Source organism: Natrix helvetica (genome assembly GCF_964273705.1).
Source record: "Natrix helvetica genome assembly, chromosome: Z".
NCBI lineage: Eukaryota > Metazoa > Chordata > Lepidosauria > Squamata > Natricidae > Natrix > Natrix helvetica.
The window spans coordinates 50,217,963-50,290,051 of record NC_138554.1 but is presented as its reverse complement, the minus strand read 5'-3'; the positions used below and the strand labels follow the sequence as shown (position 1 = coordinate 50,290,051).

Sequence of the window (72,089 nt, the reverse complement as noted above, 5' to 3'; positions counted from 1 at the left end):
CCTAACATCGGGGGAGGGGAGATTGAACCAGAAATTTCATTTCTTGCTCCGCATTTACATTTCTATTATTTATAATCAAAATTTTCATATTAGGGCAACAATTATAGAACATTTTGACTTTGCTGTGAGCTTGTTCAACAGAGCAGGTGTACGTTCTGATACCAATTCAGCCTTGGAAATATAGCGTATGTCAAATCAGAGCTGTCAACTTGTTGAGTTATAGTGAGAGTGAGTATTAGAAGAATCCTTCTCTGTCAGCACAAACCCACCCAAAACTTCACCCATCGTTAAATTTTCCTTATGACTATTTATCAGGTTGCAAACTACACTTGGATAATCCCTAGTTTAATCCAATACTGAACAAACATTCTTATTTTTGTGTTCTAAACTATATGAATGTCTAATTTTTCCTATTCCTTGTAATAGGAAAAAAAGCAAAATCAATACAAAACAGCCAAGATTAGAAATGTCTCTGTTCCAAAATCTGAAAAACATTAATACACAATTCATAATACCCGTGTTACCCTGAAAATAAGACCTGGTTTTACTTATTTATTTTTGCTCCAAAAGATGCATTAAGGCTTATTTTCAGGGACATCCCCCCCAGCCTGCCCACTCTGTCCAACCATCTGTCTTCGCTTGCCTGCGGCTGTGATTCCACCTGCTGCTTGGAGGCCCAGCCCGGCAGTCATAGCACTCAGACTCAGTTGCGATGTGTGGGCTGTGCAGCCCCAGAGACTGCAGACCAAGTGGCTGGTGGCCTGTGGCTGATGCCAGATGCCATTATCCCACCCGCGCTTGCTGCTTCCAGTGCTGGCCCCTGCCCCCCGCCAGGACTGATGATCTTAACTGGGGTTTATTTGGGGGGTAGGGCTTGTATTATGAGCATCCTAAAAATCATGCTAGGGCTTATTTTCTGGTTGGGTATTATTTTAAGGGAAACACATAATTCTACACAGTCACTAACATATTTCTGCTTAAACCAGAATCCACAAAGTCTCTTTTTAAAATGTGAGTAGCTGCAATTTCTGCAACAATTTTCGATTTCTGCCATGGAAATGATCTTCTAATACAATGCCCCTTACTTGTAGATATCAACTTGCAATGTCAACATATTTACAAGGGTAAGCAGTCAGTGGCAAGGTGCACAATAACATAAATATTAATACAAACATGTATAACTATTTTGCCGAATTTTTAATGTAGTAATTGATCTCTAAAAAGTTTAAGTAGCAGAAATACTAATAGGGATCAGTGAAAATCCAGAGTTTTCAACAGTAACTGAACTCAAATGGAACCACAATTTAAAAGTATTTCTGCTACCTAAACATAAGGAGAAAGGATTTCCCAAAGCACAATCAACTTCTGAAAGTTACATTATATTTCCTTGATTAAAAGATGTAGTTTGGACTGAAATTAACCACTACCAAGTGTACAGATACTAACTGTTAACCACAAGATTCATTATTTTAAAATAAATTCTCCCTTCAACTGATAATTTAAGACAACTCAGGGACAAAGTCTTGATTCAAATTAACTTTCTGCTAAATAACACGTTAGTTACTAATGAACAAGAGAAGCATTACAGACTTACCTTAGAGAACACTGCTGCAAAATCCATTTTGTTCAAAATGCCCAAGCAATTCCAGAAAGAAAAATTTCACTGCTAAAGGTATGAATATCTCTGTAGATGTTTCCAATTCTGAGAATGAATTTTTTTTTCCTCTGTAACAGAAAACATTTTGTCAGTAGAAATATATGGACTGCACAGAGCATGCATTGCAGTGCTGTTATCTTTTTTCATAAAATTTTAAAAATGGCAACATTTGTGAAATGAATTGACAAATATGCATTTGTTTGGTCCATACATGCTAAATACATGCTAAACCAAAACATAATATATTTGTGGCTTAAGTGTTGTCCAAGCTCAGCTAGTGTGGCAATTAAAACCATGTATACAATACAATACAATACAATACAATACAATACAATACAATACAATAGTAGAGTTGGAAGGGACCTTGGAGGTCTTCTAGTCCAACCCCCTGCCTAGGCAGGAAACCCTATACCGTTTCAGACAAATAGCTATCCAACATCTTCTTAAAGACTTCCAGTGTTGGGGCATTCACAACTTCTGGAGGCAATCTGTTCCACTGATTAATTGTTCTCACTGTCAGGAAATTTCTCCTCAGTTCTAAGTTGCTTCTCTCCTTGATTAGTTTCCACCCATTGCTTCTTGTTCTACCCTCAGGTGCTTTGGAGAATAGTTTGACTCTCTCTTCTTTGTGGCAACCTCTGAGATATTGGAATAATGCTATCATGTCTCCCCTAGTCCTTCTTTCTCTTAAGCTAAACATACCCAGTTCCTGCAACCGTTCTTCATATGTTTTAGTCTCCAGTCCCCTAATCATCTTTGTTGCTCTTCTCTGCACTCTTTCTAGAGTCTCCACATCTTTTTTACATCGTGGCGACCAGAACTGAATGCAGTATTCCAATGTACTTTGCAAATTCAGTTGTAATTTATTCCCTAAATCAACTATAAGCAAATTGTGGCTTAGTATATTATATAAATTGAGCTACCTTTGTTACAACAATCCTTATAGCATACATACATACATGTATGCATGCATGCATGCATGCATCATTTATACCTGGAAGAGGACAAAGGTAAAGAACAAAATAGCTGCCCCTCCATTCTATATATTTGGTAGTAACTGATGAAGTTAGCAGCTGAATCTTACTTCACAATTGGTAAACGCTTCCACAACTGTGGATAACAGAAATGTTTGTACACTTCATATGGTAATCGTAACTCTAGTCATTTTTGTTCCACATCACCCAACAGTTCTAATTTTTCCTAATGACAGAACCAACTCTGATCCCTCAACTTTTACATGTTCTTTCTGCCAACTAATCACTATTGTGTCAGGCACAAAATCATCTTAATTGTTCAAGATCAAACTTTATGCAGCCTTCTTCCTGGAGTTATTTTCATACCCCCGATACATCTTAAATTCACTGTGCATTTAGTACATCTCCCTTTTGATCAAACACATAGAATACAGCTATAACTTGCTAGTGATTTGAATTTAAAGAACTATTATAAGAAATTGGAGTAAGAAATCAGATACATGGTTTTCATGCTGTGGTTCGAAAACTGATTTTAACATTAAGCATGTTTTAGGGAAGATTATGTTATCTAACATACATTGAGAAAAACACAATAGAAATATGAGTAGAAACATGACTCTGCATCCCTACTTCTACATTGCCCCTTCTACCCCTCAAGGGTCTGGAGTGCTTAATAGTATAAGGCACAAAATATTACACATGGAATATTCACTCTTGGATCCATTGCAAGTTTCTGTATTTATGCAATCTGCATAAAGAAGTCTGATTTTCTCAAATGAGTTATATTGTCTTGAAAGAAGAGGCTATAATTTCAAACAAGAAATCCAGTTAAAATAATTTATATCTATGCTAAACTATAGTTTGCTTTAAGAAATTTGCTCTTTAGCTATTTGTTCCATAAATTCCATTGCATCTTATTTTTATTTATTAGAAATGAACTATTTCATAACCTCAGTATCTTAATAAAATTAATATTTTTTCCCTACTATCAATAACTTGACAGAAAGTGACAAGAGAACATTTTTGGTTGCTAGCCACTTCACACTTCCATTGTCACAGCAACAGTTCCTCCTTTTCTCCAAATTCAAATATTGTATTTCCAAACTGAAGCTCTCTCAATAATTTGTATTAGAAACTATGGAAGTCAGTCAAATATATTGAAGTGTTCCAGGTGGGAAAATTGCAACAGATGAGTTTATTTTCCAATTGTATTCAACATTAGTACATAATTTGCTTGAATAGCAAATCACTGTATGCCTTTCTTCAAACAGTAAAATATATATAAAATAGAAAGTATTATTTTTTCAGCAAAATCAATGTCAACATAATATCCGTAATCTTTTGCTAATGCATGTAATTTATTCTTGATAATTGTTTTATATTTTAGAAAGTAGATTTTATTCTAAGATGAAAATGGAATCAGAAATGTTAATGTCCAAACAACTTGGCAAAATAACTTTTTCTAACAGTAGATTATATCAAAATTAACATACTTAATGAAAGTATGAGATCAAAATATTTGAAATACAGTAAAAAAAAAACTTAACTAAACTAAGATTATAAAATATATAATGAATGTATGGCCCTGATCTTTATATTTCTTGCTTTCCCTGCTTTATTTCATAAATATTTTTAAATGAGAAATAAAATATCCAAGGACATTTATAAGAAACCTATAAATGTCCTATAATGTAAACTACATTATCAACATTCCATAAGATTATACTAACATAATCAAAGATACCATACCCATGTGAGAAAGCTACACCAAGAATTCAATTAGTGTTTACAGTCTTCCTTTAAATGTCTATGCTCTTTATATAATTTTTTTCTAATTTTTATACATGTACATGTAACAATTTGTAAGTATTTAAAAATATTTTGCTACTTTTTTCATCTTCTACTGTTATAGATCCAGTCATGTATATTTGTTCAAAATGCTTGTGTATTTGTTGCCCTTTTCTCCTAATGTGCAGTAAATAAAAAAAAAATTGCACCCAAGGAACAGATCCCTTTGACAGTGTAATTAAATTCACTTTCTCTTAGATATTACTAAATTACTTTCTGTCAGAAGCGGATATGTAATAAAAGAGAAAGGTTTGTTTCTACAAATCTGTACTTTTATGCACTTTTATTAAATAGGTTCTATAACACTAGCAACAAATGGACTGTTCTTTTAGCTGTTCTTTTAATGTTAGGGTTAGGGCTATACAGCTGAATTTTTATTTGAGTAGTATTTTCATTCTGTTTTCCAACAAATCTCTTTAAAAACATGCATTGTCATTTTCTTTCAAAAATTGTTTACATATATACACAATCAGTGACGTAATGCAAATATGAGGGACTAATAAGATACTTAAAGCAATTAGATTTATCTCATTTTAAACATATGAGATATTTCTATTTTGGGTGATATTTCAATACAGCCCAATTAAAACAGAAAGATACCAGCTAATCCCATCTTTTTACAGTCATTCCATACCTTCCCCTATCTGACATTTATCTCCAGCCAACTTATGAATGTTAGGAGTCATAAGTCTAATACAAGACCCAAGTTTTCTCTGCTTTCCTTCCTGCTCCTGGCATGAAATCAAGAGTCCAAGCATCCACTTCAGCCAGAACTCCTGTTTAAATCCCCACAAATATCACTTTTTGAAAAACTTACATATTCCCAGCAATATAATTAGCAAGAGTCAGGATCCTGAGGCCCTATCCCTACAAAAGGGGTTTCTGCACTTGGTCAGTAGAGAAAGACATTTACCACAATCCCATATCTTTTAACTAATACCAAGCCCCGCATAATTTATATTTCTGGGAAAATATGTACAAAGGAATGCTGTCACTCTGTATATGGCTCTTATGACAGAAGTGATGGGCACCGCTGTGGCAAGGGGAAACAAATCTGAGCTATAGTCCCGACACAAACTAGAAACAAGCCCAGTCCAAAAATCTAGGGAGGCAACGGGCAGCATTGCCTTTAGATAATTCTCGCTTCTAGAGATTCCCTGAGGGGGACTGCTGGGCCTTGCTTGGCTCGCCACCGTTTTCACTTGCCCGTACCAATATTGTAGACGGTATATATGGGTGGGCGGAGGGACAGAGACTGTTCCGATTGTTTTGCTTTTCGCAAATCAACGAGAAGAACTTCAAAAGTTCCGATGCCTTGGATTTTTGACAGCCCAAATTCACTTCTGAGGTGTTCTACGGAGGTATCCTTCTAGCCGTAATAACCTTAATTCGGTCCCCTCCCCAACTCCGATTCTCCTCCCTCCCTCCCTCCCTCCCGTTCCTGGCCTGTCCAGGCGATCTCTGCTACAGCAGTTGCAAAAGCTCGGCTGGGCAGCGTCGCCCCTTCTTTCCCCATTTTCCTCCCGCTCAATCAAAGTTGAAGGAACGGGGCTGCCCAGTTAGTCGGCCTGCAATCTATGGCAGGAAAGGAGTGTACATGTGTGTGCGTGGATGGGATACGGTGGGGGGGGAGCGCCTCCGTTTTCCAGCCACATTCCTCCTCGGCAGCATGCATCTGCAACGTTACGCCCCCCACCCCATTTTCCCCCATTCCCACCTCTTCACCTGCCTCCCCCCTTACTCACCCCTTTAATCGCCCCTCTGTTTTTGCTCCCTCCTATTTGCACCAGCTGGAGAAGCTACTCCCATACCCCCAACACCTACCTGCACAGCTCAACCAGCCTTGAAGTGGGTGTGGGAAGTCTTCCGCCCTCCTCCCTCCTCATTGGCTTCGCAGAGGACAGAGTCAACCGTGGTTGGACGGAACATTGTCGGTCACAGATAAGGGGAGGGGCCGAAGGACGGTTGGATGCTGATACCTCGGGTTTATCCCTCCCTTTGCTTGTGTTTCCGAAGGTTGGGGGGGGGAGCGTAAAATTGTGGGTATACCTAGCAAGGCAGGGCCCTTGACCCGATCCACTAGTACAGTGTTTCTTCACATCATACCTACACCTTAGTCTTTTGATTGTAAGCATTTCAGGAGAGCCACTGAAATGCAAAAGTCAGGAAAGCATTCCAATAGGATACTCCCTCAGATAGATGGGGAAGGGGAAGAAGATGACTTCTGGACAGGAAGAAGGGAGTGCAACGCGATTCACACACATACACAGTCCACAACCACATTCTTAAAAAAAAAAAAAAAGGAGGAAAAGGTTGCTTGTTCAACTTTACCAGTCAGACAGAGCTTGCTTGCAGTGCGGAAAGAAGGTAGAATAAGGTTTTTATAAGATTTGCAAGTAAAGCTACAGATCCAGTGTGATGAGAGAAGGTGCAGGGATGTTAGCTGCTGTCACTGGCAAGGATTTTTTTTTAACTTATTTTTTCCATTTTATTTTATTGTTGTATTTTAGTCAGGCGGGTGGTCCTCTCTAATATAGTTCAAAAAGAAAGTAGCCTAAGAAATGTGATGGATATCCCTACTTTATTTTTGTTGCTACATACATATCCATTGGGCTATTTTTGTTGCTACATACATATCTTTTGAGATAAGCAACACAATGCAAAGGACAAAAAAAGAATAGAAAATAGTTAAAGTAGAAATAAAAAAATAAAAATAAATGGACAATTTATATCAACATCGTTCATTTTCCATAACTCATTTTTGCATCCAACATATTCATTCATTGTTTCATACATTTGTTTTGAAATTGGATTGTTTTTTTCTCTCTGTATGGCCAAACTGCCTCAACCTACTTCTTTCTTAGTAGTTTTACATTTTCAAACCACATTCTGCCAGAAACCAATAATTTCTGCTTCCATTTCTTTTTTTCCACACACTTAAGTATCCCATTCCCACTTCATTCATTTGTAATAATTTGTCAGATTTATGATATCTTGAATATAGAATATGTCAAATTTACAGATATTAAACCAGAACAAAGCAATAGCAGGATACATACATATTGTATGAATAAGTGTCCCCTTGCCTATTCTATACCGCCTGTATTATGTTGTCAGTCGTTTAAAAAAAATGTAAAGTGTTTAATAAATGTAAAAGTACTTTTGAATTAATCATAATATCATAAGAAATAGATTTCATGTTTTTTCAAACTCTTAACCCATTAATTTGTTAATATGAAAATATTCCAAGCCCCCATTCCAGAATTATTGCATCTAGTAACACTATTTAAAAGCAGTACTCTCTTTAAAGTATAATCTTTATTGTCATTGTACTTAAATACAATGAAATTGGTTGTATTTATTTATTATTTATATAATCATTTATTAAAAGTATTGTAAAATCATTCAAAATACATACAATTATTCTGGGAGAAATATCTGCAGCTTTTAGACTAGGATCATTGAGTGTTAAATTTATCATGTGATATCATAATATCATTTATGATTCTATCCCAAAAAGTATTTAATTCCAAATCTAAATAGTATTTCCAGTTATTTTTGTTAAAACAAGTTTTTAAAAACTTGGCTAAAAAGAGAAAAACCTTTGTATATGTTCTTCTCATATACTTTGATTTGTTTAACTCTTACAGCTGCCTATTTTAGACAGTCAAGTAGGTATACTGTTTTGCATTTTACATAACAATTTCAATCAGGGTGGGTTCCAGTAGGCACTACTGCCGGTTCGCTCATGTGTACGCTGTGCAGGGAACCTGTTCGAGGACATGGCGGGCCTGGGTTGTTGCCTGTTCCAGCAACCCAGGCTGCCAAACCACTACCGGTTTAGCCAAACCGGTAGGAACCCACCACTGGTTTCAATAAAGAATTACCATATTTTATTACAACCATTCATACATAATCTATGTAAGTAATATCAGTACTTTAATTCATTTTGATCGTCCAACTATAATTTGTCATGTAATAGATGACAAGAATAGATAGAATAACTAGAATACATATGTATGTTAAAATAATATGGAAGTCTAACAAAATTAAACCATAAACCATATCTCAATTGAATAATATGTATAGTAATTTGTGTGCTTGTGTGTGTTAACAATTTTAGGACATTGCAAAAACAATGTTTTAACAAAGCATTATTCTCCCTATTTTTGATGCAGACTTTTATAGGATATGCACTTAGTAAAATATAGTGGGTTCATCTATTTTGCACAACAGATTGAGACAAACCAAACCAAGTCACAATGTCAATGTGTGAAAGCCAGAATTTAATAGTTAAGACATATTACCAGCACCATGCCATCAAATTAAAACAGATTATTAAAAGGTAAATAAATAACCTACCAGGTTACAGTTCAAAATACCTGAGCTTGCAGGATATGCAGAGTCCAGCCAATCACACTAACTCTTTGCCTAAAACTTGAAAACTAGTTTCATATGTTTAAGATCAGGGAGGCAATGCTGAAGTTAAGAACTGGAACTGCCTAGCCTTCCAGGGACTGTAAGAAGCCATCTAGTGATGTCATTGGAAGAGGAATAAATGCCATTTTCTTGGACCCTTTTCATGGTAAAGTGGTTAAAGTGCTGGCCTAGAAACCAGGAGGCTTGTGAGTTGAGGCATGAGATCAGCTGGGTGACTTTAGGTCATTCACTCTTGCTCAGGCCAACTCACAGCATAGGGTTGTTGGGGAAAGAGGAGGAGGAAGGAATATTACCTATATTCATCACCTTGTATTACTTATAAAGTAATAAAGGTGGGATAAAAATTAATGAATAAATGCATCTAGGGAAGAGTTAGGATGGAAAGTGGAAACAAGGTGCTTGTAGAAATTCACTGTTCTTAGCCTCATTCTTTAATGTACAATTCCATTACAAAAAAATTATTCAGATTTGAACTTTAACAATTCAGCTATTTAACTTTACCAATGAAATTAGGGAGGGGGTTGGATAAGGCATATTCATTTAAGACATATTGCCAATTACATTAACATTATTCCATTTACTCAATGATAAGAGGCCTTGACAAATGCAATTATAAAATGTCACTGAGTTTTTCGTTCATTTTGCTTGCCTTTCTTTGAGGTATTCTTGTCTTGGGAATCTAAATCACAGTAACAAACTTTAAAAGCCAAGTCTCTCAGGAAAATCAAAAAGCTCTTATGAAATCTTAAATGTAATCATGCCATAGCTTTCATGAATTGCTACCAATTGATCAAATGCACATGTATCTTACAAGCATTATTGTGATTATAAATATACTCTTCTGTCTAATAGCATTGCAAGGAAATTAAAGGAACAGAGTGACCAATATTTTTTTAAATCTTTTATCATTCACAAGATATTTGCTACATTTAAGAGAAATTCCTGTGCTGGTAAATAATCAAGATGGTTAAATAATGTACACACAGCAATTGACCCTCTATAGCAGTGATGGTGAACCTATGGCACGCGTGCCACAGGTGGCACGCGGAGCCATTTGTCAGGGCACGTGATACCCTGAGTTCACCCTTTTTTAAAGCCATTTTTCGCCCTCCCCAGGCTCCAGACCGTTTATAGGAGCCTGGGAAGGGCGAAAAGAGCATCCCCCCCCCGGAGGCCCTCCGGAGGCTTAATGAGCTTCTCTGAAGCCTCCGGAGCGCAAAAAAATGGCCCTATGGGCAAACCGGAAGTTCGGGAACAGACTTCCGGTTTGCTCGGAGGGTCATTTTGACTGCTCCGGAGGCTTCAGGGAAGTGTCCTAAAGGTTGCTCAAGCCCTCTGGAGGGCTTCCGGGGGGCAGGGGAGGCTGTTTTCGCCCTCCCCATGCTCCTATAAAGCCTCTGGAGCCTGGGGAGGGCAAAAAAAGCATGCAAAAAATGGGGGTCGCACCTGTAGTGTGCGCATGCACACTGGGGGGGGGTCGCGCATTGCATTATGGGTGTGGCACGCCCACACACCACTCCCCTGCGCTCCCCCCACTTATGGCACACAAGCCAAAAAAGATTCACCATCGCTGCTCTATAGCCTGCCAGATGATGGGACAAACCATGGCAGTAATGGTTTGCAGGTCATTTTGGCCAAATGTAGCCATCTTCACAATAATTGGACAGCTAATATTTCTTTTTATTTATATTCTATATATATATATTAAAGAAGTAAAAATACATCAGAACTATTATTAATTGGATGGGGGGAAATTAGCCCACCACCCATATGTCGAAGTGATGTCCCGGTGTTTGGAAGCCGTCGGGGTCTGGATGGGGGACAACAGACTCAAACTCAACCCCTCCAAGACCGAGTGGCTATGGGTACTGGCACCTCGGTTCAGCCAGCTGACACCATCGCTGGCCATAGGGGGCGAACAACTGTCCCCTGTGGAGCGGGCGCGCAATTTGGGCGTCCTCCTTGATGCCCAGCTGTCACTGGAGGACCATGTGGCAGCCGTGGCAAGGGGGGCATTCCACCAGGTTCGCCTGGTGCGCCAATTGCGCCCCCTACTGGACCGGAGTGCCCTGCACACGGTCACTCATGCGCTGGTGACGTCTCGCCTGGACTACTGCAATGCCCTCTACATGGGGCTTCCCTTGGGACGCATCCGGAGACTGCAGCTAGTTCAGAACGCAGCCGCGCGGGTTATCATGGGGAGTACACGTTACTCCCACGTAACACCGCTCCTGCGCGAGCTGCACTGGCTACCTGTGGCCTTTCGGGTGCGTTTCAAGGTATTGATCACTATCTTTAAAGCGCTCCATGGCATAGGACCTAGATATCTGCAGGATCGCATCCTACCACACACGTCCCTGCGACCTATTCGCTCACACAGGGAGGGACTCCTCCTGGTGCCGTCCGCTAGGCAGTGTCAGCGGGCGACACCTAGGAGTAGGTCCTTCTCTGTGATGGGCCCAACCCTCTGGAATGACCTCCCCCCCGACATTCGAACCACCACCGACCTCCGTTCCTTCCGTCAAAAGTTAAAGACTCACCTATTTCAATCAGCTGGCCTGGCACTTTCTTAGTTTTACCTCCCGGGGATTTATTTTAATTGGGTTTGGGTTTTTAATTGGGGATGTTTTTAGGGTTTTAGAATATATTTATTTCTTGTACAGCCTATCTCCTCCATCCAAATGCATTTAATTGTTTTATGATTGTATTTTTATCTGCATTGACTGTACACCGCCCCGAGTCCCTTTTTGGGAGAGGGGGCGGTCTAGAAATCCAAGAAATAATAATAATAATAATAATGTTTTCCTCCCTACCAGATTTGGGTTACAATTATCTGGATTGCAGATCTTGTAACCCTACTTTCCAAACTTCTTATACTTATTTCATCTCTGTAGAGATGGGCATGTCAAATTCTTCAACTTTTAATTTCCAGTAAAGATGCTCAAAAGTTGTGACATGAGGATTGTAAAGAGATTTTGGTTACTTTAATAGAATGTTGATGTGCTTGGTAAGTAACTGCATAAATATCATAACTTTTTAATATTTTGTTTCATTTCACAGATTCAGCTGTCTTTCTTTTTTGTAAAACATTATTTTGTCTGAGAGTGTTAATACTGTTGGCCTCATTTCCTGTGAGTGTTATAACTGATCTGTAATGGCTTCTAAGACTGGGAATATTTATTCATATGAGCAACCTAATTGTGGTGAGACATTCTCCGATATGGCCTACTGTTAAGAGAAAAAAGGAGTGATAACATTAGAAACTACCCAGCAGCCAGTCTTGCAAGAGACATATATCCAAAAGTGCTTGAAAAGTGGGAATGAGAGAACAGTTCTTTTGTGACCCTTATTGTAAATTTATGAGTGACAATCTTGAAAAAGATCCAAAAGAGCTGGGATCAAGCCAAAAACATATCTCTTGGTAAAGCTAGATATCAAAGAGTTTTTCTCTATGAAACTTGATAAACTGTTTGTCATCCTCAAGTGCAAGTGTCAAATTGTTTTGTGTGCTGAATTCAGCTGTTCTGCTGGCTGCAAAAAAGCAGTTCCCATTAACTGTACCTGCCCTAAGGAGACAAAGATAACATTGAAGGAACTTACTTTCATTAAAGGTCAGAGAGACAAGACTGATTCTTTTGGATCACATCAGACTGGTTTGCCAGATGTGCCCAAACAGAAGCAACTAGGCAAAAGGCAAAAGTGGCAAGACGATGAGAGACAAAGGCTCCCTAAATATAAGCAAAGAAGTATTCCACACATTTCAATACTGAAAAAATTTCACCTTGATGCATAATAGGCTGGTCCTTTGCCTAGGACCATTCCATGTATAGTAGTTTAATCATACTATTAAACATGATGCAAAAATATTGTCCTATATTCCATAACTGTAGATCATTTTAATTGCTGATTATCTCTAATTTAGGTTGGTAGAAGTTCAAGATGGCTACAGAACAGAAATGGTGATGTTAGGAAGAGTAGCTTTTTCTCCCACATTAAACTAAAATGCATTTTTGCATATTAGTAGTCTGATTCATATAGCCTCCCAGATTTGCTTAACAATGTTTTGTTGAATTAAATTCTGATTTTCTAGACTGTTATTAGAGGCAGTACATCATCAAAGTTTAATACATTGATGGATTAGTATCATATATAAGTAGAAATGTGTAGTAATTGTTTCTTGAACTGGCACCCCGAGCTATCAAATGCTTTGAGTATGATGAAGAGATATACAACTGATTGTCTATTTGGAAGGCAAAGCCATAAATAACTGAAATTGATGCTACTTAACATTTTGATATGTATCTTAAAATGTTCCTATAACTGCTGAGATAAAAAATGAATACAACACTGATTTAAATATATTACCTCTCTCTATTTGCTGCTTCTTTAATTTGTTTAAATCTTCAAGCCAATAATCCATGATGATAATGATAACTGCATGATAATTGTTCCTGCTGAACAATTGTGAGCTAAAACACTTTGCAAAATTGTTATGAAAAAAAGGAAGATTAGTTGTGCCTTCTAAGCTTTTAGAAGTATATCAAGATATGACTACACTTATTACTTTAAATTGGTTACATTATATACAGTTACAGAAGAGATGGAAAGAAGATCGCAGGGTTGGTTTTATGGATAAAGAAGTGGAACTGATCAAGCAGTTAAAAGAGACTGGTCCAAAACATGTTAAAAGAATATATAATGTATTGTTAGAAAGAGACTCAGAAAGTGAACTGGTCAAGGATTGCATGATCAAATGGGCTCAGAATTTTGATGAATTGGTTATGTTGGATACGTGGGAAAAAATATGGGTTCAGAATGTTAAATTTACAGTCACAGAATTTAAGGGAGAATTTTTATAAAATGTTTTACAGATGGTACTTAGATCCTAAGAAATTATCATGTATGTACACCCAAATGTTCAACCAAAATGCTGGAGATGCGGGTGTTTAGATGCTACTTTTTTTCATGTATGGTGGACTTGCAATAAGGCTAAAGCTTTTTGGATAAAAATATGGTGGGTTATGCAAAATGTATTTAAGAAAAGAATACAATTTACTCCGCAAATGTTTTTATTGGGTATAATTAAGGATTTTACTAAAGGGGAAACAAAATTGGTTTTGTATATGGTTACAGCAGCTAGGTTGTTGATTGCTCAACACTGGAAAAAATATTATTTACCGACAATCGATCAATGGATTCAGAAAGTGGCGGGGTTTGCGGAAATGGCAAAAATTTCAGCTTTCTTAAAAGGTCAGAAGCAGGAGAATTATACACAGGAATGGGTAAAATGGATTGATTATATACAGAATAAATATCAGACTAGAAAGTACTATGTAGCCTTTAGGTAAGAATGTTTAGATTGACAGATGAACAGAGTAAATAACATATGGGATGTTTGGAATTACTGGAGTGGTGCATAGCGGAAGTCAGGGGGGTGGGTTTGATTGAAAGGTGGGGGAGGGTTAGGGTGGAGGGTGGGGAAATATATATGTATAATTAATTTAGAAGATGGGACTAATGGGATATTGTTACTTTAAGAGAAATTTATGTTATGATTTATATATGTTCAATTAATTTAGAAGATGGGGTTAATGGGCTATTGTCACTATAAGAGAAATTTAAATTATGATTGTTGGGAGATGAGGGGGTACAATATTTGAATGAGAAACTTATCTTAAGACGGGGGGAGGGAAGAGGGTATAGTATTTGTATGTGATCTATATTATATGTCGAGGGGTAAAAAGGGTGGGAAATTTGTTTGTATAAAACTTTTTCAATAAAAATAATAATAAAAAAAACAAGATATGACTACACTAAAGTAGCAGTAAATTCCTTTTCTGTAATCACATCAGAAGTGGATGTTTTTTTTAGTGAAGAGTTGAATAGTCAGCAACAACAGTAGGCACAGTATATCAGAATTTTTTAAGAACCTATAATCTGCTGTATTATCATTTCATAGATATTTCCTTACCAGATTCCTCAATGCCTTCAACAGTGACAGAGCTCTAATGTATTGCCTTCATTGGAAAAATTCTCAAAAATTCAGGGAAATATTCAGAGATCTTTGCCTTGAAAGTAGGCCATGTTGAATTGTGTAGAACCATCACACGTGAGGAGTTGATCACAAAAAATGTTTTATGAGATTTTGTATTATAAAATGCTTTATAAAATTTCCCAAATTCCAATTATACAGGAATTATGAATTCCAGATTTTTGATGCATTCTGTAAATTACCCCATTTTAGTTCTCTTGCTTGACAAGTTTTCCCATATGATGCATTGTTTCGCCCAGTTAAAAGTTAGTCATAAAAGTGTTATATAGGTATTATCTTCACCTTTGAAAAGCTGCTAAAATGCAGCCATTATAACACTAGAAGTCAAATTCCCCTACAAGTTTTCAGAAAACCAAACTTTCCTAATGTCTATTATGGACCATAATAGACCAAAATGTGAAGTAGCAAATGAATAACGCACATAATTTACAATAAATTATGAGTAGGATACCTGTTATCTTGTGTAAAAGTAACCATTGTACTAAATGTAGATAATATATCATACTTAACATATATATATACATACATACATACATACATACATACATACATACATACATACATACATACATACATACATACATATATATATATATATATATATATATATATATGTGATCCTAATTCAACAGACTGATCTCCTAGAATTTATACCAAAGGTGTGATGTTTCTAATTTACCAAGTCAAAGCACAGAGTTATCAAGATGATGAATCTAACAATCAAGATGAGGAAAACATCAGAACAAGAATTGTGACAATATAGTCCTAGGCTTTTGTACTTGCCTTCCAGTAGTAGTTACTTGGTAAGTCAAAGGGTTTATGTCATCACATACATCTCACCACTTCTACAGCAGATGCTTGGGCATAGTGGAAGTCAGGGATTGGGGAAACTAAGGCAGAAACATGTCACAAGCATCTCATTCTCTCCCCTGGCTGCAAAATAATTTAAAACAAAACCAACTAAGCAGCTAACTAGTTAATCTTCTTCCAAGCCACTTTAAAGTGACTGAAGGAACTGTCTTATAGTAATATAAGAACAAATGGAATAGCTACATATGACATATTATTGAAACATTATTATCCATTAAAACATTCCTTAAACTAAGAAATTCAAGGAGTTAGGATGGCATAAATTCTAGATTACTGAATGAAATACAATTGGCTGAGTATACACAACATCCAACCAAAACTAAACAAACCATATTATGGCTTATGGGTGAACCTAGCCTAATTGCTCAGGTTATCAGTGTCTATTCCAATGCTAGCTATATTGTGTCACTAGATTTCTACTGTTAAAAAAACAATATTGTAAAATTGCACACCATATTCTCCTTTCATCTAAGATCATGGGTTCCTGATTATGTTGTTCACAAGAAAATTCTAAGCTATCCTGCACAGCACGTTCTCCAAAATTTTAGTTTGCATAATCAACATGCTTTAGATCCCCTTTTGATGACTGTCAAAAGAACATCACTCCCCATTTTTGAAATATTGAGCTTAAATTATAAAAATCTGTCTTGAAGATTACGTATCATAATTTAACTTCAGGAGCTGTGCTGATATTACAAACAGGATAGTTTCCAATTTGATAACATCATATGACATGGCATTTCTTAAGCCAAGATCCTATCCCCTTTCCTGTTTACACTTCTGAGAATTCACATTCTTTCACAAGAACACCTTGGAGCTTCCTGAATACTATAAGAAAGAGAGAGAGATAATTATACCTAGGGAAGGCTCTGCTTGCAATGTAGATTTACCTTAATCAGAACTTTCATCCTCTTGAGCCAGGCCTTGACCATACATTTTCTCTGGAGACATAGGCATTCACAGCTAGCCATAATGCCAAAATGAGGAAAATGTACATTAACACACAGACACACACACACTTTTCATGTCACATGCAAATAAGTAAGGAGTGCATTTTATATCATGTCATGGAAGAATCCTAGGCTTGGGGCCTGCAACTATGCAGGGATGTGCTTCTTGGCTGTATTAGTGATTTGTATTTGCTTCTCAACTGCTTTGTAATAATGAAATCTTCCCATCCAGATCTGGATGCCAGATATCTTCTGAAAAACAGCATCTCAGACTGTCATGTATTCAGTTTTTGTTGTTTCCTCCTATACTAGCCCTAGCAACCTCCAGACAATGGGTAACAACTCCCTGAGTCAATCCCCAGTGGCTTTATATATCATTAGCATGTTGAATTTACCATATTACATTCTAAACCAATGAACTATTCCAGCAACTTCTTGGTGATTTTAAATAATAAGAGACAAACCCTGCAATATACCAAATTAGAAACCATTTGGATGATTTTTATTTCCTCCATTATCACCTAACTGAGAATGCTAATATATGTAGTAGTGAAGACATCAGGCTAGAAATTGGGAGATTGAATTATAGTCACTCCTTAGGCATAAAAGTAGTTGGATGACCTTGTTCAGTCAGTTTCTCTCAGCCATGGGAAGAAGGAAATAGCAAATCACTCCTTTAAAATGTGCCAAGAAAACCTTAGGGATTTGTCAAGTCAGTTTCCAAGAATTGAACATAATTGAAAGGAAAAATAGTAACACCATAAAGGAATGAATGGGACATTATATAACTCTACAGTGGGCCAAAATTATTGAATTATCTGGAAAGTATCAAAAAGGACCAGGAAAGATACATTCCCCAATCCATGTCTCAATGCAGGTAATCCATGAAGGAAGCTTCTGTCCTAGCCATTGATTTTGAATCCTGACTGAAAAGGATATGGTAATCCATTCCACCTAGGATAGTCTATAACTGTAGTTCCACCACATTATCAGGAATCAAAAAGGAAAGGTTGGCTGTAGCTGTCACAATTTGCTGGATCCGAAGAGAGCCTTGTTTCAGGTTAGACATAGCATCCACATACATTTTATGGCATCTTTTTGCTAGAAACAGCAATTTTTTTTTGCAAATTGTAGACATGTGACTGCAGGACATAGAACTGGTCATAAATTTTGGACACCTGGAATGCAGACACATGACCATTGGAGGGGGAAGCAATACTCATAAAATTTTATGGGTCATAAGTAGTTGTTTTTTTAAAAACTCCATTGTAACTTTTATTCGTAATTCACTAGCTATATGTTTAGTAGTTGAAGGGACTTGAATGTCAGTTAAATAGGGAAAGGACAGTGAAGTACAATTACAGTCAAATACAAGTTTACTCTCAGAATAACAGTGTTGGAAGGGGGGTCTTCTAGTCCAACCTCCTGCTCAATCAGGAAACCTATACCATTTCAGACAATCTCTTCTTGAAAACTTCCAGTGTTGGAGCACCCACAACTTCTAGAGACAAGTTGCTCCACTGATTAGTTGTTCTGTCATGAAATCTCTCCTTAGTTGGTTCTCTCCTTGATGAGTTTCCATCCATTGCTTCTTGTCCTGCCTTAAATTGTTTTGGAGAATAGCTATTGGTACACTACTGTCATGTTCCCCCATCCTCCTTTTCATTAAACTAGACATAGACAATTTCTGCAACCAATTTGTTATGTTTTAGCTTCAGTCCCCTAATAATCTTTGTTGCTTTCTGCACTTCTTCTAGACTCTCAACACCTTTTTTATATTGTGGTGACCAAAACTGAATACAATATTCCAAGTGCAGTCTTATCAAGACATTATAAAATGGTACCCTTCACATGATCTTGATCTCTCTATTAATGCAACCTAGGACTCTATCGGTCTTTGTAGGCTGCATTAACAAAGGGAACAAAAGGTGAAATATTCACTGTCTGATTTTCAAGTCTTTCCATTCTTTCGTACATTACAACTCCTCAGATCGCATCTTAAACTTCCTTAGCCTGGACTTCGGGTAGCTGTAGTGACCTTAAAAAACAACAACCACGCAGCCCTGACGTTTCTACAACTCTGCTCTTACCCCCTAACATGTGACGTTTGCATTTTAGCTATCAAAGAGATGGTATTTAGACAATCATGTCTGTATTAATATGTATTAATGAAGGCCTTTAAAAAATAGACTAAAATAAAATATGCAAAAACTTACCACAATACAATTTTATGAAATTTAAACCATTTTATTGTGCATAATTTTCTCTTTAGCACTGTAAGGTTATCATACACTTTCTTGATGGTCACTGCACAAAAGCCAACCACCTTTGCTGCAGGAATGCTACAAAGGAGGAGAAAACTGGCTTTGTTAATAATACAGCCTAGCTTCTTTCCTCAGAGAAATAGCCATCTGGGGGTCTATATTCCTACAAGACATTATAGAGGAAGTACTCAAAACTTACAGGATAAAAAAACCCTAACCCAACCGCCCCCTCCCAAAAGACAGATAATTGCACAATTTTTTTGCATCTGTTCATTCAGACAACACTTTACAAAATAATTTTTGAAGGGGTCACTGCTGTAAATAGATGGGGGATGCACCACCATTGTAAGGTTTGATTGGATTAAGGCTTCCATTGTCATCTTGGCATTCTGTTATTGTGAATTTATTTCATTGCATTTTTCAACACTGCAAATCTACACATTTATTTCTTTTCTAGGAATTGATAATTGCAATAGCATTTTGATTTTTTTTTGAACTGTCAGGTGCAATTGCAAGGAGCACATGATGAGCAACATCATGTTACTGAGCTGAATGGTATACAAATACAAACAACTGATGCTTTGGAAGTTAGCCTGATGAAGTTAACTTCTTGGTGGAATACTAATGTATTCTGTGGAAGTCTCTATTCTGGCAAGTTGATAAATCTAAAGGAGGGACATTGGATTTTATATTTTCTGTAAAGCGTTCACAAGAGAAAATTTCATTTTAAGGTCATTTATATTTTCTGGCATTTAATTTACACTCGAATAATATTCAGAAATGTCTTCAATACATTCCAGTCCTGTACTTCCACAATTATCTCTGAAGAGTGTGGAATGGAGAAGCGCAGGTCTCTGCTTCTTGGAAAGAGCCAAACTAAGACTCTTCTGGGGACAGAGCAAGTAACTGCTTCATCAGTTACTTTCCCATATCTCCCAGTTCCTGTACAGCAAATTTCATCTTCCATGATAGGTTTGTCAACAAAAAGGAGATTTTAGAAAAAGTATTTCCTCTTTGAAGAATCATGTTTACAAAGATGAAGTCAATAATTCAGACTGAAATTATGACCCCAAATACACTGCCATTAATTCAGAATTAATTAAAATCTGATGAATGATGCGCCTGGGGTATCAGTGGAGCATTAAAACAATGCTGGCTCTGTGGCAGGAAGGGAAAGGAAGAATCCAATAGAATGAGTCAGTCAAACATCCAAACTCAGAATCCACTTGGAAGTTAAAATTCGTCGCTTTCTACTGCATGGAGCTGTGTGTCATCTGCGTCAGTCATGCTACTGGCCTGAGACTCATCTGTGCCAACTTTTGAAAAGAAAAATACACAAGAATAAGATTTATTTATATTATTTGCATATTTCACAAGCTACAAGAATGACATTCTATAATAGGAAGACTAGTTTTCCATTATACTTTTTATATCTTATTTACACATTGTTCCAACCCAATGTTTGGGAGAATTATATATAATTATGCATTCAAAAAGACTGTTGGCTTACCTGAACGGTCGTTCTCTGGGCGCTGCAGGAGAGTCCAAGCAGGGGTTAACACAGCCTAACTGCCCTAGGACTGACTGAGTTTTTTCCTTGACCACGCCTCCTTTGCCTCTGGCAGGTCAGTTTTAAAAACGAAAGATTCAAATAGGACGCCCATAACAAGTCTCTGTAAGGTCATAGTCCTGGTCAATTCTCAAACCCTGGGCGGGGTTGGACTCTCCCGCAGCGCCCAGAGAACGACCGTTCAGGTAAGCCAACGGTCTTTCTCCTGTGCGCTGCTTGGAGAGTCCAAGCATGGGACATACCCAAGCTATTGTGTCCCAGGGCGGGTCGAGTCCATGGTCTCCGTAGCCTCCACAACCCTTTGTAATATACGTCTTCCGAAGGAGGCTTCTGCCGAGGCAAAGGTCTCAATTTTATAGTTCTTGATGAACGCCGTGGGCGAGGCCCACGTGGCCGCTCTGCAAATGTCTATGATAGACGCCTGGGTCGCCCATGCAGCTGAAGTTGCAGCTCTCCTAGTTGAGTGCGCGGTTACTCTGCGTGGTGCAGTCCTGCCTTGAGCTTCATAGGCGAGCTTGATGCAAGCCCTCAGCCAACGTCCAATTGTGTGAGACGAAACCTTGCGACCAAGGGGCCCAGGGTGAAAAGATACAAAAAGGGATTCGGAACGCCGAAACTCCTTTGATCGTTTAATGTAAATTCTGACTGCCCTTCTTACATCTAGTTTATGCCAGATTTTTTCCTTCTGATGTACTGGATTTGGACAAAAGTTAGGAACGATCACTTTCTGGGCTCTGTGAAATTGAGTATTCATCTTAGGTATAAAGGATGGATCAAGTCTCAATATGATCCTGTCATTATGAATAATGCAAAGGTCCTCCCTCACAGATAGCGCAGCCAACTCAGATATTTTGCGCGCAGATGTGATAGCTATGAGGAAGGCCGTCTTAATAGTCAGATGATGGAGGCTTGCCTTCCTGAGAGGTTCGAAGGGAGCCCCCGTTAGAGCCTTCAAGACATATGGTAAATCCCAGGAGGGGTATCGATGAACCACCTGAGGGGAGATGTTCATCGCACCCTTCAGGAAGCTCTTTACTTGTGGGTGTTGACTCAGGGATCGAGAGGATTTACAGGTAAGAATGGTGGATAGAGCCGCCACCTGTCTCTTGAGCGTGTTGGGTGCGAGGCCCCTGTCCAAACCCTCTTGGAAGAATTCCAGAAAATTTGGCACTGCAACCGAAGTGTCCTGCACATCCTTCTCATGACACCAGGAAGAAAATGCGTTCCACGTGTATTCGTATATTCTAGTGGTAGAAGGTCTCCTGGACGCTTGAATAGTTTTGATGACCTTGTCTGAGAACCTGTTTCCTCAGGAGTTCCCCCTCAAGTGCCAAACGGCTAGTTGTAGCCACTGGGGATCTGGATGCTTGATGTGGCCTTGGCTGAGGGAGATCTGCTCCTGAGGAATCCTCCACGGCTTTTGGATGGAGAGGCTGACAAGGTCTGCGTACCAGGACCTCCTGGGCCAGTGGGGAGCCACTAGGATCAGTTCTGCCCTTTCTGACAGCAATTTGGTCACTACTTGAGGTATGAGAGGGAGTGGCGGAAACGCGTACAGGAGTCCTGAGGACCATGGGCTCCTCAGCGCATCTGTCCCCTCCGCTAATGGCGAATGGTAACGAGTGAAGAAGCGGGGCAGATGTGTGTTGGTGTTGGTTGCAAAGAGGTTGCAAAGAGGTCTGGAGACTTGTAGAATTTTTGGGCCTGTGTAGCGTGGCCTCTACGGGTTCCCTCCTTACTGGTGGGTAAGTCCCCTGAGGCCCGGGAAGGGGATCTATTAGTGTTGCCTCTCCCTCCCTTGCTTCCCTTGGGGGGGGGGCTCCACTCTGGGCCTTTTGGAAGAGGGCCCAGCCTGCACCTCCAAACCTTCGTCTGCCATTGGTGTTCAGGAGTCACAGGATGGCTGGATGGATTTGGAGGTAACCGCTTGGACGAGCCAGATGGCCAAGAAATGTCCGCGGTTGTTTTAATAGGCAAAGGAAGCCAGCTGGTGAAATCCCTGCCTTGGGGTTCGAATAAGTTGTTTCCGAATCACGCAGCCTTGCCGGAGCCCCGGACAAGGCCTCTCAGTTACTTAGACTTGCTGCTGTTGCTGCTGCTGTTGAGGTCTGACTGTAAGGCTTGTAACTGCTGCCGTTTGAATCGTGAGGCAATTTGGTGCTCTAAAATGGCCACCGCTGCACGCGCAACTCCAGTAACCAAGGCAACCCTCCCCGTAGTGGAGAAAAGGGCGCGAAAGGCTTAAAATGGCCACCGCTGTTGCTGGGCAGAGTTTGGAAGCCGTTAGGACACCGAAACGTCCGAAAAGGCTTTCGCGGCTTTACAGAGCGATTCGCCAGCGCCAAACAGCTGGTTTGTCCCAGCAGCGATTCCGCTCGCCGGCTGGAGCCGGACAAGCTTCAAACCTCCCCCACTTAGCTTACATGCAGCAGAGGAAGGGGAAACTGCAGACCTCCTGAAGCTGTTGTCATTAATTGCTGTAGCTGATTCCAAATTGTTAAATGGTCAAGAATTTTTCCTTGCACTGATGTGGGGAGTCCAAGCAAAAAGCCTAAACTGAGGAGCTCCCCTGTTATAGTCCTATCGTGCGGACTGAGTTTTTAAAACTGACCTGCCAGAGGCAAAGGAGGCGTGGTCAAGGAAAAAACTCAGTTAGTCCTAGGGCAGTTAGGCTGTGTTAACCCATGCTTGGACTCTCCAAGCAGCGCACAGGAGAATGTACCCTTTCCTTTCAAATCTCAAATACTACGCAATTCCCAAACTTATGTGCAAAATATTAGAACCTGAATTAATTTTGTTTGAGTGAGCTGGTCCTATTTGAATTCAGTCTACACAGAGAGCTTCAGGTTCAATTCTATAAAGCAGTTTTTCAAATAGTTTTGATATATGTAGTAATTAGACCAGGCATTTAGCATTTAGGCAGCACAGGAATTATAAATGATTTTCACCATAAATTATTTTTGTTATAAACTACACAATCAACCTGTAAAACTGGTTAGATTCATAATCCCCACAAGGTGAACCTTGTGGTGGGGGAACTAATAGCTTACTTAAGGCTACCTAGATAGTTAACTTATTACAGTTTTATTCTTTCCTTCTTTCACCTCCTTCCCCATATAACTTCACAGCAGCACATTTAGAAAGTAGCATTAGATTTATATTGGAATTACTCTAAGCTTTTCTTTCCCTAAACCAAGACTCTGGACATTATATTATATCACATCAGAGAAGCCAAATTTTAATTAGTATTTCTGGATTCATAGCTGGTTTTCTAATCCCTTTGATGTGCCAGGGGAAGAAAGCCCAGCAACTTTAGTTTTTTTTCCCTATACCTCTTACATGAAGTGAAAAAAATACAGCCTGGTAGTCACATATAATCTACCATCGTCTGTTTTGTACCACCAGAATCCCTCTTAAGTGGGTAAAGCCAAGCATTGAAAACTATTTTTATTTTCCACTTTTAAAGTCAAGCGTTTAAACAGCAAAAATGTATTTTAATATTTGCAAACCTTAGGGTACTCATCTCATGCTTTTAAACTCTTCAACCCTCTTTCCAAGTGAATCCTCTTCAAGTCCACTTTTAAAATGCCCTCAACAGACCACACAAAATCTTGTGCAGCTATCAGACTGATATAAGTTACATATCCCCATCTTAAATAATCATCCCCTAAATTTTTAAAGATGCCAATTTTTAAAGGATAAGCACTAGTGATTCTAACTTTTCCAAGCTTGGTGGTATTGTGCTTGAATAGTGTATATTATTTAGTAAAGCCTTATACAAAAACTTAAGCTAGGAGTTCCTTTTAGGAGATTGATACTTCAGACAGCTCTGGTGCTGCTCTTATTTGTTAGGTTCTTATTAAGCAATGATCAGATTGCTTTACTAGTCCGAAGTGTTATAATTTGCATGCCCAGCTACATAGCTGTACCCAATCAACCAAACGTGGCTGATCTCAAAAAGCTAAACAAAGCTGATCCTAGTGAAGAGAAGACCACAGAAAATACCAGGGCTGTAGGCTAGACTGGAAAGTTAAAAAAATATTCATTCCAATGGAAACCATTTCTGTAACATTCCCAAGATGACCTCATGGATACATCCATGAAATCAGCAAGAATTCAGCTTTATTCAAGGAACTGTAATTTTTATCGCTTGCTTAAATGAGTATTTACTTTACAATTGTTTTAATTAAGAGAGGCAAAGAGAATAACAAGAAAAAGGATGTTATGATATTTAAATAAATTTGCCTGCTATTGATAGGATGGGGACGCTTAATGTTCAAAACTTCTTTTCAGATTTAGAAAAAAATAAGGAAGCATTTTCAATTATTTCCAGTCATGAGATAGAGTGACCATAAGAAAGCTGCACAAAACTAGGGTCTACACTATATAAAATAGTAGCAGTGGTAAACTTCAGGACTGTTGCTATGACAGTATTTTCAAATTATCCAACTAGAAGATATCTCTTTTTACCTCAAGAGAAGAACAAATAAAACAGCCAATATAAAAAAACAACCTGACTCATATGGACAGCATTCACTGATCTGTTCTTCTTGTGTTACAGGCTCTTCATCATCGGGTAGGTACCGCTTGTCAATGGCCTCTTTGATCTGATTATTGGCGCCTTTTGGATCCAAGTCCATTGCCCAGGAAAAGTTCATCAGTGCAAGATGGGTCTGCCCCAACTTTTTATAAACCTAACCAAAAAAAAGGGTATATTTCACTGGGTATGAATTTTTACTTCATATATTTTATATCTGATAGTGCTCTTTGTAGGCAGTTTTTACTTACAGAATATTTCTCATACCCCTACATGGCACTTAGTCCCCTCAAAGATTATAAACAATAACAATATTTTAAAAAATCAAACATGCCAAAAATGGAGAAATTGCTATATCTAGTGAAAAATGCTAATATTATACACTGGTACCTAGCAACTATCAATTCTGGATGACGTTATACTCCCCACCAACCCACTAAAATAAGGAAGAACTCAGTACACATTACATATTAGATTATCTTTAAATATTAATCATAATTCACATTTAATTTGAAAATAGAGTTCTGCATTGCTAGGTAGGTTGAAGTAGGGAGAATATCTCACTGAAGTAGACCAGACGGGAACACCAAAATCATGAATGTTAAAACTATTTTTATCACAGGGTTATAGTAACAGAATCTTGCAAATCTGAATATGCCTTTCTCCTTCCTGTCTTTATCCTAAAGAGAATTAGTGAATGTCCAAATTGAGATACTTTCTCAAATTCCATTCCTGCCTGGGCTGAGATTCATCCTATTGATAAATGTTTCAATGTCCCTTGACTTGTCTTATGATAAAAAACTGTGATTATTTCTCCTCTTCTTCAAGATTATTTTCATAGTTCACTATAGATCCTTGAACAACATTACTATGTTCTAGTCTATCTTTGGGTTCAATTTAAAACACAAAGGTTTGTTTTTAAAAGTCTTTCCAACTTGAAAGAATCAGGCTGTCTCAAAAATTGCCCATTATGTGGTCTCAACTGAAAAATCAATGGTGTCAATTTTCCAAACAAACTTCACCTCCTACTCTTTTGTTTTGTAAAGCAATGCCATAGCAAGCCTACATAATCAGCCTGCACAACCAGATAGGCAGCGTAAATGTTGAACCATTCCCATACTTTCTCCACAACTGTACATGGGACCGAGAGGTGATTTCAAAGTGAGGAGGTGAACTAATGCTCACCACAGTTGGCAGTACTGCTGAAACACAGTACGGTACATTTGGTGAACATTGCATAACATTATTATCAACATTAATCTTTTATGCTTTTACAACAATCATTCAGAAAATAATACTCAAAATTGTTTTTACCTTTCCTATCAAAAAGTAAACAAGAGACTCTTTGGGAACAATTTGCTTCAGTTCTTCAAGTTCTTGCAAAGCATACTGAAAGGAAGAAAAAAAACTGAGTAGCTTTTTCAAGGGACTGCAGTAATATAATTTAAATATATGCATCAATGAAAAGATCTATTCTAGTGATGGCGAACCTTTTTCCCCCTCGGGTACCGAAAGCACAAGCACATGTGCTATTGCAACCCCATAACTTAGTGCCCCCCTGAGCCGTGTCCCTGCGCATGCGCACGTGACCACCACCCCCCACTGCCCCACGCATGGCTTTCTTGGAGCCTGGGGAGGGTGATAACAGCCTCTCCCCCCGGAGGCTTCCAGAGGCCAGAAACAGCCCGTTTTCCGACTTCTGATTTGTGTGTTGGGCCTTTTTTCGCCCTCTGGAGGTTTCAAGGAAGCCTCCTGAACCTTTTGGAGGGCAAAAAACGCCCGAAAATGAAGGTCGAAATCAGCTGGCCAGTGCGCGCCATAGGTTCACCATCACGGGTCTATTCAATACAATAATGTCAATTTTAATATCAATGTCTGATGCTTTGTTATTGCTTGACAAAGATATTTGTTGTGGTACACATGTAGACTTCGCTTACTGACTGCCTTGTTCAGTGAAGTTACAATGGTGTAAAAAAGAGTTAAGACAATCCACATGTTTATGACCATTACAGTGTCTGTAGTCATGTGACTGCCATTTAGGTGCTTCACTTCGCACATTTACAACCATCATCACATCCCACAATTGTATGATTGCCATTTAGCTGCTTTGCAATTGGTTTGTGGTATCTAAAGTTAATAGGGATTGTGGAATTAAAATAATAAGGGACAGTCATGTGATGTTTCACTTAATGACTAATGATTCACTTAATGACCAATGAGAAAATGAGATTGTAAGCCCACCATAGTAATGTGATTTTCTGCTTAAGAACTGCAGTGCTTAGTGATGGAGTTGCTCATTCCAATTCTACTTGCTAAGTGTACAATTTGGTTACAATGGACCTAGAAAACCAAGAGTTTAGTTTACTGTTCACTCCCAAATTTGAGATATAATAATGGATCAAGGAATTCAGGAAATTCTTGAATAGAAGATATATTCCATTTCTCTATCATTTAGGTAAATCTAGAAGAAGTTGTAAAAATATTCAAAAAATGAAGTGGCAACAAACAGAAAGTCATCATGATTATAATTAAGATAGAATTAATGAACTGCTGGAAAAGTTTCAGATACTTGGTCAGCTGACTAAAACCCTAATATAATTTTTTAAAAATTCATCTTATATTTTGATTGCAGGGATTTAAAATGATTCCTATGAAACTATTTTTATTTAGGATCATTATAGTAGTATTCTCTTTCTCAAATTAGGAATAATGTTTAATCATAAATCAGCATGATATCAAACAACATTCCTTTTGACAGAGCAAGTAGCTCTCCTGGAGCAGTGAAACACATTTTTAATCACCAGCAGAGAAAAAGTGTTCTTACGGTCCTCAAATTCTAAGGCTGCAAAGAATATTCTGTGGAATAAATCTTATTAAACTATGTGAAATATATTTATGATCGTTCTGTATGCATTTTACAATTGGCTTAAATGTATATGGCTAGTATTCAGCTTTTCCAAAGGAAAAAATAGTTGCTTTCCAAAAAACCTTAAGTATAGTTTCCTTCAAAGTCATTACTCACTTTGTACTTCTCATTGGCAAATAATACTGAGGCTCTGTGGAATTTGCAGAGGGGGTTTTTGGGATCAATGTTAATGGCTTTGTTCAGTGTATCCAAAGCTTTCTCAGATTTCTTCAGAGCATGCTGAACCTGAAAAAAAAGGAATGTCAATACACACACACACACACACACACACACGTCAATGTTCATAATATACATGAAACCTGTATTAGATATGATTTACTTACAACTCCAATGTGGCACAACAAGACAGAACTCTGAGGATTAATTTGAAGTGCTTTTTGGAAATGCATTTCTGCAAGGCTGAATTTCTCTTGCTTGTAGTAAATCATCCCCAATCCATACCTAGCATTGAAAACAAAAACAAACAACATCAAAAAAAACCTAATGTATATAATATTACTACTAAAGATCAAAGAGAAAAACTCAGATTTCTAGACAAATTGACTTATGTTAACATTTAGAAGACAAATTGACTTATGTTAACGACTTATTTCACAAAATGTCTACTATGATAGATATGGTTAAAAACATCAATTTAATGAAAGATAAATTGTCAAGGCAAAATTTTAAATACAAAACAAGAATGCAATCTGAACTCTATGTGGATAGTAGTGATACACAAAAGATATATTAAAAACACTACTAATACATTCATAGAACCAATACATCAAGTGAAAAATACAAGTATCACAGAGACCTATAATTTTCTAGCCTTCAGGAAACTTTTTCTCCTCATCTCAAGTTACTTTTTTCCTGTTTATACAATAATACTGTCACAAGCAATATTATAGTACAACACATGTAACACCAAACTTTTTTTTAAATTAGAAAAATAAAAGAAAATCAGGAGGGACAGCATGCCTTATAATGAAAAAGGGAATTTTTATGTTGACAGTAACAAGAATCTTATATGCATAAAAATGAAAAGACATATTAATTCCTACAATGGAGGAGTGAATGGTAATGGTGATGGAATTAATGAATATGGCAAAACTCTTTTAATTAAAGAGAAGAATTTAGAATTTATTAGAATTTATCTAATTTTGTTTCCACTTGGAAACTGCTTCTGGACTTCTTGCTTGAAACTGAAAAAAAATGAAAATTTGATGTTAGGTTTTGATGTTTAGAAATATTTTGTTATTATAGAAATGACCTGAAATGTGAAATGTAAAGCAAAAGATTGAGGGTAACCTTTTTGTGTGTGTATATGTTTTACTGCACTGAAAAAAAATCTGAAGTTCCCACTTTTTCTCTTTCTTTGCACTTTTCTCTTAGTTTTCTAACTTGCTTTTATGTATTTTTATTTTATTATGAAACTTAATAAAATTGTATTCAAAAGGATTGATAGCTCTATAGAAACTTTATTTTATTTTTTACTGTAAAAAGCTATAATAGCAGAAGCATATTAATATACTACTTCTCTCTTTATGAATTAAACCCTTATTAAATGTTTAACAAGGCTGCAGTGCAGACTTTTCTTGATATTATCAGGGTGTCAAAATGTCCAAGATATATGAAATGTACCTATTCCTACATAATTAAGAAATTATTGCCTCTACATTAAAAGATACTAAAATGCAACTGCAATGTTATTTACCTATCACCCCTAATTCTTACTGACGGCACTCAGTCTCAACAAACTCTGAGATGGAGTAGTGGAGGTAAGAATGCTCCTTAGAATCTGAAACAATTTATCAGCTTGTGAATCTGCAGATACTTCAAGTGGCATCACCTCCAGAGATGTAATATAGATGTAGAGATATTTCAAGCAATATTTTTGAAGAAGCTTGATTAAGCTTCTTGGACTAGAAGACCTCCAAGGTCCCTTCCAACTCTGATATTATATTGTATTGTAAGTGCTGATCCCAATATGAGGAAGGGTCACCTAACACTTTAGTAGATGATGCCATCCTCTGTTTACCTCTAGGCTTTAGGGAGAAGGAACTCTACCAGTGTTTTTTCTCTGCATCAAGAATGTTTTTCCTTATCTGATGCAAATAGGTAAGCCGTTTGCCTGCTGTGCTTTATTCCATATTGTGGAATATTATTATTTCAATTATCTGATGTATACTGTATATTGGTTGGCAACCCCCTCCTTCCAGCAGTCCCTCTCCCACGCCTCCATTCTCTGATGATCATTTAGTGCTGGGCCACCTGTCATGACTGACTGTATTTTTAATTGTTTTTACTGAATTCAGTATGTCCCTTGTTCAGTCCAATCAACAAGAAGTGAAATGTCTTAAAAATATCAAGAAAATGCTAGCTGCAATTTGGCAGTTGAAATCTCACCAGCTCAAGGTTGATTCATCCTTCCATCCTTCCGAGGTGGGTAAAATGAGGACCCAGATTGTTGGGGGCAATATTCTGATTCTGTAAACCGCTTAGAGAGGGCTGTAAAAGCACTTTGAAGCGGTATATAAGTGTGCTATTGGTATTAAACAATGAGGTGGATGAGTGAGAACCTCTATAGAGATCTCAGTTCAATAGTAGAATAGTGAAATACAGTACTGACAATTTATTTGCATGTTTAATAGGTTCAGTAGAAAAAAGTGAAACACTGATCCTTTATATTGGTGAAATTGACATGAGTTCTGCCATATTTCACCCTCAAAGAGTCATTACATTATTGGTTTCTATCAATACTTAAAGTTTTGCATAGAGAAGGAAAAGCAAGAAAGAAGCAAGGGAATCCATCAACTGTGTCAATTTGGTATAATTGTCAACTTGGTCTACCTATCCCAGCCAAACTGAGAGGACTTGAAATCTAGAAAAGGGTTTCTTAAGCAATTTCATTTCCAATCAATTTATATACATAAAGCAAACAACTAAAGCAGAACTGTTAAACTCCTGGCCTGTGGGCTGGTCACATACTGGCCATGTGCATGCTATTTTAGCGAAGGGGGAAAAAGCCCCAATACGTCACATGACGCCGCCATGATGCTGTGAGTTTGACACTCCTGAACTAAAGGCTGCAATGAAGAAAGACACTAGTTTATAAGGCCAGTTGATCTAATGTATAAAAGTACTTAGGTTTGTGAATTCTTTTGGATTTTCAACATTTCTGCATAAATATAATCTAAAATTTGATTTGTTCTAATCAAAAGTTCTAAAATTAGATTAACAGACCCAGTTAAACAAATGAGTCAAAGACATTATACTTGTCTATTTATTTTTGAGGAAACATATTCAAAGCTACATACTTGACAATTATGTGGGAAAGCAACAGGCATCATAGTAGGGATGCAACATGGATCAAATAAGTTGAATGTGAAATGAATAAAATGTAACTCACCATGGAAGACAAGTTAATTGGATAGGTAATTGGGTAGGAAATTGAAAAAAAGCAATCAACAAAGGTAAAAAAAACCTGGAGTGCTCCTGAACCAGATGAACTCCATGAGTTTTGGCTAAAGTTATATCAAATCTATACTTGATAGAGCAGATAAACAAAATTTTGGGAGCACCAAAATGTAGAATGGTTAACACCTGGAAGCTCCTCCTAATTCAGAAGGAAACCGAGCCTAAAAAAATACAGATGTATAACCTGATGCCAATAGCCTCCAAGCCATTTATAGGCATAACTGCAAATCTAATTTATAATATCTGAAAATGAATAGAAGAGAAAGAGGAGGAAGAGGAAGAAGAAGAACCAACAACTTTGTCTACAGTGTGCATATATTATAAAAAAGCATTTGATTCTGTTCTACAAAGCCAGATTGAGAAATATCTCTAAATTTTTGGAATCAATAGATGCTTTTATCAATCTATGAATGCTTCAATAAACTTTTGACAAACAATGCTGAAGCTAATGGGGAAAATTTAGGAGCAGCTGAAATTACGTTAATTTTTTTCAAATGACTTATTACAATTTTTCCTCTTTGTATTATCAATGATCCCATTGACAATAATATTGAACAAAACAAATTTTAGATATGAGTTGGCTATAAAAGGAATCAAATTTTTGTACTTACTTTATATGAATTATTTAAAATTATTTGGAAAAATTAGATTCCATGCTAAAAAGTGTAAAAGAATTCCACAAAGATACTGGGGTGCATTTGGGCATTGATAAGTGTGCAACCTTAGCCACAAAGACAAATAAAATTGTTGTAAATGATTTGAAAATTTGATAAAGACAATAGCACCAAAAGAAGGGTAAAATATTTGGATATTTGGACAATTTTGATTCACTGCAGAGAATTAAGTCACAGAAAGTACTTCTACCAAATATAAGAAATGAGTTTGCAAAATTTTCAAATCAAAACTAAATGGTGGAAATATCTTAAAAATAATTAAAGTCCCTGTTATTCAATATACAGTGGGAATAATTGATTGGATCTAGATTAAATTTGGTAATTTGGATTAGAAAGAAGAAAACTGGCAACAATGTGCCATGCTTCATATCCCAAAAATGATATAAATTAGCTGTATTGGCCAAGAACCAATGGGATAGAAGACTTTCATTGGTGAAACAAACTGGAGAATGAAAAATATAGCTTGAAGGACTACATAAAGAAAGGCCAAGGAAATTCCTGAAAGAAATCAATCAAGGACAACTCTTGAAAACAAAGATGTAGACTGCGTATTGACAAGAAACCATTTAAAGCTGATTCAAGCCAATGCACAGTCAATACTTGAAGGATATAGAAGAGGAAACTGGTAAAAATCACACATGGGACCAGTTAAGATCAGGAGTGTTAAAGAAAGAAACTGAAGGCTTTATTTTAGCAATTCAAGAACAAACTTTGCCAACTACTGTATTATTCGGAGTATAAAACGCACCGGAGTATAAGACACACCAAGATTTTGAAGAGGCAATTTTTGTTAAAAAGGTAGATAAGTAGATAGAGGGATAGAGAGGGAGAGAAAGAGAGAGAAATGCAGTAGGTAGGTAGGGAGAGAGAGAGAGAATAGTTAGGTAAGTAGGTAAATAAAGGGATAGAGAGAGAGAGAGAAATAGAGAGTGAGTGAGTGTGTAGTAGGTAGAGGGATAGAGAGAGAGAAATAGAGGGAGAGAAATACAGTAGATAGGTAGGGAGAGAGAGAGTAGTTAGTTAGGTAAAGGAGAGAGAGAGAGAAAGAGAGAGAGAGAGAGAGAGAGAGAAATACAGTAGGTAGGTAAGGAGAGAGTGTGTATGTATGTATGTATGTATGTATGTATGTATGTATGTATGTATGTATGTAGGAAGCAGTACAGATAGATAGATAGACAGAGAGAGAGAGAGAGAGAGAGAGAAATACAGTAGGTAGGGAGAGAGAGAGAATAGGTAGGCAGCTAGGTAGGTAGATAAAGGGAAAGAGAGACAGAGAAATACAGTACATAGGTAGGGAGAGAGTGTGTGTAGGTAGGTAGGTAGAGGGATAGAGAGAGAAAAATAGAGATAGAAAGAAATACAGTAGTTAGGTAGGTTCTTCTGCTGGCACAGCACTTGATCAATGTAATTCTCATCAATCAGTTAAAGAGCTTTCCAAAAGGAAAAAAAAAGGTTTTGCACTCTGCAAACCTCCCAAACCGGCCTATTTTTCATGAAAACGGGCCCGTTTTTTGTCAAAAAAAATTGCATGCATTGCCTTATGGAGGCTTATAGAGTGCTGCTGGGGGTTTGGGGGGGGGGGAAACAGCCCATTGTTTGCTCATTTCTGCCCTCCCCAGCCCCCAGGAGCTCTCTGAAAGCCTTCACAAGGCTCTGCAAGGTGATTTTTATGAAGGGGGCGGGGCTTCAGGAGGCAAAAAATGCTGTATTCGGTGTATAAGACGCATCCAGATTTTCAGCCTCTTTTTTGAGGAAAAAGGTGCGTCTTATACTCCGAAAAATACGGTAATTGCATGAAAGCAAACAATTGAGCATGTAACAAACAGCAGCAAATATTACCTTTTAGAAAAAAGGATGAACAATCAACCATTTCATCACTGGCTACAGCAAACATTATCACAACCGAGTTGCCAAAATTATTCATTGGAAACTTTGGCAGAGATTTGGATTTCAGTAGCAAAGACTGAACAACATCAAATCGAGGTTTTCGATTGAGTGGGTTAAGATTCAATGGGACTTTAAAATGTAAACATATAGAAACCTTGTTCATGACATGCTTAATATAGCAATTTTTGAAAATAATCTGCTTCATTGATATTGCTATACTAGGTGATGCTAGATTGAGGAAAAGCAATTGGAAAAAAACCAAGATACTAAGACAACTTCCGGTTGACGTTGCAGTGAGATCGGATATGAGGAGCAGATCTCTACGCTCCCGTATCAAGTTCTCACCGTTGATGAGCTTCGAAAGGAGCCAAAGCCGCCCTGTAGGGTTGTCGAAGCAAAGAGAGGCACCTGTGAGACCATGGAGAGTCGCAATTTTCCTAATGGACCCCGAGTTTTTTTCCCTCTCAGCCACAATGAGGATAAGAGGCAGCCTAAAGATGGCTGCCATGAAGCTGGGGCAACCGAGGAACACCTAAGACTGGTGCTGCAGTGGAGTTAGTGAACAGTGTCTGGAACTGGGTGAGAGGATTCTTTCTTATTTAAAATCTAACCCCAAAAGGAAACAGTCCAGGAAAAGAAAGGCTCACAACTATTTGTTAAAGCAGCGACTAAGCACTTTGAGAAAAACTTCAGAAATCGAAAGAAAAGAATTAAGGGGAGAAAAGCAAAAAAACCTGTTAAAAATACACAAAATTGGACTTTTAAACTGAGCAGGCGCTGTTCTGCAAAGGCATTTTAAAAATACTGGAACTATTTACCTAAAAAACTAACTTTGTTTCTATATTTTGACTTATTATTTGACTATAACTGGTTAACATTGAAATCTAAACTTACTGCCATTTGCTGAGGAAAGGAAAGTATAACATATTCTTAAATCCTGGAAAATTCTGACAAGGATATGTTTTATGCACCTACGATGTGACTATTGGAGATTTAAATAAGAGAATAAGGAAGGTTTTTCATTAAAGAACCCCTTGAATGCTATGTTACAAGATTGAATGCATAAAGGGGATTTAAGGAGGTTCTGGAAAGCTTTTGGGATTATCTAAAGGAAAAGATTGATTAACTATGGAATTCAAAAATTTTGAACATTGAATTCTTTTGGGGGAGTGACTTTAGACTTGAATATATGGTTTTTGGATTACTGGACAAAAGGACTTATTAAAACAAGACGAGATGTTCAATCAGGAGGAAATGAGTGGAATTTTGGAAGAAATAGCATCGATGTTTCAAAGCATCAAAGACGTTCTGATAAGAAACCACAAGATTAAGAATGCATGGCATGGATGAAAATATAGCCAAACGCCAACATGGATTTGTCAAAAACAGATCATGCCAGACTAATCTTATTGCATTCTTCGACAAAGTGACAAAATTAGTGGATCAGAGTAATGCCGTTGATATAATTTACTTGGACTTCAGCAAGGCATTTGATAAAGTAGACCATAACCTACTACTTGACAAAGTAGAAGAATGTGGGTTAGACAGCATCACCACCAGATGGATTCGTAACTGGCTGACCAACCACACTCAACGTGTAGTTCTCAATGGAACTGCATCTACATGGAGGGAAGTATGCAGTGGAGTACCCCAAGGCTCTGTTTTAGGCCCAGTACTCTTCAACATCTTCATCAATGATCTGGATGAGGGGATAAATGGGAAACTCATCACATTTGCAAATGAGACCAAGATGGCAGGAATAGCCAACACTCCAGAAGATAGGCTTAAGATACAGAAGGATCTTGACAAACTTGAACATTGGGCACTATCTAACAAAATGAAATTCAATGGTGAAAAAAGTAAAATTCTACATTTAGGCAAGAAAAACAAAATGCACAGGTACAATATAGGTGGTAGGTACCTTGTTCAACAGTAGTAACTGTGAGAGGGATCTTGGAATCCTAGTGGACAACCACTTAAATATGAGCCAGCAGTGTGCTGCAGCTGCCAAAAAAGCCAACACAGTTCTAGGCTGTATCAACAGAGGGATAGAATTAAGATCACATGAAGTGTTAATACCACTTTGTAATGCTTTGGTTAGGCCACACTTGGAATACTGCATTCAGTTTTGGTCGCCACGATGTAAAAAAGATGTGGAGACTCTAGAAAGAGTGCAGAGAAGAACAACAAAGATGATTAGGGGACTGGAGGATAAAACATATGAGGAACGGTTGCAGGAACTGGGTATGTTTAGTTTAATAAAAAGAAGGACTAGGGAAGACATGATAGCAGTGTTCCAATATCTCAGGGGTTGCCACAAAGAAGAGGGAGTTAAACTACTCTCCAAAGCATCTGAGGCCAGAACAAGAAGCAATGGGTGGAAACTAATCAAGGAGAGAAGCAACTTAGAACTGAGGAGAAATTTCCTGACAGTTAGAACAATTAATCAGTGGAACAGCTTGCCTCCAGAGGTTGTGAATACCCCAACACTGGAAGTCTTTAAGAAAATGTTGGATAGCCATTTGTCTGAAATGGTATAGGGTCTCCTGCCTAGGCAGGGGATTGGACTAGAAGACCTCCAAGGTCCCTTCCAACTCTGCTATTGTATTGTATTAAAAACTGGGAAATATTATACAAAGGGCAATGAGTGATCAAGATGTCCAGGAAGAGTCAATTGAAAGAGCAGATGAAAAGCAGAACAGATTAACCAGCAAATAAAACAAGATGACAAAAAGGGGACAATAACAAAAACAACAATGACTGATCAAATAACAAGGGGAAAACATTTTAAGAGATTTAAAAAGGGAACCAGAGATGCAGAAAGATATTTTTGAAAGGGAGACAGGGGCAGGGACAGATATTTTGGAAGCTAGACAATGGAAAAGGGCAGAGATGGGAGAAATGTTTAAGATGAATAGTCAGGACGTAGATGCAGATGGGGGTAAAGATCCAAGAGAGGAATATGGGAGGCAAGTTAAAAAACAAACAATTAAAGGTTTAAAACGGGCAAGAGATAACGGATAGAAAGGATTTGTTCTTAAAAATAATTGACATCATTAAAAGTTAGAATAGGGGTAGAAATAAGAGACGGGAGAATATTAGTATACACATTTTAAACAATAAGATAAAAGTAATAATAAGAGGGAAGATTAGAAATTGAATGATGGTATTATTATGTATGATTAAACAATGTGATTGGAATCGGAATAACGTATTGAAGATTGAGCAATTAAATAATAAAAGTTTATAATTTAGTACAAATACAGTATGTGTAAACACTAGAACTACATAAGCCTGAGGAATGTAACAAATATGATTAATATCATTATTTTTATTTGTACTAAAATGTATATGTAGATAGGGATAAAGACCCAAGAGAGGAATATGGGAGGCAAGTTAAAAAAAGCGAACAATTAAAGCTTTAGAGAGGGCAGGAGATGACGGATAGAAAGGATGTTTTTAAATATAATGGTGGCATGATTAAAAGATAGAATATGGATAGAAATAAGAGGGGGGGGCAATATTAGTATACACATTTTTATACAATAAGACAGAAGTAATAATAAGAGGGAGGATTAGAAATTGAACGATGGTATTATTGTGTATGTTTAAACAATATTGTGATTGGCATTGGAATAACCTATTGAAACAACCTATTGAAACATTGAATAATTAAATAATGAAAGTCTATAATTTAATACAAATATGTGTATTAACACTAGAACTACATAAGTTTGAGGAATGTAACAAATATTATTAATAGCACTATTTTTATTTGTACTAAAATATATGACATCCAGGTGTCACACTGTCGTTACATTGATATGGATATATTGTAAAATTAAATTAAAAACTTGGGAAAAAATATATTAAGACAATTGCAGATTGTATTTGAATGCTTATAGAAAAGGAAATCCTCTGTATACCAATCATGATTGAAGCCATTAGAATAATATCCAAAGGACTTCCTCAGTATTTGGAAATTTAGAATTTATCAAAACTGAACACCCTAATTTTACAAAACAAACTCCAGTTTGCTTGGAATGCCTATATCCTTAAGCATTATCTTAGTTATTCTTAGTTCCTTTGTTACGACTTGAATTATTAGGTTTCCATCAGCCTTAGACCATAATTCTAACTGTAGAATTACACATTATAATAATAGACGAGTATAATACACCTGTGTATCTATGAGAACTGGACTGAAATTATCAATAGAAAATTAGAGAGAAAAGTATTTTTTTTTACTCCAGAACTAAGTTATATCAGGGAGGGAAATGAGATTGTTAGTAAATATATTCCCAACCTTCATCATTTTTATTAATCAAATATATTTCTCACCAAGCATTGTAGTGCCTTGGATTCATTCGGATTGCATTCCTAAAGCAGGATAATGCTCTCTCAAGTTCCTCTGTCAGCACAAATTCATGTCCCAGGAGAGTATAGGCATAAGCATAATTTGGATCAACTTGAATAGCTCTCTGGAAAAACTTGATAGCAATGTCATGTTCCCTTTGCAAACTGAAGCAATTTCCTGCAGCACACCATGCCTAGAAGAATGAAAAAGTAGAAGATATAACAAAACTATGATTACTCCCTCTTTCTACTTTTAAGTGGTATAATAAGAGGAAGAAGAAAATATTAATAAACTATTAATTAATAGTTACCATTTAAGTGCTCAGTCACATGAGAGTTTGCAAAGTAAAATACAGTAATTTCAACCTCAAATTTGTTCATTTAAAATTGAACGAAAGAATCAGAGGCTAAACTGTAGTAAAAAAAAAATGCCTGCCTCAAAATAGCCAGAAATGATACCTCTGGTGAATTTTTATCCATCTCAGTCAAGTCTTTTGAAAGAACTGAAAGAGCTACATCTTTCTGCAGATGCCACAATGTGGTTGAATAGATTTCCATGCCTTCTACTCTGTAGTTTTCAATCCTTCTTACTTCAGAGAATATTCTCTCAGCCTATGACAGTAATGAACAAATACTATTTAATCAACACGATCGTTTTTGACATAACATGAGTACATTTAGTTATATAGCTTTAAATGAAACAGTTGGTTCAGATACAAGGGTATAATTTGCTTAATAAATTAAATGTTTCATCTTAAGAGAAGTGTGATTCATTCTCAGCAAATTGTATTTAATAAAATGAGACAATATCCATCCATCCCCCTTTACATAGAACCACATAGCCAGAAATTGTTTCTGTATTAATTGACCAATTTAGAGAGTATCTAAAAGGAATTCATAAGGTACTCTGAAAGCAGGGCATGGTAGGAAATGAAATAAAACACAATAGCACTTATAAACAGCCATTTAGTTTTTTATTTTTATTTTGCAATGCCACAGCATGATATTTTGGTAAATGCTTTAAAACTTGTAGGATACTGAAATTGGTGGCCCATCAGTAATAACTAGCTGGCCAACTGTCTAGCCTGTTCTGAATAGCATTGATAAGAACGGCAGTGTATGAAAGAAATCTTAGTATATTGACCCCCATCAGATATATATACGTTTGTATGTGTATATGCATGTGTGTATACACGCACACAAACATCACACTGATGGGGTTCAATATACTAAGAGTTCTTTCACGCTTAAAACTTCTCATTAGAATTGCTAAAAGGTACTGTATTTTTCGGAGTATAAGACACACCTTTTTTCCTCAAAAAAGAGGTTGAAAATCTGGGTGCATCTTATACACCGAATACAGTATTTTTTGCCTCCTGAAGCCCCGCCCCTTCATAAAAATCACCTTGCAGAGCCTTGTGAAGGCTTTCAGAGAGCTCCTGGGGGCTGGGGAGGGCAGAAATGAGCAAACAATGGGCCGTTTTTGCCCCCCAGCCCCAGCAGCAATCTAAGCCTCCATAAGGCTTTGCTTGCAATTTTTTGATGAAAAACGGGCTTTTTTATCATTTCTGCCCCCCACCCACCCAGGAGCACTCTGCAAGCCCCCCCAAGGCTATTCATGCCTTTAAAAAAACGGGCCGTTTTGGGGAGGTTTGCAGAGTGAAAAACTTTTTCCCCCTTTTGGAAAGCTCTTTAACTGATTGATGAGAATTAGATTGATCAAGTGCTATACCAGCAGAAACAAAGTCTTAGGTGCTGCAGATGGTCAGTGATTTCCTTCTCCAGCACATGGATAAATACACCTGGAAACATCTACCTACCTACCTACTCTCCCCCCCCTCCACCTATCTACTGTACTTCTCTATCTCTCTCTATCCCTTTATCTACCTACCTACCTACTCTCTCTCTCTCCCTACCTACCTACTGTATTTCTCTCTCTTTCTTTCTCCCCCTCTCTATCCCTCTATCTACCTATCTACTTTTTTTAAAAAAAATTGCCTCTTTAAAACCTTGGTGTGTCTTATACTCCGATGCTTCTTATACTCCCAAAATAATAGAGTAATAGAGCAAAGGAAATTTGAACTATTTTCAGTTTATGTTTTGGGGTCAATTTTTGTACAATTCACTGCAAATACAGAACGTAGTATCCCCCAAAATTATGTTATGGCCTCTTTACCTGCATATATTCTGCAAGTTCAAAGTAAGCTCTTCCAATATGGCATAGCACCCAGCCTGTGTTGTAGTGATGAGAAGGCAAATGACTCAGTATATGAATGGCTTCTTTACAATTGTAGGAACACAAGGCTAAATATCCTTTCCCCATATCACGAAGAAGGCTCATCAAACCTTCTAGGAAAAAAATGCAATAAATACACGGGAGAACAAAGAGATATACTTGCTTAAAACTGCCACTGGTGATAAATGTGGCACATACTCTCAAGAAACCTAGATGAAATGCCAACAGTTTGAGTTAACAGAGCATAACTGTGTTCTTCCAGTGAATAAGGTGCTGAATAGAACTAAAGAGATCTGGTCCAAATCCACTTTGAGATATAACTTCATACACAAATATCCTCTGGATCACTCCATGTATCTGTAAAAATTCATGATTATTACCCACTACTGTTGAATTTTCTTTCAATTAAGAAAGAAATTAAGATTGTGAACATCATGGCAACTTAATTAGAAAGAATAAGAATTTTAGAGGCACTGTTCATTTTAACTCGATTCCAACAGGTATTTTCTATGTTTTTCTTGCTTTTGAATTTTACACTATCACTGTCTTTTACTACTACTCTTTACGTTTACTACTCTGAAGGAATTCTCAGAAATATTCTACACACCTGCTGCAGCTTTCTGTAATGTAAATGCCTGGATTTGTGGCGTTACTGAGGTAATCTTTCCTTCTGAAATAATGGACGAATCAAGTTTGGTGATTTCCAAACTGTCATTTATGTTTGGCTGTGTGATCCCTCCTTTACTGGTTTTACATTTTGTCTTTCGGTTTGCAATTTTTGTTGGAAACTTCATTTTTAACTTTTTACTATTTTCCTATGAAAAAAGAAAAAACATTTTAAAGAATCTTTCCTAGCAGCCAAATAGCAAAGTATACCATTCAAAACAGAAATTTGAAAAGCAATTCATGGTAGAAATTTAGAGGAACTTCATTTTGGTTTGGATGGGGAACCTCAGCCCAATTTAATATGGTTTCATTTAATTTCATGTAGTATGGTACTGAAATATGTACTACATAATCCTATTAACTGCACTCATTTTGGCTTTTTCCTGATTAATTTTCCCAAGGCTATGTGATTTTTGATGAAATTTTATGGCTTTGAACTAATTATGTGATTTCATACAACATATATAATGGGATGAAACACCAAAACACATATTACCCACTTTCTATAATAGCATTACTTAAGCTTATAGAATAAAAGATGCCCATGATATCTTTTCATACAGTTTTTAATATTATAGACTCTCAATTCCACTCAAGAAAACTGAACTGGAGCTGTTCTACAGTACATCAAGAATATAATTTAGTATGGACTGAGTGATTATACTGATGTGAGATAGGTGGATGGCTTGAAAGCAGAGGATGAAATGTTACTGAATAAAGTTTCTTCAGAATGTTTGCAATTATAGCTTTACTAGACTTCATTATTGGTTTAATGAATTTTGGTATTTTTACCAGTGATTTCCATATGAAAGATGCTTTGAAAGGATGATATTCTTCAATGTCTTCAATTGAAATATATCTAAAACATGTACAATTTTATTTAGAATACTTCTCTACATCTGAAGTGAACGATAATCTGTAACACTATCAAATTAAACATTTGTAATGGAGTTGCATTGCCCTCGTGTTGAAAGTACTGAGGCACTTTCAGATTGAAAGGATTACTGGTGACATCATCTTTGCCAGGGGTATGCCCAATTAGAGGCTCCTTTCATGTCCCTTGGCAGGAACTGGAGCAAAAGACGGGAGCTCCTCCTCTCCCATGGCAGCACCCGGGTCTCATATGCAGGCTTGCTGCTTGCCAATCCAGCGCCCTAATCACATGAGCCACTATGCTCCATTGTAATAGAGTAAAAATAATGGTTTGTTTTACAATGAAAACAAGGAGTTAAATTAATTTGTTGTGATATATGTTTTCACAGCCTAAGGCATAGGTGTTGTTTTCCCCATTCGTGGAGCTGGGGTAGGTGTGGCCTGCACACGATGCATCCGGCCCACGGACCACCAGTTTGACATGCCTGGCTTAAGGCAATGTTGCTTTAACATATCTGGACTTCAACTTTCAGAATTCCCCCGTCAGGGAATTCCAGTTCAACCCACACACCTAAGTTGCTGAGATTGAGAAATTTATGAAATCAATTCTGCTCAGAAAAAATTGATATCAATATGAAAGCGACAGTCCTGTTTTAATTGTATCTGTAGCCCCATTAAATATTTCTGCTGCTGCCTATTTAGGTTCTGAATTTCCTAAAAAATATTAATCAATGATAGGGCACTGACTTCCTAACCTTCTGGAAAAGCCTAAGGACCTAGCTCTGCCAATTAAGTTGGAGCACCAATCGGGGATGAGAGTATCACAATGGAAATGGTTGATCAATTAACAACAGATCCCACCACCCTACATCTTGCTACCACCCTCTTTTAAATGGGACATGGTCTTCTGGATTTTATATTTTAAGTATATATAGGCTTTATTTTTTACAATTATAAGCCACCCAATGTTACCTTGAGGCAAGATAGATAGCAAATAAATAAATAAATAAATAAGCAAACAAACAAATAAAGTAAGTGAGTAAGTACGTATGCATGTATATACGTACGTATGTACATACTTTGCAGAATTCCAATTTACCTTGGCTGTAGAACTATCACTGGAGAACAAACGTGAACTTCTTCGAGGCAGCACATTAGGGGGAGCAGCAATAGTTGGGCTCAATACCTGAGGAGTTGTACTGGAGAGAGAAATCAAATTTCTTAACATAATTTATGTGGTTAGGGTTTCAACTGTGTTTCTTAACCAGAAATACAGGAAACATGACAACAGCAGATGCAGCCTAGGAAGGAAAACATATATCTGGGAATAGGAAGAAAAATTATACACCAGGTTGGTAAAACATTGCGTACCTCGTCTGTGCACCTGAACTTTGGGTCTGGGCAACAAGGATTGGTGTTACTTCTCGACTATTACCACTTTGTGAGAAGACCGACTTTGTTCCAGCTTGATTTATTCTGGTAACAGTCTATACAAAAATGTATCATAATGTTAATTATGCATTATATTTAAAGCAATTGCAGACTATGACATGACTTTCACTGGCAGAGATAGGGTAAATCTGCTAAATATATTTATTTTATTAGTTCATTATATTACCTAGAGAGAAGAATGTTAAGTAGAAAGTGATATGCATTTTATTGCATGGTTAACACCATAAAATAATCCATTAGCTTTGACAAACATCGCACTGTTAGAAATGTTCTTTTCTTCATAGACCCACAACTATGGCAGACCAATGACAGATAATTGAATTCTGCAGTACACTCACAAGAACTGGGCAAGCCGATACAATCCTACATACTGTCAATTTCAGTAAAACTCCTGAGGAAATAACTGTATGATGGATTATAAGCTTCTAAAACAGAATAATCAATTAATCTATTTTATTAGAAAAATGTTACTTGCCGATGAGCTTGAATTTATAAAAGCCATCTTTACAATTGTGAAACCATAGTGAAGCTGATTTCAATTTGTTATTAACTTCACTGATCTATACATAAAGTAGAAGCATCCATTTTATAGAGCAGGAAAAATTAATTAACGATAAAAGACAAAAAAATGGTTTTACATTAATTCTGCCATTAAATAGTTTTCTCTATCAGATTTTGAATACTTGCTATGAATTCCTTTTATGAGCTAGCATTTAAAAAAAGCAGTGTAAACATGGAAGTTTACAAAAGATTCTACGATTTGTGAAGATAAGCATCTTAATGTAATTTAAAAATAAAATTCCAGTTTCTACATCTTGGAAAAATGTATATTAAAATATTTCCAGATTATCTTTATAAGGTGTCTGCATATTTTTCCCTAATATTATGTTTACTAGGAAATAATAGAGGGGAAATACATAGAAACTAAATGTCACAAAGTGGCTTTGACATTTTTTTTCTTGTAAGGAACTATTAGCCATAATTTTACATTTCCTTCAGCAACCTTAGATGCACATCCATTGAGACAAGATACCTTCTTGGAAGGGGCTCCTTGAGGTGGCACATCAATTACGGAAGAAGAATTTGTGCAGTTTTGTAAATAAGTTCCATCTCCGGGGCTAGGAGTTTCCAATGGCAATATTCCAAAACTGAGGAAAGAGACAAGAGCATTTCAATATATATATATATATACATATGTTCCTAAAGAAAGACAGAGCAGGAAAAGAGCATTTTTGAAAACAAAAAAAAGCATCCTAAGGCTTGTACATGCACCGTGAACTACCTTTCTTTTAAGAATAAGAATTTACGAAGTTCCAGCTATATATATATATGCATTAAAAATATAACATTAAGATGATACTATGTTCAATTATAGGAATTAGCACAATTTTTTGTTTGTTATCAAAAGGGGATTTGTCATTTTTCACTTTCGGATTAATCATTTAAGGCTATACAATATTTTGTAGGAAAACAACCATTCTAATTAAAATGATGAGAGCCAGTCTGGTGTAGTATAGTGGTCAAGGCATTAGGCTAGAAGTCAGGAGACTATGAGTTCTAGTCCTGCCTTAGACAAAAAGCCATCTGGGTGAATTTAAGTTAGTCACTTTCTTTCAGCCTGGGAAGGAGGCAATGACAAACACTTCTGAAAAATCTTGCCAAGAAAACTGCAGGTACTAGTCCAGGCAGGCTCCAAAAAGTTGAACAGATTGAACGGAAGATTGAATAGAAGAAAAAAATGAAAAAGATGTAACCTACTCATTTTAAATAAATGAAATATAAAAAAATAAAAATTATTCCAGCTCTGAATAGAATTCAGATAAATAGCTAATTTATTGTCATTTATCTTCAAAATAATCATATCAAGTAATTTCGCTGTGGGGAAAAGCAAAATCGAAATCTGCAAGTAGTTTCTGGGTGATTATGAAGCTTGTCAGCAAGAGTTTCTGATTTCCACATTTAATCACAGCAACAACAAAAATATTTTCCCACCTAAATTAGGTTGCTGAAATGAAGAAAGCTTGGGGGAATCAGGAATGGGCTAAGTGTTCAATTCAGCTCTGGTTCTGAAAACAAATTTGAAGGCTTAGAATATGCTATAATTTTAAAAATATTTCCAAAAATTAGGTTTCAATTAATAGGCAAATTCAAGTGAATACTTGGAGGAGGTGTATATACCTGGGAAAATTTGAATTGGGTCGCACAACTATTGGGTCATTTATTTTTGTGTACTGGAGCCCACATTAACAAATCATTAAACACATTTATAAAGGTTATTTTCAGACAATGATCTGTTTGTCATATGCAGAAGGAGAACAACAATAATAAATAACTGACTTCAAATTACAATATTTAGAAAGCAGCTGAAGTATACATTGCATATGATAAAATAATAAGGTGCCTCCCCGATATACTTGTACATGCATTTATGCATCTCATAAAGTAAGTTCTCTATAAAAGCATATGCCAGTCTATATTAATTAGCATACAGATCCCCTCCCTACCAAGTCTCTACTGTTAATTCTTCTAGCAATGCTTCCTAAAAGAAAATGGAGAAACAACTTTCAAATTTTTTACCTTGGTGTTAAAGGGCTCAGGGCAGCTGGTCCACCTAGAAGACTCCTGCCAGTTTTTGGTTTGTTCTGAGCCTGTTTTGTTAAAAAGGCAGTTCCTGATCCAAGAGATACAGCATCTGGTGAAATTACAGCCGAGTCAATGTAAGAAATGGAGGAATCTGTGTTGGAGGAATATTTAGAGTTGGAGGACTCCAGGTTGAGTCTGTTTAATTCCTGAAATAGAAAACCATTTTTTAAAGACAATACACATTTTTCTAAAGAATATGAATAGTATGAACTATAAAGATGGGGGTGATTAAGTATGACTGGTATAAACATACAAGTGTGTCCTGTGGTGTTTCCATAAGAACGGTTTCTGGCTGTCTGTGAATTATGTTGTGATTAGACACCACTGTTGTGCATGTGTTAGGCAAACAGCTGCTGAAGTTCTGTATAGAAGTTAACTTGAACGTTTGGTCAGGGTCTGGCTTCTCACCTGTAATGAAAATGAAAGAGATTGGGAGGCACAGGAAGATACAAAAAAGAAAAAAAAGAATGCTTTAGACTGATCCTACTTAATCCCATAGCATGGAACATACAGTGCTATTAAACATTGTAACAATGAATAGTTAAAATAAGAGTAGGTAATATAGCACCAATCAGACATTTTGGACTATAGTTCATATTACCTCCCCATTTTTGTGCATTCTAGCAGATGAGGACTGCAATGAAGGGCACCGTTGCTTACTTTTCCCAGACCTATCCAATTCAGCCAAAGGTAACACCATTTTTAGTACTGTTTCTAATGTTTGATCCATGGTAGTCATATCACCGATAAATAGATGTCTAATTAGAAAACTTTTTAGCGTAATGGTCTAGTACTCAATAAAGGGAATGGCTAGATTTGCAGCATTTATATTCTGCCCATTCAAATAATAGATAATAGTTAACTACAAATAATAATATAATTTAATGTATTCAAAAATTAATTTAGTCAAAAATAGTTTAAAACATATACTATCAGCAATATAACATAAAGAAAAATTAAAATAAAATAAAATAAAGTTAACGGTAAAAAAGGGGAAGTGCAATTAGAATTAAGATAAAGCAGAGTTAAAACCAGGAGTACTCATTAGATCACACACTCCAAATACCCTGCAGAAGAGCCAAGGTTTTTCCTGCCTTTATTATTTTTATAAATAGCTCAGGGCAGCGAACATATTTAGTACGCCTTTCTCTCTCTATTTTCTCAACGACAACACTGTGAGGTGAATTGCGGAAGCCGGCTGGCTCTTATGCCTAGAATTCACACTTGCCTTGTTTCTAGTTTTGTGCCTTAACCACTACACCAAACTGGCCCTATTTCTATTCAAAAAGTTTTGAAATTTTGTAAAAGTCATTCCCTTACCTAAACAGTAGGCCATTATTTTAAAAAGTTCTATTCTAATCTGATATCTACTTATTTTTATGTTCTGAAATAGAAATCTTTAAATGATGAAATTTATAGTAAACCTATGGCTAGAAATATACTAGCTCCAGGTAAAGGTATCTGGCTACAATGATTGGTACAAAGGTCAATTTGGGGGTGACGAGGTAGGTATAGTGTGACAGTTCTTGATGTGTATTTAATCAAATCAATAGCACAATCCTACCTATAATTTGGAGGTGCCAAACACTCCTCCACCTTGATTACAAAGTTAGCAAGGTGGAAAAATGTTTCTTCAAGAAAGTAAGTAGGGTGGAACCTTTGCTATTTTCCTTTTTTCCCCATAACCTATGATATTAGCAATGGAATTTATCAATAATCATAATATAGTTGCTTCAAATTCAATTGTGAATCCCATTTATTTATACTGAATTATAATTTAATTGCAAAAGCAAAAATAAAAAATACATAAGCACATATAAATACATATATAAATATATGATACAAGAACTTTCAAAATATAGGCATGTTAAGGCAACATTGCTAGTTGAATCACTGACTCCGCCACGGGAGGTTGTCCTCAATTTACAACCACAATTGAGCCCAAAATTTCTGTTGTGAGACATTTGCTAAGTGAGTTTTGCCCCATTTTATGACCTTTCTTACCACAGTTGTTAAATGAATCACTGCAATTGTTAAGTGAATCTTGTTTCCATTGACTTTGCTTATCAGAAGTTTTCAAAAGATGATTACATGACTATGGAACACAGCAACGGTCATAAATATGAACCAGTTGCCAAGCATCTGAATTTTAATCACACGATCATGGAGATGCTGCAAAGGTCGTAACTGTGAAACCATTGTAAGTCACTTTTTTCAATGCTGTTTTGAGTGGTCCCTAAATGAATTGGTGTAAATCAAGGATTACCTGTAGTCACATCCAAAGTAATAGGAAAGCAAGAAACCTAATGCAGCAAGCAAATGATGGAACAGTAGCAAATTTAAAATATGCATGTATATATACATGAAACACAAAATGACCAAGAACTGAGCATAGGCTTAATTCTAGATTCTAAATCTGTATTTCCAACTTGGCAAGTATTTTTTATCTAAGGCACTTTAACTTTTGAATTTGATTATCAAATTGCTTCTGCACATTTAATTATAAAACTCTGGCTTGGAAAATGATCAGTGGTGCTGTACTTGTTAAGACAGTGATGGTGAACTTTTTGGCATCGTGTCAAAAAAGTCATGTAAAAAAGTTGCACGCACACACGCATGCTCCTCGGTGCTATGCTCCAGAAAAGCCTAATGTTCGGGTTCTGGCACACATGCACACTCAACAATCAGCTGGTTGGTGCGCATGCGCAGGGCAGTTTTGGCACTGGTACGTGCACGAAGGGATTGCACTCTGGAAAAGCTGAACTTTTGGGTTCTGGCATGCATGCACACCCGACAATCAGCCGGCTGGCGCACATGCGCACACCGGTTTTCAGCACTGCCATATGCACAAAGGACAGCTGATTGTAACGCATGCATGTGCGGCAGAAACCCAGAAGTCAAACAGGCAATGCCGTGCGTGCTGGGCGACATGATTTCGCATGCCACTTTGGGCACGCATGCCATAGTTTCACCATCACGGTGTTAATAACACAGTTCTGAATCTGAAATACAGCATTAATTTTTAGGATCACAAATTGTAATGTAAGAATGGTAAAATTTTAATACTAACCAAGGAAAGCAATATGCCCAGATGAAACTCAAAGGCCTGGTCATTTTCACAATTTTGAGCTGTAGCTTGCTGCTACCTTGTTTCCCGAAATTACGACATGTCCTGATAATGCCATGCCACATTTTTCTGGTGGGCAAAAATATAAGCCCTCCCCCGCAAATAAGCCCCCTGGGCAACCCCCCCATCTCCGACCAGACAGAGCGCTGCTCACCAACCTAGCGGTATCCCAAAGTGCCAAGCTGCGGGAACTGGGGGGGGGGAGGCAAAGGTGATCGTGTTGCTTAGCGCCTTCGGGATACCCAGCTGAAGAGGGGGGTTGCCGGGTGGTTGCTCTCTTGCGAGCAGGCTCCCAAAGAGCCAGGCACAGCCTCATGGGCAAATAGCTGTGTTGCACTGTCGCAGCAGCACAGCACAGCAGCCATGAAGCGACCACACTCATGAGCAGCCACACAGCAAACCCCCTTTCCAGCTGGGAACAGCACCATTCACTGACCTAGGTATATTGCCAAGCCGTGTGAGCGCCTGTTCCCGCTGCTTGGCGCCTTCAAAATGGCAGTGAATGGTACTCTGCACGGCTGGAAGGGGGGTTGCGTGAGCGGCTGTTCTGCTCTCGCACACACGCCTTCCAGCCTCACGATTCCCTGGCCTAGCTCTTTCCGCAGAGCCAGGGCACCTCCGCCGTCGCCGCATGGCTTTTTCTGCGGCGTCCAAACCGTGTCTTCCGGCAGTGGCCGCGTACGCTCTATGGTTGTGGGCCAGCTGCCAGCTCTTTGGAAGCCCGCTTGCAAGAAAGCAGCCACCCGGCAACCCCAAAACAATAAACCTTCCCCTCATAATAAGGCCCAAGCCATATTTTGTGTGTAAAAAGAAAATAAGACCGTGTCTTATTTTTGGGAAACGCGGTATAAATTGTCATAACAATCAAAAGCTTTTTGTTTTTTATGTTGGTCTTTGCCCTGTTTTTTCCTATTTTATTATTTAAAAAATAGTTTTACTTTATTTTCCTGGTGCTCATGAACATGCACCCTCCCCTCCTTAGTGCAGCATACAAATTGTCTGCAAAACGTTTTCATCTGTCTTTTAAAATATATTGCAGCATACATTATCTAAAACAATAACTCACATTTTTGTTCAACTTTAGCTTCAAGTAAGGCAAATCTCAAAGAAAAATATTTATGAACATTTGCATTCATAACAGAAGACATGAAATTCTTTGTTTCTCATTCCTAATCAGAATAATTAATACAGATGATAAAAAAATTGAAGAACTGAACAATACCTACCTATTTCACATAGTGATTCAAAAGGGGACCAGAGGAAGGGATTTAAACTAAGGCTCTTTTGGTAACATTCAGATCCTTTGGCAAGCCGATCTGTCTTACTGTTAATGAAAAAGAAGACAAAAAAACCCAGAAGGAAAAGAGTTCAGCAGAAAACTAAGAAGTACCAACCATTTCCCATAGATTGTATATTATTAATTTTAGAATTCTCGCTTGCACTTGGTTAGCTAGATATTGGAGAGCTAAATAGATATACAAAAATCTGTACATTTCTTACTTACTAACTTACATGTGTTACATAAACTTCATGCAAAGTATATATTCCTAAATATTTGCCACATTTGTTAAGTGAATCGCCGCAGTTGTTAAATTAGTAATACCATTGTTATGAATCTAGCTCCCCCATTCACTATGCTTGTCAGGTCACAAAAGGTGATCACATGATCCCAGGACAATGCAACCATCATAAATATGAACCCGTTGACAAGCATTGGAGTGTAAATTACATGATCATGGTGAAGTTGCAATGGTCATAAGTGTGAAAAATGGTAATAGGTCATTTCTTTCAATGCCATTGTAACTTCAAACGGTCACTAAATGAACTGTGGTAAGTTGAGGATTACCTGTATTCTGTATACATCGGTACACATACACATGTACATATGTTGTTGGTCAACAGTTCTTGTTTTTGGAAGAACTGGAAAGTTCCTACATGAGGGGTGCATGTCCACAGAATTTGGAAAAATCTAAACATAATGTTCCAATAAAGAAGAATATTTGTAATTTAGGGTTGAAATGAGGGGTCCTTGGTGCTCTCTGAGCCCGATTGTTTTCTCACAGACATTCCATTATCCAAACTACATACCGTAATATCATCATTGCTAATTTGGGTAATGAAACGTCTACAAGAAAACAACCAAGTTCAGAGAGCACCAAGAACTGCTCAATAATAAAGTTCTAAGAGAAACATTTCTGTATTACTTATATATATCCAGATCACTGAAAAATATGTTGAATGTTTCTTGCATAAATGAATGGAAGGAAATGTCTATATTTGAAATTTTACAATAGAAGTAGAGGTGATTACTTATAAGTAAAGATGTTTCTTTTTAGCTAAACAAGCTGTGTGTCTATAATCCACAGAATAAAAGTGGGACAAAATGTAATAATAATCACCATTGGCATTGACAAATTAACTGTCAACTGCAAAAGGCCACTTTACTTCGAATATCTTACAACTTATGACAATATCTCTAACACCACTAAATATTAACATCTGTCTATTCCAGATCCTTTGAAGAATTCAATAGGTGGATAAAAAGACCAAATCCAGTCTGAACATCTAACAATGAAAAATAATAAAGCAAAGATTCCACCAATAGTAATAGGTAGCTTGGATGCAGTCTCGAAGCATCTGACGCATCACTCGAACACACCTGGCACATCAACATTGACAAAATCACCATCAATCAATTGCAAATGGCAGCTTTAAGTAGAACAGCTTACAAAGAACAATGTCTGCCTACCTCAGGTCATTGGGAAGAACTTGGTAGGTGGATAAAAATGCCCAATCCACTCTAATCTGGTTGGCTGACTGTGCAACAAGCCATAATAATAAATCTACACACTTGTAAGTTCTCCATATTGGGTGAGGATAGTGGAACAACAATTTATCCCAAAAAAGTAGAGAAGCCATACCAGTACACATGGCCCAGAAGGGATAGTGTGAAACATGCAGAATCTCCAAACTCAGTTACAATGTCCTCATGACTTTTCTGTTTGTTAAAAACTCCACCAGACAGAATCTGTTCTCCTTCTGCGAGTCTGCTTAAAGAAAAGAAAATAGAAATTAAGACAAATAAACAGAAGAACATAATGAAATAAGAGCAATGAAAATGAGATGAATAAAGGTTTACTTCTCAGTTTTCTTATTGACCACATGGAATCCTCAGCTGTAGTTCCTCATTTACTGGAAAGGAACAAATCCTCTCTCATTGAGTTATTATGAGTTTATTGCTTTACATGTAAATAAATATTTTGTCTATCCTGTATTGTGCTTGCAGAGAGCAACTTCTCTATGCATTCTTTGTTAAACTGTATCAGTAAGCTATTTTCTATTAATGCCACGTTCATTTCAAGAAGGCAATAAAACAGCTCCGTGGTAATAGAAATGTGCTAATAATTAGATATCAAAACATAATCATTACACTTCTTCTAGGCTTAATACTAGGGCTATCAATGCTTTGGAGGAAGTGGAAGTAGTCAGACATATGTCAGCAATTGCTTAGACTAGTTTTATTTTTTCTTAGCACTGTGCTGCTACATTTCAAAACTCCACAAAATAGAGCTACTCCACTTCTCCATGGAGTTGTCAACTGGTACTGCATGAGTCATCTCACCATTTTTCCCTTAAAATCTCAAACCACTTCATAGGCTACTTAATATTTACAGCTCACCTAAAGCAGCACTGTAGAAATGTGAGATGTATACTTTAAGATTGTACCATACTAATTTTAAGAGAATACTTCTATTTCTTCACTTTTTCTTTTACAAGACTTTTGTACTTTGCTTTTACACCTCAAAGTGAATGCATTCCATAATCTGAGTAACCCACAGCTGAAAAGCCACAAAATGGTGACACATATTTTATAACGAGAAATGCATATTACACACTGCTAACAAGCGTAGGGACAACTTACTTGCCAAGATCAATGCAGCACTTGGCAAGCAAATATTTGCACTGTGGGGTGGTACAACTGTGTCCTTTAAGGAGCCTGTATGCCTTGTAAGCTTTTCCTGAGCGATAATAACAGGTTGCTAATAGGAAGAGTGCATCTTCTGAATGTACTGAAGAAATAAAAAGGAAAGAGAAAAACTATCAGTTCCATGCCCCTGAACTTCTGGATGCAAACAATTAAGATGCATAGTATTTTGTGGCAACTTTCATGCCAAACTACTTTGACGGTCTAGTTAATTTTTTGTTTTACACAATGACAATAATTTTGTTGGCAAGCATCAAGAGTTCTCCATAACTTTCAATTCATGAGAATAATATAAGTAGTAGTAGTATGAACAATCATGAACTTACTCCATTCTGTTTGATGTTAGATCTTTCTTCACTGTTCTTGAAATACTAGCCACCCATCTCTGAGTTGCAGAAAACTATGCCAGTAGAGGTTGCCTTTTCCGTTTTCCCAGCCCTATCCTATAGCCTTTGTTTCAAATCGCAGCAGTTAAATGACTTCTTTCCCAGCTAATAGGTGACAAGTGTCTAACACATTTTAATATTTGGAGGCTATCTTTAAGCAATAAGCGGAAAAATATTAATACCAGCACAGCTAAAAATGACAAGTTTGTATCATCCATGAATAACATCATGAGGTCAGGAATATCAGTAACAAAAATGCTGCTAGGACCTATTTATGCTGTGCATAGATGGAAGTGAGGAAAGGCTTTTAAAACTGTACATTAATATTGACCAATGTCATAAGTAAAGAAGGAAAATATTTTCTAGGCCAGCATCTTTCCCTATGTCTATTGAGCATCACCTTTATCTGTGTACATGCTCTATTTTTGATTGTATAAATATGAAATAATGTAACACAAAAAGTATGATTCAGCATCTGACAGTACTTTCTACAGTTTTAAAATATTGCCTAGTTTTCACACATTTAGATTACAGATACAACTTCCTTCCAGCTGAGAACTGATCTGTCAAAGGAGCTTATATTTTGGCTTTAAAAATGTCTTTACAATCACTACTATATATTTAGAATGCTATCTACTAAAAACTATTTTTTCAATCTTATAGGAATACTCCTATACGCCACTCTGCTCTATACAGATTGATCTATTGATCAAACCACATTACCATTTAGATTTCATGGATAATACTAGAAAAAAGCTTCAAAGTATTTTAACAATTTTGTAAATAGTGCAAATATTTATATCAGAGCAAGTTCATACCTTCTGCATACAGTCTCTCTGCCAAAAACACAGCATCCCTATAAGCATAGTGGTTAAGTGCTTGCCATATAGCAGCCTATGGGAAAGGAGAGAGAAAAGAAGAAAAATGTTATTTATTGTTACTAGATGCAAGCAAAAGGTGAACAAATGTATTTCCAAATATGTTTACAAGTCAACATATTTATCTGAAATTATATTTGATTTTAAAATTAATTCTGTAATAATTAACTAATTAACCTATTATAATTTTGTTACTTTAAGCCACCTTGAAGACTGATTTGGATGACAAGCAGTTTGGAAAGAAAGTAAAATTAAACTATTTTGTGAAATACAGAAAAACATTTCAACCAATAAACATAATATGAAACACATATATGTGGGTACAACATACGTTATGTGAGTAAGACTAACCATAGCTAAAACCATGGGCTTGTTTTGATTGCAAGCCTTACAAATCTGTCCATATACAGGAAACTTGAACAAAAGCTGTTATTGTTTTGTTCCACTTTTTTTCCAAGTGGCAGAAAAGTGGCAAGTAAGAATAAGTAATTCTCTAGGCCATTGCACCATATTTTTTCTGACTCTACAAATAAAATTATAATAACAAATAGATAAATTCTAACATGCCTGTATTTTCTGAAGCCTATTTTTTTGCTCAAGTGGGAGAGCTTTCCTATCTACATTATCTATCTATCATCTATCTATCTATCTATCTATCTATCTATCTATCTATCTATCTATCTATCATCTATCTATCTATCTATCATCTATTTATTTATCTATCTTTCTTATATAGATTTGCAACAATATTCATTACATTAATACTATAATATTAAATGATATTAAATATTTGCTTCTCTCTCTTAACATATCTTCTATATTTCATTAATCTTTTTCTTTCATTTCCGTTTCTAACTTCTATTTTTTGTTACCTAATCATACCTAATCATTGATAAAATAAGTCCCATTTCATATATTTAGTTTGTTCTTTCTCCTTAATTGTTAGCATTAGTCTATTCATTTCTGCACATTCTAATATTTTCCTGATCACATTCTCATGTGTGAGGAGCTCTTCACTTTTCCAATTTTGTGCAAATACAATTCTAGCTGCAGTTAACATATAGATAATTAAATATGCATTTCCCTTACTATACTATACTTACTAAACCAGAGTTGTCTGGTTTTCAAATATTCAATACTAATTATAAACCAACGTATAGTTAGAAAATATTACATCTTTTTAATAACATTGAAATTTATAAAAGATGACTAAAAGATAAAAATATTAATACAATAATTTAGTAGTTTTAACCATTCAGTCGTGTCAGATTCTTGGCGACTTTATAGGCAAGTGGTCTCCATGCTACTCTGTCAAGCACAGTTTCTTTTAGTTGGTGGATGTTCATCTTTGATGGTATCAAGCCAGCAAGTTCTTTGCTTGCCCCTTCTTCTTGACCAACTAACTATTCCTAGCATTATTGACTTCTCCAATGAATTTGCATGCATGACAAGCCCAAAGTAAATCAGACGTCATCTTGTGATTTTGGTTTCTAGTGAATGTTTCTGGTTTTATATGACTCAGCACCTCTCTGTTAGTTTTTCTGGCTGACAGTAGTATATAGAATATTTTATGCCAGCACCACCATTCAAAGATGATAATTCTTTTTTGATCAGCCATTTTTAGTGTTGAACTCTCAAACCCATACATCATTATAGGGAAGACTATGGTTCTAACTACCCTGCTTTTTGTATTTACATTAATATTTCTGCTTTTCCAAATCTTATTCATGTTAATCATTGCAGTGTGGCCTAAGGTTATCCTGTATTTGATAGCAGATGTAGAACTGCCATTGTGAACTATTTTTGATCCAAGAAAGATAAATTCTCAAACTACTTAAATTTCCTCCTTGTTGCTTTTAAACATCTCATGTCTGTTTTCAGCTGTTGTCATTATATTTAATATACTAATATTAATACAGTGCAATAATATAAAACAATACCATAATATTAAAGCCCTCTCCATAAACGTTCTTAATATTAATGCTAAAACTAAGATTACTTAGTCTTTTAGACTAAGACTAAGCTGGGGTGAGGATAAGGGGGCGGGGCTTTGAAGGCCACAAAAAGGATGCCAAGTTTGGCCCCAAATTGTTAGAAGTGCAGGCACCTTTTTCCATATGTGGTGGACATGCAATGAGGCAAAAAGATATTGGAGAATGATACAATTATGGCCTGAACAAATGGTAGGAGATCAAATTCTGTTCAAACCAGAATTTTTCCTCCTAGGCATAATACCAGAGGGATATAAGGAAGATGTGCTTATTTAGTTATTCATGTATTGACTGTGACACGAATAACCTATGCGCATATTGGAAAAAATAAAGTATCCCATCAGAGTTAGACATAACTAGGAAAATTTTAGCCTGTGCAGAAGCAGATAGGCTTACCCTAGAATTAAAAAACAAAGGGGAGTTGGAGTATTATGAAGTTTGGAATAGATTTTATTACTGGTATAAGATGACAAGACTGGAACAAATTGTAAATAATGTGATTGGATAGAAGAATGGATAATGTACTAAGTAGATTGACAACTAATGGATGAGGCTATGTTTATATTCTGTGTTTGTACGGCCATAATCGCTTCGCTGCACTGCATGGTTTTAAATGCAAAAACTATATATATAAAATAGTTTTTGCATTTATATTTTATATATATAAAATATATATATAAATATATATATATATTTAAAAAGGATGCCAGGACGAATAAATATTAAAAGATTAAAGAGGGATTCCCTCTTTTTAAGGAGGAATCCTTAAATTTACTTGTCAACAATACCATTAATTTTCTGTTTACCAATTTTAATTGATATCAAGCAAAATCTATTGACATTGTATATAATAAATGGTTCCTTATCTGAGAGGAGAAAATAAAGAAGAAAAATTTATGTAACTTTCTGTTACATAAAGAAAGAACAATACTTTTTCAACTATATTAGTAGCCTTTGATTCATGTCAGCATGTTAATTTCTTCTGACTTTAGTATGGACAAAATGGGATAAGATTTAAACTACATATAATCACAATGAGCCTGTCAATCCATTCTTGCTGTAATACTACATCTTTAAAAAGTCAAGAAACTGCACTTGGAATCTGTGTAAAATTTTAGTTGCAAAACAAAAGTTCACCAAGTTGAGGAATATATAAGGAATAACAGAAACTGGAACACAGACAAGTATTTCATCTTTATTAATTTCATGTATATTTCTTATCTTCCGATAATAAAAATAAATTGTTTTTTTTTCTTAAAGAGAAATATAATATGTTCTGCAAGAACTACCATATTTTGTAATTATGTAAACAATAATACAGTAGTTAAAAACAAAAAAGAAGGTTTTAAGAGTTATATTATGGTGCCATATTGGTATTTCCATAATACTATTATTATGCAAATACAATTATGCACTTGTATTACAACAGAAGACAAAATAACTAAGGTATGATATTTGTGCAATGACATCATCAGGCACCTGTCATCATTTGCCATCCCTTGTTGCTCCTGAAATACCCATGTTGGGCTGACTTGGCTGGAAGTAAATGGGTTACAAAAATGTTAAACAAATAAATATTGCACAAGAACTGTTAATTCAGTGATTGATTACTATAACTATGTCTGCAATATCAGTAGACATTCAGTCAAAACATAAGATAAATTTTAATTAAGATTTGAGGACAAAGAGATAGAGTCAAGTCTACTCCCACAAAATAAGGAAGAAAGGTTTGAGGAAAGCTTGTGTAAACACCATATTCATTAATAGTATTCTTGCAATATTTTAATAATAATATTGCCCACTTTAAAATGGAGCCCTGAAACTTCGTTATTTCCATTTCATTTCTCCTCTTAGTGTAACCAGGTAAATAAAATAGCAATAGTTCATTTAGTGTGACTGGAATTGAACTCAATAACAAAAAAAATGGTTTGTAATTGTTCCTACTAATGGATTTCATTTATTTTGGCTTGTCTGCGGAGTCATATCAGGTATAAGCACCTGGCTCACTTTCCTTGGGTCCCATACTAAATAAGGTTAGATGTAGTTAGAATTTGGATGCAAGACCTATAGTGAATACCACATTGAAGCTAACATTGAAAAGCTAACATTGAAAAAACACCCTGGAAACCACTTCAGCACTTTTGCCAAATGTGATCTATCACAGAGAGAAAAGAGGGAGGAAAGAGAAGGTATAACTGGAGCTATTAAGAGAAATGGGTAAGACAAACCCAGTAAGAAAGTGAAATTATCTATATCCAAGGAAATTATATTCTTATGTAATAAAGCAGTAAAACTCTGCTACAAGCATCAATAAGTAAAGACTGTTCAGTTGTGCCCAACTCCTGGTAGCAACAAGGACACACCTACACAGTTTTTGTGACAGTAATATGGAAATGGTTTGCCATTGTGTTCTTCGTGGATATTTTTGGGTTCCTATTCAAAAACAATTTTACTAATATTTTGTCTATTGCTCCACAAGCCTAGAATCTAAAGAGTTTGAAACAGTGTCTTGAACTTTCAGCCTACAGACATTACCTCTGAAAATAATTATTGAGTTTGAAATAAACAGATACAGAACTCTAAAACTAATAGAGGAAATCTGATTTATTGATAGAGAAGAAAATCTAGTCCTATTTTATTGCAAAGTCCATCAAATCTTTCTGTACTGGCTCTGCAAATATAATTTAAATGCATGACTATTGGAAAATCACGCAGGTTTAATGCAGAAATATACATACTACCAACCTTTCTAAATATCTAAGGAAAATATATTGTTAGGTGGTGATCCTCTTATTTCAAGAAACATAATATACATTACAGCCAATCTCAGTCTCAGCCCAACCTACCTCACAGGGTTGTTATTGTGGGGAAAATAGAAGGAGGGTATTGGATATATTTGCCATCTTGGGTTATTTATAAATATAATAAAGGTAGGATAAAAACAAACAAACAAATATATTATACCAACAAGAACAATATTAAAGAAAGCTAGACATTTTAAGTGTAGTGCACCTGAAATCACAAGAAAAATGCTTATAATTGTAAAACGACAACCAAAAAATAGAATACAGGTAGTCTTTGACTTACGACCAAAACTGAGCCCATAATTTCCATTGCTAACTAAGGCAATTATTAAGTGAATCAGACCCCATTTTTCAACTTTTTTGCCATGGCTGTTAAGAGTAAAACTATTTAAGTGATTCATGGGGTTGTTAAATGTACCTGGCTTCCCCAATTGATTTTCCTTGTCAGAAACTGCAAATGGCAATCCTAAGACTCCAGGAAGCTGCAGCCATTGCAAATACATGCCAGTTGCTAAGCACCCAAAGTATGATAATTTGACTATAGGGATGTTGCAATGGTCATAAGTATGAGAACTACTCATAAGACACTTCTTTCAGTGCTGTTATAATTAATCAATATTAATCAAATGGTTGTAAGTCGAGGACTACCCGTATATTATTTGGCTCACAAATTGATCTTACTGGATATTCCTGGTCTTGGCACAAATAGCAAATGTATTTTCAACTTTCTTCTGATCAAAAGAGTTTTATTACTTTTTCAATATCCATGATACCTAGGTCCCTTAACCAATAATTTATGTATTTATGTCAAATAATACAATCATTGATAGATAAAATGTCCATATATATTGCTAGCCATGTATGATATGCCATACACTAAATAAATACAGTCATGTATTTACAATTTGCTACAAAATTCCAATAAGGAAGACCTGAGACTGGAAATATCTTGAAAAACATCTACTACTTCTTGCTTTTTCTATCATAGTAGAAAATAGGAAAATAAGATTTTCTAGAAAGAATTCCCCAAAACTTGTATTGGATATTAGCTAATATGAGTTAAAAGTATCAGTCTAGGAACTTATTTGCTACAACCATCTTTTTCAAGGACAAAATATGAGTAACTGCCATGTTATTGTCTAATGTGATGAAATCTGGTTCCTTCAGCAGAGAGCCACTACTATTTTCTAACTAAATAATATAAGCAATAATCACCTCAATCAATTGGGCAATTTCAATGATTATTTAATTAATCAAGAAGAACAAAGTTCAAATTCACAACTGTCCAGCCTTATACTTACAAAAATGATGTTCACATTTTCATTCAATACTGAAAACAATCCATAAAATGGAACAATTGCCAACTGTATTAATTGTTTCTTCTAAGGTGAATTCTAAATCAGTATTATTGCAAGCAGTTTATCTCCAAGTGTCTTAAAACTAGCTGGATGTTATAAAGCTAAACCTACAAAAGTTTAAGAATCTCAAAATTAGAAGTAAATTCAGTGAAAATGTAACAATTCTGAAAGAAACATGGCATTAAAAAAATCTTCAATGTATCAGTTATGTAAAAATAAATTAGTTTTAAATGATGCCACAATCTGTTAGCTTTTTCCTGCAATACATTAATATTGACATGTACTGAAAACTAATGGAAAAGTAAAATTTATTCACCATTATTTGTACCATAGAATAAATATTACAATTATTTCAAGCACACGTTGCTTAGGTTCAGTCAGATGCATCTCAGGTTTTTCTCCATTGTCATTATAGTTGTCTTCTCCCTTGTTTTGTTGTCCTTCATTTCCTAGAGATCAGAGTGTTATCTGATTCTATAAACTGAAAATGGACACCTGGAAATTTGTGTTCACTGCTTTACTCCAGTTGTCAACCAGGATTCAGTTGTCAACTGAATACTGAAACTTTTAGATGGTACTTACAATACTAAATGGGGGAAAAGAGAACCCTTCAACAGAATGTTATGATTTGACTTGCTGGTCCTGGCATTCATTACACATCAACATATTTTCTTTTTGTTTTCAATTTTTAAAAAGCTTTAAGCTTGCCTTTGAGAAAAAGATGACAATGAATTGGGTAAAGGACACAGAAAACGGCATTGTAATACTAAAGAAATAGAAAGCAACAATAACAAATGCTGGGATATTGCAATAGTCTGATTGCTAGGCCCTTAAAAACATTTGATGATCCTTATAAATTTTGCAAAACTCTTCAGTTCAATTCAGGGATGGCATTTGAAGAACTAATACTGGTTTCTAGATCTGAATAATGATTCAACGCTAGCCAATCTTTCTACAACAAGGCAGAAACTGAAAATATGGGTTTCCTCAGCTGGAGCCACAAATATAATGGAGAATCAGAAGGACTATAGTGGTAGAGGGCCTTCTTAGCAATTAGAGAAAAATCAGATAGCATATAATGTCTTGAAGTGGCAGAATGGACAATACAAGGCACAATCAGATTATATATAGATAGACAATGCAAATGTAAGTCCTTCATGGAAAAGGAGAAGCTGACAGGAATTGTAATGACTATAGAATATCCAATGCTGCTAAACAGGCATAGATTTATTTAGTACCATGGACTGGATTGAAAACAGTAGACAATCGTTATACTGTAAAAGCCAGATATTAATTTAAGTGACTATTTGGTTTGGTGTTTGTATATGTGTGTGTTTAAGGGAGTAATAAAAGGGAAGCTTTCAATGGGAGAGCTGGGACAGGGATTTAAGAAGCTGAGAGAGGGTTCATGTAGGGAAAGATGCTTACACTACAGGTGTCTAAAAGAGGACGAAAAGCAAAGTGTAATCCTTGAGGTCTTTGAGAGTTAAGGGAATGTGTTTAAGTTAGTCCAGGAAAGGAGGGGGGGGAGGGAGAATTAAAAACACGAAAATGCACAAGGCGATTTTTTTATATAAAGACACATCGTTCCTTCCAAAGAAGAGAACTGAACTGATTTCCTGGGGCAGGGAGAGTCCCGGCGCGAACGCGGCATTCAGAAAAGCAAAATAACATGCTGTAAACTAAGAAAGTGAGATTACAGAAGATTCTCTTGCACCGCCATCCTCCATCCCCCCCGTTCCCTTTAGGGAGCAAAGGGAGTTTGGTAAAGGATCCGTGTCTTATACCAGGAGAAAAAGGAGAGGAGCAGGAACCCTTCTTTCTCCTTAGGCTCCCTTCCTCTTTCTCCTGCTTTCGTTTCTCCCCTCCCCAGTACAGGCCTTTCGCCACCGGTGTCCGTACCTGGACGGGTTCCTGCAGCACCGTCATCCTGCCCCGGCTCCCCACTCAGGAACAGGACCCGGATGAGAGAGGTGGGGGGGGGCGCCCCTTCTCTCTTTTCTCTCTCCTCCCTCCTCTTGCTGCCCCTGACAGACTCAGACACCGCCTCAGGGTGTGGCGCGACAACGACCCGGATCCCGTCTCATTTAAACTGGCAGCGACCGTTAACCGGGCCGTGAAGGAGGTAAGGAAAAGGAAAGGAAGGCCCCAGTCCGTCAGGACCCGAGTGTTGCCGAACAGTCGACGGAAAGTGACGAAAAGATCCGAAGGCAAGACCTCTTCCGCTGCTCCTTCCCGAGCGGAGTCGGAAAGGACGCGAACGAACTCGATGGCCAGACTTCTTCGTTCTTGACGGAAAGTGCCGAAAGAAAGCGAAAGCGGATCGGACTTGTACTACACATTTCATTGAAGTCACCAAAGCGTCGTCCCGTCTCGGCTTTATCGTGTCGGAAAGAGCCGAAGTGATCCGGAAAACCATATTGATCAAAAGTAAATTGCGTCTCCATCTTATGTGTAGTGTACGCTCTATATATGTAAAACTTCATGAAAATAACATGCTAGGGAAGATTGGAATATCAAAAATTAACCGAGGAGGTTAGCCTCTTATTTCGGAAATAGAGGAATGTTAACCGGAAATGCCGAAGCTGGCGAAGAGGGAAGAGGGTTTCGAAAAGTTTTTGCTTCCCAATTGAGAGAAATGCTCAAATCAATCAGAATAGATCTGGACGGGACCTTGGAGGTCTTCTAGTAGAGCCCCCTGCTCAAGCAGGAGACCCTATACCATTTCAGACAAGTGACTATCCAGTCACTTCTTAAAAACTTCCAGTGATGAAGCACCCACAACTTCCGAACGCCAGCTTTCCACTCATTAATTGTCCTCACTTTTAGGAAGTTTCTCCTTAATTTCAGTTGCTTCTCTCCTTGGGGTGGGAATGTAGAAGAGTAACAGATTTAACATATTAACAGAGTTGGAAGGAACCTTATAGGTCATCTAATCAACCCCCTCTCCTGTCCAAACAGGAGACCCTACACCCGTGATGGTGAATCTATGGCATACGTGCCACAGGTGGCACACAGAGCCATTTCTGAGGGCAAATGAGGCATTGCTCCGTCAGCTCTAGTGCGCATGGGCGAGCTGGCCAGCTGATTTTCAGCCTTGATTTTTGGCTGTTTTTCACCCTCCCAAGGCTTCCCTGAAGGGAGGGAGAAAAACGGCCCAACGGGCAACCCGGAAATCCATTCCCGAACTTCTGGTTTGCATGTTGGGCCATTTCTCGGCCTTCCCATGCGCCAAGTGCGTATGCGCAGGGGGCACAGCATGGGGGGCATTAAATTATGGGGGTGGGCATGCACATGCACGGATTGTGCGCACGCACGTCCTTTTGGCACCCGAGGCAAAAAAGGTTCTCCATCACTGCCCTACACCATTTTTGACCCATGGCAGTCCAATCTCTTCTTTAAAGTCTCAAGTGATGAAGTTCCCACAACTTCTGAAGGCAAGCTGTTCCAAACTGAGGAACTTTCTTGAGAGAAAAGTATCAGATAAAAGATACCCTGTTACAGGATACCTTGTTTTTTATTCATTAAACCTGAGTGAGTACAGCAAGACATCCAGAACTGAATATGGCATCCAGAACTAAATGGGAAGACTCAGATTAAATTGGGCCAGTTTTACTTAGGTCATTAGGCGAGAGAGGTGTGATCCAGATGCAATATGTTTGTTTATTTAAAGGATGTACAGAGCCACTCATAAGATTAAAACCATCAGAGCAGTTTAAGCTAACAAGCACCTGATTAAACAATAACCCAAAACACATCAATAGCCAACAGAAAATTACATCATTAATACTAATGAGCTCATCTAACTGCCTGGCCCAAAAAGATATGTGGACTTCCAGAGTTTCTCAGTCCTAGGGAATTATAGGACTTGAAGTCCCAGGAATTTTAAAATTGCCAAAGCTGAGAACACTGGCGAATAACAATCAGGACTTCAGAGCCTTGGGACAGGTTAATGGGCAGGCCCATCCAATTCTCGGGGGGGGGGGGATGCTATTCCATAGAGTAGCTGCAGAGAAAGCACATATCCAGGGTAGAAAAAAAATGACATTGTTTAATAGAGAGGTCTCAGAGCATGCCCTCCATGCTAGACCTACAGTAATCCAAGCAGGAAGCAACCAAGGCATAAATCACCATGAGGAATGGGCATAATTGGTTCACAAAATGAACCTATGCAAAGGCAGAAGTTGTGAGCTCAAGAAGACTGCCAAATTGTGTTCCAGTCTGGTTAAGCAATTACATCCCATCATCGTTGTCATCAGCCATTCAGTCATATTCAACCCTTGATCATTTTATGGATCAGCACTCTCCATGCTCCTTGCACCACAACCTTCAGATTTACCATGGTCATTCTGTCATCCTTTATGGTGTCCAGCCAGCAGGTACTGGGCTGGCTCCTTCTCCTTTTTCCACTGATCAATCCCAGCATGATTGACTTTTGAAATGAGTCAGCGTTCATGACATGACCAAAGTATGATAGCCTCTGTTTGGTGATCTTGGCTTCAAGTGATATTTTTGGTGAGGTTCGATCTATTTGTTATTTTTGAGCCCGTGGAGTGCGTAATAGTCGTCTGTAGCACCACAGTTCAAAGACATCCACCATTCTATCTGCCTTTGAGAGTCCACATTTTGCAACAATAAGTAGCAACTGGAAAAATTATTGCATTAATTAATCTGCATTTGCTTGTGAGGTTGATGTTTTTACTCTTCCAGATGTTATTCATACCAGACAGTTTTTCCTAGTGCTATACACTTCTGATCTCAGAGCTGCAATTATCACTTCGGTCAATTTTAAAGTTTAGAAAGATTAATATATTTACCATTTAAATGGTCTCGTTAACTATTTGCACTTCATCTACATTTTGATCTGTGTGGAGTTATAATTATCTTTGGTTTTTTTTAATGTTAATATACAGTCCAAATTTTTCACTTTCATCTTTGATTCTTAGAATTAGTCACTCCAGATTGTCCTAGCTTTCCACGAACAATGTTGTATCATCTCCATATCTGGAGTTGTTGATATTCCAAGCACCGATTTTAACCTGAATGGTAGATTCCTCCAAAGGTGTATTTCTCATAGCTATTTCTGTGTACATGTTTAATAGTGTATGTGGCAGTATGCAACCTTGCTGAATGCCTTTTTAAATTCTGAACCATTTTGTGTCTTCATATTCCATTCTTACAATTGCTGCCTGACCAGAGTACAATGACTGAATGAGCTGGATGTGGTGTGGTATATTCCCAGTTCTTTGAGGCAGTTCCAGAGCTTGTCATGATCAACACAGTCAAAAGCTTTATTGTCAGTATATCAGAATTTATAAACTGGAATAGCCATAACAAGTCAGACAATGGGAACTGTTTTGGTGACTGAGACACAGGATTTGTTTTGAGTCATGTCAGACAGCTCAGAGTCTGGGCGTGGCTTAACTTAATTGTTCTGGGTATATAAGTGTTGTCCTTACTCCTTGTTTTAGTTCTGATCCTTGCTTCTCCTTGTACTTGCTACCATGTTATAAGAGCTGAATGGGTATTGTTTACATGCATCATGTTTTATAGTATTGTATATAAAGACGTTTCTTATATAAATGAATCCTGCTGAATTATTTATTTGTGTGCTGGCTGGACAGCTACAGATTCTGACATTTATGCAGTCAACGAAGCACATGTAGAGGTCTGTTTGATATTCCTATCTTAAGGACTACTTTGTTGGCAGTAACAATACACAACCACACACACACGTATTTTAAATTGTGTGTAACTAAGGTAGCAGTTTTAAACATGAATATTAGTTCCATGAACAGCGTGAAGGCTGTAAATTAGATGTGGGTTTTCTTTCTTCCTCTAGATCAGGAGTGTCAAATTCAAGGCCCACGGACCAGACCTGGTCCACAAGGTGCTTACATCTGGCCTGCAGGGCCTCCCTGCATTGGGAACCACTTCTTTGAGAATGGGATGTCAAAGGATATATTACCTCTAATGTTAAACTGTATATCTGCAAACGTTAGAGATTAAGTAGAACTGCAGAAAAAACAATTACTGCCAACCTATCTTCCATTGAAGACTGTACACTGCACAAGTCAAAAAGAGGGCTGTGAAAATATTTACAGACCCCTCGCATCCTGGACATAAATTGTTTCAACTTCTACCCTCAAAATGACACTATAGAGAACTGCACACCAGAACAACTAGACACAATTACAGTTTTTCCCCAAACGCCATCACTCTGCTAAACAAATAATTCCCTCACCATTCACTAAGGCTGCATTGCTACTACTATTAGTCTTCTCATCGTTCCTATTACCCATCTCCTCCTACTTATGACTGCATGGCTATAACTTTGCTGCTTCTATCCTTACGATTTATATTGATATTATTTCCTGATTGCTTATTTGTACCCTATGACTATCATTAAGTGTTGTACCTTATGATCCTTGATGAATGTATCTTGTCTTTTTATGTACACTGAAAGCATATGCACCAAAGACAAATTCCTTGTGTCCAATCACACTTGGCAATAAAGAATTGTATTCTATTACAGAATATCCTAGTTTCCTACTGAAACTATCCTACATATCCTACAGAACATCCTAGTTTCTAATCATTTATAATCCTAATCCTAACCCCAACCTTCTTCTGAGAGATCCAATCTTAAACCTGATGAGAAGGTAATAATTGCCAGAAGATATAATTGACTTATTGAAAAAAGCTAATCAATTGAATTTCAGATAGCATACATTTAAGTCTTGCTTCAGCCATGAAAGCTAGCTGGGTGATTTTGGACCAATCACTCACTCTCAGCCCAACCCACCTCACAGGATTGTTGTTGTAGGAAAAAGAGAAGGAGGGAGGTGTGTGGGCAGTGGTGGGATTCAGCCGGTTCGCATCAGTTCAGGCAAACCCATAGTTAACTTTCAAGCAGTTTGAGGAACCAAACTCTCCTTCCAACAGTTTTTTTCCCCCCACCTTACAGGGTTAATCCTGTCAGGAAGGCAGGAAGGAAGCATTTTGGTGTGCCTGTGTATGTTGTTTCTAGCCTGCTTAAGTGTTTTCAGAAACTGCCTCTGGGTTAAACTTTGTTACATTGCAGCATCATGTCATGAGAGGCCAGATGAAGTGCGCCCTCGACATGAGTCAAGTCGAGATGGCCATGCCTACCCAGTCACATGACCACCCAGCCACACCTACCCATTAGGACAGAGAATCAGTTCTTAACTTATTTGAATCCCACCCCTATGTACGAGATATGTATGTTGAATTATTTGTAAAAATAATAAAGATGGGATATAAATAAATAAGCAAATAAATGATTTAAGTGAGAAAATTGGTCTGTTGTGTTAATGTCAGCACAGTCTGGCAGTGATTCTCTGAAGGGTGCTTTTTTTAAAGAAGGGTTTTAACTCTCTTAGTGGTCTATTCCACTCTTGAATAATTTTTACTAGTGGGAATTTTTTTCTGATTTTCAATCAAAATTTATTTCCTTGCAATTTAAAACCATTGTTTTAAATTACACTGCTATCTTTTACAACAACTCTGAAAAATCTTTGCCCAAACTTCTGTGTGAAATCCTTCACATACTTGGAAACAGCAAATATCTCTCTGTAGCCATCTCAAATTCCAATTTATATCAAGATAACATGTCAAAAGGAAAGAGTTAAAAGCCAACCCAACTGGCTGAGTTGTTTAATAGGCATACAATTTAAATGGAATTTTGCAAAATGGATCAATTGATGTAGATACTAGTACTGTATTCACAATCCTTTAATCTAGATCACTATTAAATGATTATCTAGTGAGTTTCAGGTGAAAAACAATGTAAAAAGCCTACCTTTAATTGTTGGAAAGACAACAATATGCTGAATCCCTATAATATTGAAACTTCAGTATTTGCTCGCTTTTTTCCTGTAATTCTACACACATTTCATTTTATTTATTAAATTTGTTTGCTCCCCACTGCAAAATGACTCTGAACAGCTTACAACATCAAAATAAAACCATATACATAAAGATACACACACACACAAACACACTTTTATATATATTAAAATGTATAAAAATCATCATAAATCCACAATAAAAATACAGGTTATAATTCAAAGATGTGGAGGAAGGGAGTATAGAGAGCGGGAGTAAAGTATAAAGAGTGGGGAGATGGAAACTACTATTAGTTGATCAACCACATCCAGTGTGGTATTACACCACTAGGGCTCCAAATTAACTTGCAGAGCCAGGTCTTCAAGATCTTGCAGAATACCTGGAGGGTGAGAGAGCCAATCTCACCTCAGGGCAAGATGTTCCAAAGAGCTGGGGATCGCAGCAGAAAAGGCTCTTCTCCTGGATATCATCAGTAAGAATTCCTTGACTGACAGGATCTGCAGCATACCTCCTCTGCTAGCCCAGGTGGGGCAGCCCTGTCCCATAGGAGTGAGAGGGTTCCTCAATTAATCTGAATCCAAGCCATGCAGAACTTTATATAGACAATAACCAACACCTTGAATTGCACCCAGAAGTAAATCAACAACTAGTGTAGCTCTAGAATAACAATGTAACATGGGCCGCTCCAGGGTCTCCAACTGACTGTGCCGATACACTCTGCACCAGTTGAACTTCTGGATGCTTTTCAAGGGTAGCCCAATTTAGAGTTCATTGCATATGTCAAATGATTGAGCCCTGGACTCACTCTTGATCCAGCAAAGGTAGCAACTAATTGCCACCTGCTCTTTGATTTACACCCACCCACACACCCACCCACCCACCCACCCACCCACACACACACACACATCCACATCCACATCCACAAAATAGTAAAATCGGGGAGTGTTTGAAAGAAAAAGCACACTGTTTAGTTGTTCTTTTTTATTTATTTGCATTATAACTTCTAATTGTAGGCTATGGATAACCCTGAATGTTTTCTTGGTTCTTGATTAGAGGGCAACTTTACAACTTATAGAGTATATAAATGAATTTTCTTTTCATTTAATCATTGAACAATATTTATTCTGAGATGGGGTAAAATTGATTTTACATTTTAGTTTATATTTTAAAACTTCAAGCTTGATCATTGGTAATTTCATGCCCTATTTTCTTAGTTTTCTTTGGTCCCTTTTTTATACTTCTACATTGACTAAATTCATGCTGCCATTATCAAAACCATCTTTGGTATGAATGTTTTTTTAAACTCAAGAAATGCCAACAAAGGCTCTCCTTGAATAGCTTGCTATTTTTATTTCTTTTCAAGCATCCCTGCCTTCTAAGTCATGTGTTATCCTAGGAGCTAAAGAAGAAAATGCTTCCAAACTTTAAAAGGAAACAGCTGAGTGTTGGCTATTGTCCTGGGAGAATTCACTCCTGTTAAGTTTCTATTTATATTGTCCTCCTTCTTCAGTTGTGACAGGAGGTTTTAAAAGAGAGGGAGACAGCTGATGCCAACAAAAATGTGTAATAAAATATACTGTGTGTTATATGGTCACCTTTCCTTTGGAAGAGCCTGTCTGAACAGCAAACTCATGATGAGGTTTGAGGAAGGCATAAAGAATTGAAGTGGGCCAAATTTATACAAGCAAAGTAGAGGGTAATCCAAATTAACCATGACTTTATCCTAGAGAATTTCTAACTATTGATAGTCAGGAAGTATAATTTCAATTTGAAGACATACTATATGTCAATTCTAAAAAAACCTTGTCTGCCAACAGAAATTACTAGTGATTTTAACTTTTATTTAGAATAAATAAATAATTGAAAATTTCCACAGTTGATTGAAAACTCCTGTAAGGAAAATCATGTATCTTCCAGTATTACCAAAATAAATGCTGGAATGTTGCTACTGATGATGGAATGCTATGAATTCATCTTAAGTTGTCTTGTATCCTTGGAGCAATGATCTAATATTGGCCTGCTATCAGGGCCTATCTTAATTTAGCAATTTTTCTCTCATAGTAGCTGACTGATGCTTCAGGGATGTTTGAAGCAACAAGGAGAGCATTATTCTGCTCAGTTGCTTTGCTGCAGTTGGTATTTGGAAGTGTACTGTCCCACTCCTTGGTAGACTTATCTTCCATAAATATATTCAACCCCCTTTTAAGTTTGTCCAAATTGGTGGCCATTACTACATTTTATGATAATAAATTATTTATATTAACCATGTCTTGTGAAGAAGTCATCTTTATTATCTGTTCTAAATCCCTTTTCAGTCATTTTTTTGTCTTAGAACCAAAAATGTTGGTATTTTGAAAGGGGAATATCTTCTTCATGCCAGGCTTATTTTATTCACCTGCATCACATTCTCCCTTCAGTTGCCTTTTTTCATGTTAAAAATTTCACAGACATAGAGAATATATTTGAACATTCTTGATGATTTGGATGCCTATTGTTTGTTAGGAAATCAGCAATTTTATATTCTTGAGACTTCCTAGATGGATGACATTGTGATTCAGCAATTTATTACTGTGCAGTTGCTTAAATATTTTAAATATCTTCTTTTGTTTCTCCAATATGCTTTAATTGTTGGAATTAGTCCCTTTGAGCTGAGAAAATCAATCCAATTTCTGGTGCAAGGAATTCTTTAAATTCCTCTGCAGTCTCCATATCCTTTTAGGAATCTATTTAACCCTTTGTCATCTGGTTCAAATATATTTCAATAAATATTTTTTGCCATGTGCTTTTCAAAAGTTTTGCTTCATTCCTTAAAATTCCTTATTATTTTACACTTTTTATGCCATAGTGCAGGCTCCTTTTAATTTTCATTATTTTTCCATCTATTCTTATCTCTTTAAGAGTTTCCTGTATGCTACTAGAATGTAAGTAATGCCGGCCCCTTCCCGGCTTCCTTTGTTTCTTCCTTTTATTCATTAATATGGTTTATATGGTTACCTAACTTGCAATAGTAGTCCTGAGTGTTTACACATGGTTAAAAATTAAACAAAAAGGAATTTAAAAATGAAATGCAGAAATACTAAATAACCCAGGCCAGCCATATCCTCATTCAAATCACTTCATTTCTAGACAGGCTCATCCAGATTCTGTCCAAGACTTAGAAGAAAAGCTAGTTTTTCAGGGCCTTACTAAAAGCCAAGGATATGACCATCAAAATCACAAACTGAATGCTTTTCTATATGGAATGATGTGATAGAGAAAGCCTCTTTGGTCCTGTTGGTGACATATAGTACTTTAGAAGGAACTTGGTACATGCTCATTGTGCCAGATTTTGTAGGATGACCAGAGAAAGTTGGAGAT

At 36.9% G+C, this 72,089-nt stretch overlaps 2 protein-coding genes across 4 annotated transcripts in view; both read right to left on the bottom strand.

Moving 5' to 3' along the window:
• Nucleotides 1-6,322, bottom strand: part of KANSL1 (KAT8 regulatory NSL complex subunit 1) — a 189,756-nt gene extending 183,434 nt beyond the window's left edge. Inside the window, exons 1-2 of one of the 2 annotated variants that reach the window (XM_081969743.1) lie at nt 6,304-6,322; nt 1,595-1,725 (exon numbers count right to left, since the gene is read on the bottom strand). The gene's annotated coding sequence lies outside the window, so the exon portion shown is untranslated. Of the gene's footprint in view, nt 1-1,594; nt 1,726-6,224 lie in introns of both variants that reach the window. The other variant, XM_081969742.1, reaches the window with a different exon arrangement.
• Nucleotides 6,323-19,017: 12,695 nt separating this feature from the next.
• On the bottom strand, nt 19,018-63,037 carry CDC27 (cell division cycle 27). Of its 2 annotated transcripts, none has more exons than XM_081969749.1 (19): nt 62,766-63,037; nt 54,651-54,726; nt 53,384-53,531; nt 52,383-52,508; nt 50,688-50,785; nt 46,588-46,742; nt 46,269-46,480; nt 44,725-44,839; nt 43,611-43,726; nt 43,339-43,438; nt 41,308-41,515; nt 40,641-40,813; nt 38,924-39,076; nt 38,450-38,658; nt 28,412-28,529; nt 28,185-28,313; nt 26,477-26,551; nt 25,139-25,319; nt 19,018-20,371 (listed from the first exon to the last, which is right to left on the bottom strand). In XM_081969749.1, exons 1-19 carry the CDS (start codon nt 62,790-62,792, stop codon nt 20,289-20,291), a joined length of 2,502 nt encoding a protein of 833 aa, XP_081825875.1. In that variant the 5' UTR covers nt 62,793-63,037; the 3' UTR covers nt 19,018-20,288. The 2 variants fall into 2 exon arrangements, with proteins under 2 accessions (XP_081825875.1, XP_081825876.1); XM_081969750.1 differs by having other exon boundaries at nt 40,641-40,810.
• Between the last annotated feature and the right edge of the window lie 9,052 nt (nt 63,038-72,089).

Bases quoted from the DNA above. Each gene is read 5' to 3' on its own strand.
- CDC27 (XM_081969749.1), bottom strand. From the start codon at position 62,792: ATGACGGTGCTGCAGGAACCCGTCCAG. The intron at 52,509-53,383 runs GTAAGTTGTCCC...TTCTTTAAGCAG, and splicing joins TGCTGCATTGATCTTGGCAA to ACTCGCAGAAGGAGAACAGA. The intron at 39,077-40,640 runs GTAAAGAGGCCA...TTACTGTCATAG, and splicing joins AACTTGCAGAATATATGCAG to GCTGAGAGAATATTCTCTGA.